Source organism: Balaenoptera acutorostrata, chromosome 12 (genome assembly GCF_949987535.1).
Source record: "Balaenoptera acutorostrata chromosome 12, mBalAcu1.1, whole genome shotgun sequence".
Classification (NCBI taxonomy): Eukaryota; Metazoa; Chordata; class Mammalia; order Artiodactyla; family Balaenopteridae; genus Balaenoptera; species Balaenoptera acutorostrata.
In genome coordinates this window covers 6,275,471-6,347,559 of record NC_080075.1, presented here as the reverse complement: position 1 = coordinate 6,347,559, position 72,089 = coordinate 6,275,471, and the positions used below count along the sequence as shown (strand labels likewise).

Below are 72,089 nucleotides of genomic sequence, written 5' to 3'. Positions count from 1 at the left end.
AGGCCTGTGCCTTCAGATTCCCAAGAATATTTTGGAGGTTTTCAAAAGTCCCTATGGACATTTCATTATTCAGCTTTTCAAGTTTTTTGGTCAGCTTCTCATTTGCCCCACTATTAGTACTACTTTAGGCAGCTGACAAATTTTAAAATTGCTGGTTATTTTCAATCAACGCCCCTGGGGAGAGGCTATTCTCACTGAACAAGCTCTGAATTAGGTCAAATAAAGATAAACTCTTGTGAGTGTTTCCAGGGAACTTCCAGACAGGTCAAATAATGCAGTTCTCTGGGAATGGGGCATTATTGGGAGCTCTGAGCCCATTGTGATAGACTGGGTTGGTTGCCAGACTACTGGTTTTCATGGTTAACACAACTGCAAAGCTGTTGGTTTTAAAGGCTGCTGTGGAACTGGAAAGAGGTGGGTGGAGGAAGGGCAGTTAAAACACCACAAAGCTTGGTGTCCTCACCGAGATTCAGCCGTTTTTCTTGAATTAACGCTTCTTGGATTGTTGCAAGCCTTTGGTTACATTCCAGAGGTCTGAAAAGTTGATTTTGACCATTTTCTGGCAGTGTTTTTATTGCTTTTGTGGAGATGTAGGTTTGCAGAGGTCCTTAATCTGCTAATCCAGAAGTTTTCTTTCTCTGTGGGTTATATTTGATATACTTACCTTCATGTTAACTTGCCAAGGTGAAAGACTCTATATCAAGAAGCAGTGAAAAGGGGCTTCCCTGGTGGCGCAGTGGTTGGGAATATGCCTGCCAATGCAGGGGACACGGGTTCGAGCCCTGGTCTGGGAAGATCCCACATGCCGCGGAGCAACTGGGCCCGTGAGCCACGACTACTGAGCCTGCGCGTCTGAAGCCTGTGCTCCGCAACAAGAGAGGCCGCGATAGTGAGAAGCCCGCGCACCGCGATGAAGAGTGGCCCCCGCTCGCCGCAACTAGAGAAAGCCCTCGCACAGAAACGAAGACCCAACACAGCCATAAATAAATTAATAACTTAAAATAACCTGGGCCCTTTATTTAAAAAAAAAAAAAAGAAGAAGCAATGAAAAACATTAAAGGAAACTAATACAGATAGATAGGAACTAGCAGGTGACCCTAAGTGAGAAGTATTTAGTTAGTCAATAAGATTACTGGTAATGACTTTTAATAGAGAAGAGTAAGACTGCCCAATGACCAGAGTACTTATTCATTTAAAATATGTATTGGAAGGTACTGTGACCCAGGGCAGTCCTACCAAAGTGTGGTCTGTGGCCTCGTGCCAGTCAGGGAGCTGTTTGTTGATGGTCTGCCACAGGACAAGGGACTTCTGCCAGAGGGTAAATCAATCTACTGTTCCCTTTATCAAAAAAAAAGCCTTGGGACTTCCCTGGTGGCGCAGTGGTTAAGAATCTGCCTGCCAATGCAGGGGACACGGGTTCGAGCCCTGGTCCGGGAAGATCCCACATGTTGCGGAGCAACTAAGCCCGTGCACCACAGCTACTGAGCCTGTGCTCTAAAGCCCATGAGCCACAACTACTGAACCTTCAAACCACAACTACTGAAGCCCGAGCACCCTAGAGCCCATGCTCAGCAACAAGAGAAGCCTCCACAATGAGAAGCCCATGCACCACAACGAAGAGTAGCCCTCACTCGCCATGACTAGAGAAAGCCTGCGTGCAGCAATGAAGGCCAACGCAGTCTAAAAAAAAAAAAGTCTTGATATAAAAAGAAAACATTCAGCTGAACTGAGCAGTGTGCTTAGTGATGGGAACCATACTTTGTATGAGGCACTGTATGGGGAGATGCAAAGATAGGTCAAACATAAGCTTACTTACAATTGAGGAGCAGAGGTTAAGATGCACATTTTTCTATGTCTTGTTACTAGGTAAATTGTAATAGGTTCCAGAGAAGCTCCAAACAAGAAGAAGAGAGCTTCCTAATGGAAAAATCTGGCAATGCTTCAAGGAAGCAGTGAATATGAACTAAAATTTGAATGATGGTGAAAAAAATTTTTAGGGAGAAAAATATTTTTTCCAGCTTTATTGAGGTATAACTGACAAGTCAAAATTGATATACATAAGGTGTACAGCATGATGATTTGATATACATTGTGAAATAATTACCATGGTCAAGTTAGAACATCAGTCATTTCACATAAGTACCATTTTATTATTATTTTATTATTTTTTAATATAAATTTATTTATTTTTATCTTTGGCTGCATTGGGTCCTCACTGCTGCGCATGGGCTTTTCTCTAGTTGTGGCGTCTTAAAAGGAAGAGACTAGAGTGAGGTAGACTAATTAGGATGCTATTTAAATAATGAGACCACTATGATGGGCTGAACAAGGGTGTTGGCATTGGGATCTGAGAGGAATGACAGTGTATAAAGAGTTATGATTGAGGCAGCATTTATAGGCCTTAAAAACTGCTCAAATATGAACAACAAGGGAAAGAAAGGGTGCTTGGAAGGACGACGGTGTCAAACCAAGGTAAAGAAAGGAGCAGGAAGAACTGGTTTGGTGGGACAATGATGAATTGGCTTGGATTGAGTTGAAGGTGCTTGGCAAGCCATTCAAGTAGAAATGTGCACTGGCAATGTAGGTCAGCAGCTAGAGAGAGAGGTGAGGTCTGGTGATCCTAATTTGAGAGGTGACGGCGCAAAGGTGATTAGGGAGCCATGAGGTTTGAGATGCCCAGCAAAGGAAACTATTTCAAGAGAGAAGGTAGAGAACCTTGGAGTAGTGGTTGGGAAGGGCAAGAGAATGAAGAAACATTGAAAGGAAGAAGACCCCAAGGATACTACTGACTGCAATATTGGGGGCTTGTAAGCATATACCACTTTAAATCATTTGAGGAGAAGCAAGACTGGTAATGCTAAGGAGTAGCAGGATTGAGGGAAGCATTTTCTTTCTTGGGGTGGGGTAGATGGGACTGTTTGTAGACCGAGGAGAAGGAACCAGGGATAAGTGTAGATTGAGGATGGAGGTTAGAAGGAGTGGTTGATGGATCAAGTCTGCAAAAAGTTGCAAAAAGGATGGGATTGAAGTAGAGGAGGAACCTTAGAAGAAAGGAGGTATATGTCTTTCCTCAACACAGGGGAGAAGGATGAAATGGCAAGTGTGGATACAGAGACATTTTGATGCCTACAGGCAGGAAGCTGAAGGCATTCTCAGTGGGCAACTCACGCTTCTCAAGAGAATAGAAAGTGAGGTCACCAGACACCAGGATGGGGCAGGTGTTGGGTTTTGAGAATAAGGGAAAGGATTGAAGTAGCTGCTGGGGAATGAGATACAGAGTCCACTAGACACGGGTAAATAGATTTCTGAAGACCACTGGGAGCCCAATGGCATCTAAATCCAAGAATGTGTGGTAGAACCAGTTGGTACGATCATCCATGAGGGGTCCCTGGAGGGCGAAATAAAGAAAGCAGATAGTGGGGTCTTCTAGAGATATAACCTAGCCAATTTTCTGTATATTTTATGTTATCACTGCAAGTGAAGAGCAGGTTCATGCCTTACTCAGCATTGTAGTCCCAATACCCAGTACACTTACCATGCTCATACTTCATAAATGTTTACTGAACAAATAAGTGCAACCAGATAAAAATTCTTATTAAATGGCTACCATACAGCAGAAGGAGAGAAGCAGTGTTATTACTAAGGCTGAGTCAGTGCCCTGTCAGCAGCTGTCCTATCTCCACTTGCCAGAGAGAAGATGACAGAACCTCGGCTCCCTTTCCTCTACAGAAACTTCCCACGCCTGCTTAGGGCATCACAGAGATCCAGAAAATTCCCTCACCCTCCTTTCTTTTGTCATCAGGGTTACCTTGCAGTATTGCTCTCTCATTTGGCTTCTCCAGATCTAATAGTTCTAATATCAAGGCCACGATCATGGTTTACTACAAATATTTTATCTTCTTTTAACATTAACAAATCAGCATTATGGCTTATAAACCAGTCTTGTGTGAATGCAATGCATGGGAAACATATGAATTCATGGATGAGTTAATAAAACAAGTTCTAAAGCTGCAAAGCTGGGCATCAACATCGGTATCAGAGGCAATTTACTGTAATGATACTTCTTCCAGAAAAAAATTTTTATGCTGCTGAGACTGAAGTCAAGAAATATAGAGTTTAGGAGGAGATTGGCTAAGAAGGCAGAGTAGAAAGACCCTGAGCTCACCTCCTCTCACGAGCACAACAAAATCACAACTATCTGCAGAATAACCATCGATGAAACAGACCAGAACCTACCAGAAGAGATCTTCTACAACAAAAGACATAAAGAAGGAACCACAACCAGATGGGTAAGAGGAGCAGACTTGCGATATAATCAAGTCCCGTACCCCCAGGTTGGTGGCCCACAAATGGAGAATAGTTATATTGCAGAGGTTCCCCCCACAAGAGTGGGAGTTCTGAGCCCCAGGTCTGGCTCCCCAGCCCAGGGGTCCTGCAATGGGGAACACGAGCCCCCAGAGCATTCAGTTTTAAAGGCCAGTGGGGCTTAATTTCAGGAGTCCAAAAGCACTGGGGGAAGACTTCACTCTTAAAGGGCGCACACAAAATCCTACACACACTGGGACCCAGGGGAAAAGCAGTAATTTGATAGAAGCCTGGGCCAGACCTACCTGCTGGCCTTGGAGAGTCTCCTGGAGAGGCAGGGAGTGGCTGTGACTCTTTCTGGGGACATGGACACTGGTGGCAGCCATATTTGGGAGCTGGTGGCTACCATCTTGGGATCTTCACTCTAGCTCATTAGCCCAAGACCTCGTTCCCCCAACAGCCTATAGTCGCCAGTGCTGGGATACCTCAGGCCAAACAACTAACTGGGTGGGGACACAGCCCCACCCATCAGCAGACACACTGCCCTAAATCTTCCTTAGCCCACAGCCACCTCTAGACATGGCCCTGCCAACTAGAAGGCCAAAGCCCAGCTCCACCCACCAGTGGGCAGGCACCCGCCCTGCCCTCCAGGAAGCCTGCACAAGCCTCTAGACTAGCCTCACCCACCAGGGGGCAGACACCAGATACAAGAAAACCACAGTCCCAGCCTGCGGACCCAGCCAGCCCACAGCAGGCCAGACCCTACCCTAGGACCAGCTGGGCCCCGGCCCCGTTCACTAGGAGGCCAACACAAGCTTCAGGACACCCCAGACCCCATGCCCAGCTGGGTCAGGAACCAGCCCCCTCACCAAAACTGATAAGACACCAGCTCTGGGATCCCTGAGTCCTGCAGCCAGACTCAGGGCTTGGCTCTGCCTGCCAATAGTCTGGCAGTAACCTCAGGTGCTGCCTCACCCACCAGTGGGAGGGCAACAGGCCTGGAGTCTTCTGGTCCCTGACTCCACCCTCCAGTGAGCCAGCACTAGCCCTGGGCCCCACCTGGGGCTCTGCAGTCAACTGCTTCGTGACCAAGCCCTGCTAAACAGCAGCCAGCAGTGTCTGCACAAGGCAGGGCCAGACAACCAACTGGGCTAGGGGCAAACCAAGACTACAAGCCTGCCCACATAGTCAGCCCACCACAACAGAAGGACCCACGCAACCCTCTTAGGGGGAACCCCTAGAGCAAATAGCTTGGGTGATGAGAGGGGAGTGCTATGTTGGGACGCATAGGATGTCTCCTATAGGAGGCCACTTCTCCAAGGATGAGAAACATTACTAACCCTACTACATATAGAAAAGTACAAATAGCAACTTAGACAAAATGAGGTGGCTGAGGAACACGTTCCAGATAAAGGAACAAAATAAAACCCCAGAAGAAGAACTTAGCGAAGTGGAGATAGGCAATCTACCCAAGAAAGAGTTCAGAGTAATGATTGTAAAGATGATCAAACAACTTGAGAGAAGAATGGATGCCCAGAGTGAGAAGTTAGACGTTTTATTTATTTATTTTTTTAATAAATTTATTTATTTTTATTTATTTATTTTTGGCTGTGTTGGGTCTTCTGGCTCCCCAGCCCAGGGGTCCTGCAATGGGGAAGATGAGCCCAAGTCTTCGAGGTGGGAGGTCACATTTAAAGAAAGGGTAAGCACACAGACTTGGTTTCTTTTAAAATAGTCTTTGTTTTCTCACGTGCTTATGTGTATCAAAGACTTGAATAGGCATTCTCCTTAAATTTGAGGATTTTTAGATTTAATGCTGTCTTTTTGCCTAATATTGAATATTTCCTTGCCTAAATGGTTCCCAAATTGTGGAGGAGTCGACATGTTTCCTTTTTTAAAGTTTCATTATTAAAAGTGGTTAAGGGACTTCCCTGGTGGCGCAGTGGTTAAGAATCCGCCTGCCAATGCAGGGGACATGGGTTCGACCCCTGGTCTGGGAAGATCCCACATGCCGCGGAGCAACTAAGCCCGTGCACCACAACTACTGAGCCTGCGCTCTAGAGCCCGTGAGCCACAACTACTGAGCCCAGGCGCCCAGAGCCTGTGCTCCACAACAAGAGAAGCCACCGCAATGAGAAGCCCACGGACCGCAACAAAGAATAGCCCCCGCTCACCGCAACTAGAGAAAGCCCACGCGCAGCAGCAAAGACAGAATGCAGCCAATAAATAAATGAATTAAAAAATTTTAAACAAAAAAGGGGTTAAGCACACAAAGTTGTTTTTGTTTGATATTTTGAGTTTGTGACTATATGAGTTTAAATGAAATCTGTTAAATGTTTCAGAGTTAACCTGCTTCTTTTGGTATTTCTGTTTGGAACAAAGTTTTTTTTTAAGTCCCCCTCCCCAAAAAAGTGTGTAATATCAATATTTTAACAAAGGACATGGGTTTTTCTCAATTAAAAAAAATCAGGTGGACTTCCCTGGTGGCACAGTGGTTAAGAATCCGCCTGCCAAGGCAGGGGACACGGGTTCGAGCTCTGGTCCGGGAAGATCCCACATGCCGTGGGGCAACTAAGCCCGTGCGCCACAACTACTGAGCCTGCGCTCTAGAGCCCGTGAGCCACAACTACTGTACCCCGTGTGCCTAGAGCCCATGCTCTGCTACAAGAGAAGCCACCACAATGAGAAGCCCGCGCACTGCAACAAAGAGTAGCCCCCGCTCGCCGCAACTAGAGAAAGCCCACACGCAGCAACAAAGACCCAACGCAGCTAAAAATAAAGAAAGAAATACATTAAAAAAAACCAAAACAAAACACGTGGCTTCCTTAAAAAAATAAATAAATAAAATAAAAGCACTGTCACGTTTGGTGTCTCAGTGGAACTTCTCAAGATCTTCCTCTTCTTCCTCATGGGTAAACAGAGCCTGCTCAGGGCTGTGTAATTAGGGAGTGATGGAGTTGGCACCTATATTTGGTGGTCTGACTCAGTAATGCTGTGCTGGGATCTCTCAGATCACTCCTAGGGGTGTTCATCCTGGCCTCAGGTTGTGATGTGGGTACCACCACTTATATCCTGTGGGATCCGGGAGGGCCTCCTCTGGGCCTCTATTTCCAAGTCTCCAACATGGAGATTGTTAGGCTGTATATATGTTTGCCTAATTATCCACAATGGGGGAAAACTAATCAGACAAGCTCAGAGGTATGTCAATGGAGAAACATTTTAGAGGCTATACATCGTATCAATTATACCAAATTGTTACACAAATATTGTCCATGTGCTTTTAGCAGTGGACTTAAAGCAAGCATCATTATACAGTAGTTATTCTCGGCGTTCACTAGAGAATTCTCTCTGTATCCTGAACACTGGGGGCAACAGTACAGTTAGAAGTAAAACTATAATTTTCAATATTGATAGCAAGAAAGTTCAATTAAATTAGTAGGATGGGTCTTACAGGTCTGGTCTGGGTTTTTGGGTCAGTTGCTTGCCACTGTTGTCATCTTTTTCTCATCCTGGATGTCATTTGGGGATATATTAAGTCAATATATATACTTAATATATATTAAGTCCTTTCTTAATATAAAAGGCAACAGCCAGCCCACAGCTGCAGCTATTACCTTATTGTCTCGCTTCTTTTCTCACTATAATGGCAGCCAACAGCTCCATAACACACTTAGGGGTGTCTACGAGTTCTCTGTACTCCCTTGGTGGCCTCCATGCATCAAGAACAGCCGCCACAGGGGCCCACATATTAATGGATGGCCACCCATGATTCCCCCTGCAACTTTCCATTCCCCTCCCTTATTTCCCGATGTCTTGGTGCTCATGGGAGTTTCCTCAGTCTCCTAGCTGGCTTGCCAATTCTTGGGCTGCCCCCTACAGGCCTGCAAGCCCTGTAATTGCCCAGCCTCAAGATGAAGAAAGAGGGCTTCCCTGGTGGCGCAGTGGTTAAGAATCTGCCTGCCAATGCAGGGGACATGGGTTCGAGCCCTGGTCCAGGAAGATCCCACATGCCACAGAGCAACTAAGCTCGTGTGCCACAACTAATGAGCCTGTGCTATAGAGCCCGTGAGCCACAACTACTGAAGCCCGTGTGCCTAGAGCCCATGCTCTGCAACAAGCCACCGCAATGAGAAGTCCTTGCACCGCAATGAAGAGTAGCCCTTGCTCGCCGCAACTAGAGAAAGCCTGCGCGCAGCAACGAAGACCCAACGCAGCCAAAAATAAATAAGTAAAATAAATAAATTTATTAAAAAAAAAAAAAGACTGAAGAAAGAGCCTGGAGAGCAACAGAGAAAGCAACAGAGACATCAATGATTCATTAGATACGGGATCTTACAAGTCTGAAGCAAGGTCCTGGAGACACCCCACCGTGTACTGTAGACCACAGGTAGGAAACGCAGCAGTCTTCAGTCCCGGAGGGCGGTGCGGCGGGGATTGGAGGCTACCAGTTATAGGGGGAATTGACATCAGTTACCAGGGGAACCAGCGGCTGGGGCAGTGGGCAAGCTTGTAGGCAGTTACTGATTAAGTCCTGTAATTATGAGGATTGGATAGTCATGTGAGTCGGGTGTAGGCAAAGCAGGGACTGGCCGAGCAGGGGATGGACAGATAGCAAGAGGACAGCCATCTTGATTGCCTGACCGTACAAAGATGTTGAATTGCCTGACCCTAAGGCTCCATCCCCACTCTCAAATTTTCTCTCTTTCTGTGTGAAATTGTGGGTCGAAAATAGAATGTAAGAATAACAAACATTTCCTCTGTGTTTACTATGTGCCAGGTCCTATTCTACACACTTTATTTGTATTAACTCATTTAATCCTCACAACAACCAGCTTCTGTGATAGAGGCCCCGTTGGGGCACGGGCTTTATTTTATTCACTGTTGTATCCACTCTGGGCTTGGCATAAAGTATATGATCAATAAGTGTTAGAGCAGATGAATAAACAAGTGAAATAAAAAATCAATCCATGAATGAATAGAAAGGGGAGAGAGACCAATTTTCTCCAAATCTAATTCTATGGTCTTCTGGCCTTCTTGAAGTTCATTTGGGTTCTCATTACTTCTCAGGTAAGCTCTAGTGTTTTAAGGAAATTCTTGAATTAGTTCCTCTTTTTTTTTCAGCTGCTGTGAAGATATGACTTCTGAATCTTTCTTCTTTCACTTTTTCTTCTTTCAAGTAGAACCAATAACTGAGCCCAATGGTGCAAGTACTTAGATGACAATTGGACATCATTTTTTAAAAATTAATTAATTAATTAATTAATTATTTTTTGGCTGCGTTGGGTCTTCGTTGCTGCGCGCGGGCTTTCTCTAGTTGTGGCGAGCAGGGGGCTACTTTTCTTTGCTGCGCACGGGCTTCTCATTGCCGTGGCTTCTTTTGTTGTGGAGCACAGGCTCTAGAGCACAGGCTCAGTAGTTGTGGCACGCGGGCTTTAGTAGTTGTGGCGCACGGGCTTAGTTGCTCCGCGGCATGTGGGATCTTTCCGGACCAGGGCTCAAACCCGTGTCCCCTGCATTGGCAGGCAGATTTTTAACCACTGCGCCACCAGGGAAGTCCCTATAGCACTTTCTTGGCTTGATCAAAAACCATATTTCCTTAATAGTGATGGCAATTTTTATCAAGAAAAGCTCTTTTTATTGTATGTGGGAGGGAGGGTCTATATCAGACTTTCTCTCATTTCTCCCCATTTTTACTGCTTAGGTCTCTGACATAAAGAATAAAAATCAATTAACATTATTATTTTTAAAAAACTTCCAAGGTCACCTCCTTTAATGGAAGTGAGCAAGGTCCAATTCATTCATGTAACTGAGTTTTGTTTTTAACTGTATCCTATTCTTCACATTTTACTAATTTTTCATGGGAGCTAATTTGTCATGAATATGTACTGTATTAGTTTCCTATTGCTGCTGTAACAAATTACTACAAATTTACTGGCTTGAAACATCATGTATTATTGTTTTAAAGTTCTGGAGGTTAGAAGACTGACATGGTTCTCAAAAATCAAGGTGTCAGCACAGGTACGCTCCTCTGTGGAGGCTCTGAGGAGAATAGCAGAGTGGAAACCCTCCTAACTCACGGCACATTGAACAGAGTACTAAGGACGTTATTGCCTCAGTAACGGAGTCATTAACTTGAGACTAAAGGCTGTTCCATGTTATCAACTTAAAAAAGAAAAATTTGAAAGAATCAAACTGTTTCTAAATAACTTCATCCCAGAACAAAGCTCAATAATATTTATAGGAATACAAAAATATCTAGCACCCAAGAAGATACAATATTGACTTAAAAATTCCAGTATTCTGGTATTCAATCAAAAATTGCAAAGCATGCAAAGGAGCAGGAAAACATGACCCAGAGTGAGGAGAAAAATAAATCAATAGAAACAGACCCAGAAATGACCAGATGATAGAATTAATAGACAAAGCAAACAGCTAATATAACTGTTTAATATGTTCAAGAAGGAAAAGACTGAATCTGTTCCGTAGAGACAAGGAAGATATAAAAAAGACACAAATGGAAATTGTATAGATAAACAATACACTGGATGGAATTAATAGCAGATTAGACACTGCAGGAAAAAAAAAAAGGCATAAGTACAAAGGTGACCACCAGAACAAAAACATGAAGCTTCCTAAATACCAAACATATTTAAATAAACAAGAGTAAAGAATGCACATCTTGTAGAAAAAGAAGCACAGCAGATACAATACACATCATTATAAAATATTACAACAGATTTGAGACCAAACATATCAGTTACATCAATAAATGTGAGTGGGCTTAACTCACTAAAAGAATAAGACTTTGGGTAACAAAACTAGACCCCAAATAATAATTCAGTTTCCCTGGTGCAAACAAGAAACATACTGAAACATATTTTTAGTTTTTCTAAAAAGATAGACAAAGGTATATCAGACTAGTGGAAAAATGAAAGAAAGAAAAATATAGAAGAGATCAAGACCGAGCTTTTTTCTTATACTTACTTATTTTGTGTTAACTGAATTTTTAACTTTTCAAGTTGACCAATGGACATATAAAGTTGCTCTGTATTTGTACATGGCTACACTCCCTTTGTGATGTCCTGATAGACTGTAATAATTAGAGCTATTACTTAAAAAACAGTTATGGGGGCTTCCCTGGTGGCGCAGTGGTTGAGAATCTGCCTGCTAATGCAGGGGACACGGGTTCGAGCCCTGGTCTGGGAAGATCCCACATGCCACGGAGCAGCTGGGCCCGTGAGCCACAATTGCTGAGCCTGCGCGTCTGGAGCCTGTGCCCCGCGACGGGAGGGGCCGCGATAGAGAAAGGCCCGCGCACCGCGATGAAGGGCGGTCCCCGCACCGCGATGAAGAGTGGCCCCCGCTTGCCGCAACTGGAGAAAGCCCTCGCACGAACCGAAGACCCAACACAGCCAAAAATAAATAAATAAATAAATAAATAAATAAGAAAATCCTTTAAAAAAAAAAAAAAACAGTTATGATTTGCCAGGCACAGTGCTAAGAGGGTTTTACTTACACATCTCATTTAATCTTCAAAACAATCTTATGGCATTTATGAGTTATTATTCTCAGTTTACTACTGAGAAAATGAAGGGTCAGAGAACTTAGGTTATCCAAGGTCATACACTTGTAAGTGGCGAGGCCTGTCCTCAAGCTCGTCTGTTTGAGTCCATTGCCCTGGCCTCAGTCAGTACGCACTGCCTTATCTTTTATTAAGTCCTAATGAGGTGTTTGAAAAATATTGACAGGTTCCTAGAATGCATGATAAATTTTATGTCACATATAAAAATACCATTTGTCTTAGAAAAGACTTTAAAAGGTCTTTCCTCTTTACCTTTTCTATTTTTAATAAAGAAAACCTATCAGAAGAAAGGGGCTGATTTACATTAACCAACCATTGCAACAGAAGTTACTGTATAAAGTAGAAGGTTACTCCAGGATCCTAAATTAATGACACCACTTTATATATGTATATGTATATCTATATCTATATTTCTCTCTCTGTATTTCCCACTTAGTGTTTCTTTGGTCACATAATGAGCACTTAAGTGATATATTTCCTAAAATAATTTAATGTTATTATAAACTTGCTCTACTTTTGAACTGAACAATTTCCATGAGTTATGGATCCCAACATGAATTGTATTTGTATTCTAGACCTGAGGGGCATGAATACACTGATGCACTAAAACATACACAGTAATGAGGACAGCAGCACTGAAAGCTTTCACAAGGCTGCATTCATATTAACTTAATTTAAATAGATAATATCTCCATTCACATAGGAATAGTGGCAACTTTATTTTTAACTGGATTTAAATTCCCTAAAAATTTTAGCAACATGCATGAGATTTTCTGGCCTCAGAAACTGTGTGAGATAATAAATATTGTGTTAAGCTGCTAAGTTTTGGGAAAATTTGTTACACAGTAATAGATAACTAAAACACTGAGATACAATCTACATCAGCTAAGTAGACTATAAAGAAATTGCTGGTCGCCATGGCAGGACATCCTAAAACTTACGGAGTAGTTCTAATTAAATCAGTAGATAATAAATTGTTGGAGACAGAATGTCTCATGGCTTATAGAACAGTACCTTGAAATACAGCTTCGGCAGTGATATTAAGCATTTACCCATCACTGTCTCATAGGGAGAGAACCACTAAATCTGGTTGTGGAACCAAGCAGAATCCTTCCCCCCACACCCCCCCCCCCCCCACCAAGTACGAAGGCCCCTCCATGTTCCCTGCTTCTTGTTTGTAGAAAAGCTGAAGTCTTCCAGGCCTCTCTGGGTCACAAAAGAGTGGGCTCAAGCAGCTAAAGATTAGGACAATAGAGTCACAGATTCAGTGTCTGCTGCACATTCCTGAGTTGTTTTTACAGATATTCTAACTGCCACCAGAGGGAAAAGCCAACTGCATGACGATCAGACTGCGGCCATGACACAAGCTGCTCCATCTTGAGCAATACTGAGTCTAGGGCTAGCACAATTCCAGGAACTGGCCGTAAAATGGAATTAACACTATTGCTCATAATAAACTATATCTTGGTGGGCATCAAAATAATTGTAGCTTGTTTTGCACATATATGTAAGTGGGCAACTACAACTGTCAGAAAAGAGATGCTTCAAACTCATTTGATATCTTTCACACTAAGACCTCGACACTCTTTCTCAGCATGAAGAAGTTACAGAAGCCAGACTTTCATCCCTAATTCCATGGCAATGGAATAATATCTGATGGGGGAGGGGATTTGTAAGCAGCTCTTGGCCGGAAACTGCCCTCAGCAGGGAAACCCTTTTCTTGTCAATTTAGCAAAGCTACATTGTAACTAACTTTTAACCAGCATGCTCTACTCATCTCCGGCCCTAGCAGATCTTTTGATCAGGCAATACTTTGCCTATTCTGTCGGTTCTTTCCGTAGATCAAAGAAGTAGAAGTGAAGAATAAGTAATTCACAGATGACCGATCTCTTCCTTAGCTTCCCCTTCAGTGATGTCATGAACAAATTGTGTGAACACGATAGCATCTAAAGAAAGAGCACAAGAAGAGTCTGACCCCCTATCCCAACGATTAACTGAGATGCCTTCCCCTTTTCCCTTTAACATTTTCACGGCTGAGCAGACTCCTGGGAGATGATTTTGGGGGGACTCTGTGTCCACCACCTCGTCAGATCGCCAGCATTCTGATTACAAGCAACTTTCCTTTCTACCAAATTTTGCCTCTCTCAGGTATGAATTTTTGAGCGGCAAGCAGCCGGATCTGAGCTGGGTAACAGTTATAAGGGAAAGTTGACTGCATTCTCTGTTGGGGAATAAAGACGATCTTGTTTGCCCGTCTCTGAATTTGGGTGAATAACTCCTTCCAATCCATTCTACTCTTTTGCTCTGTTTGTATGCTCATGAAACAACTCTGAATAATAATTCAGCTCTCCTGGTGGCTGGGAAGGAGGGTGGGGCACCCTGATTGTGCAGTGGAAACATTTGGGCCTATGGAGGTCGCCCTAGTGACACGGAGCAGGACCCTGTGGGGCTCCTGGGCGCAAAAGCCTTTCTGTGTCCCCCGTTTCTGGATTACAGGAAATACGCTTCATTCAGCCTCCAGGACCTGCCCTGAGTTCCAAGGGCAGGTTCAAACAGATGCTAATTAGGGAAGGGAGGGGACGCAGAGACAAAGGAGGAGCAGTCAGGAAACAACAGTGCAGCCTTGGGGCGGGGTCCTGGTTCCGCCTCAAGGGATACACATAACGGGAAAGGGGGGTTGGGAGAAATTGGGAGATTGGGTTGACATATATGCACTATTGATACTATATATAAAATAGATAACTAATGAGAACCCACTGTATATAGCACAGGGAACTCTACTCAATGCTCTGTGGTGACCTACATGGGAAGGAAATCCAAAAAAGAGGGGATATATGTATACGTATGGCTGATTCACTTTGTTGTACAGTAGAAACTAACACATTGTAAAGCAACTATACTCCAATAAAAATTAATTATAAAAAAAAGAAAGGGATGCACAGAACAATATCTTTGAGCCGTTTTGCAGATACTGAAACCCCCTCCAGGTGGGAGAAGTTAACTGTCTGCTGCCCACAAGCACGGAGACCACAGACCGGTTGGAACCAGAAGGTTGATGATGCCGACTCCCGATGACCTCACCACTAGCCAATCAGAAGAGTGTCCAGGAGCTGACCACGCCCTGCTCCTTAAACACCTTTAAGACTCCTCACGACCTGCTCCAAGTTGGGAGACACAGTCTTGAGGGCATGAGCCCGCTATGGCCCCCTTTGCCTGGCAAAGCAATACAGCTATTCTTTTCTACTTCACCCAAACTCTGTCTCTGAGATTTAATTCAGTGTTGGGGTGCAGAAGCCAGATTCAGCTTCACTAGCTCACTCAGCCAAAGGCATGAGGACAAACCCCAAGTCCAGGAAGGTCAGGTTTATCAGCGCCTGGAAAGGGAGACTGCATTCCAGCAGAGCCTGGGCATTTCACCAAAGAAAGAAAGAAAGAGATAAGGTTATTATGTGATATGGGGGAAGGGAGTTTAGGTAAAATTTTTATGAAGCCATGTTTGGATAGCCTCAAGGCAAACAGGGGTCAGCTTTGGGTCTAAACTGCAAAATGAACTCAGGGCCCTGTTTCTTGGAAATGACAAGTTAAGATATCAATACAGAGTCTCTTCTAGAACGCCCTATGTCTGGAGCCTGCATCTGCTTTGGAAATGGAGGCTGCTTCTCTATGTTAAAGACATAGATCTTCATGGGAATTCCCTGGCGGTCCAGTGGTTAGAACTCCGTGCTTCCACTGCAGGGGGCATGGGTTTGATCCCTGGTCGGGGAACTAAGATCTGACAAGCCTAGCGGCCAAAAAAAAAGACATAGATCTTTCAGGCAAAGTGGAATATTTCCTTCTTACTGTAAGCAGATAGGGTGGGGGGCCCGTGGAGGAAAAGAGCCAGTTGTAGCCTTTTTACACAAGAGAAGCCATTTTGTGATCTAAGCCTGGACGCAGTGCTTGCCCTTGAACAGGTCTCAGTGATAATGATCTTAAGGGAATAAAAGAACAAACGACTGTTATCAGGCAAGAGAAATAACAATAGCAAAGATAATAACTCAGTTGTAAAGACTCCAAGTTCTGTTTCAATGGTAAAGATTAGCCTGAAGCTCTTTCTTGAGCTGTTTTGCAGAATTTAAACTGCTGGAGCGCCCAACCCACCAGATCAACTGGAATGTAAGAGATGATGATAATGACCTTTTCTGACCCTCTTGACTTCAGTCAACTAAGCCTGGACTCTGTCGACCTTTGCCCCAGTTCTATGCTGAGTTCTCCTCTGCTCAAGCCCCTTCATGAATATGCATGTGTCTTAGCTTAAAACTTGCCCAATTTTGCTGTTAGGGGAGACACTGCTTTGGGAAAGATCCCCGGTGTTCTTCTTACTTCTCGCAAGTAATAAATCCTTCCTTCTTCTCATCTTTGGCTTGGTTGTAGCTTTTGGCTCAACACCTACGAAGACGTGAACCCAATTTTGGGGTAACATTACTGATTAGATTTCAAACGTCAAAGTTTCTGACAGCTGCTGATTCTAGAACACGGTTTCTCACTAAGAAATCAGTAAATAAATATTAACCTTTTTGTGTATTAAAAAAAATACAACATGAGCACATTTTACATTTTGTAGTTGCCACATTAAAAAAAGAAAGGTAAAGAGATAAATATTCATAGCTACTTTATCTGTAATAGCCCCCAAATAAAAACAATCCCAGTGTCCATCAACAGGTAAATGGATAAAAATCTATGATAGATTCATATAATGAAATGAAACTACTCAGCAATTAAAAAAAATCAACTCCTGTTATATGCAACAGCGTGAGTGAATCTCACAATAATTATGCTGAGTGAAAGCAGTAAAAAATTATGCATACTATGTGATTCCACTTACATAAAATTCTAGAAAATGCAAACTATTCTATAGAGACAGAATGAACATCAGTCATTATCTTAGAATGGGGGATGGGAAGGAGGGACTACAAAGGGGCATGAGAAAACCTCTTTGCGGGTGATGGACATGTTCATTATATTGATGTAATGATGGTTTCACTGTGTATACATTGTCAAAACTTGTCAAATTGGATACTTTAAATACCTGTAGTTGATTGTATGTCAATTATATTTCAATAAAGTGATAGAAATGAAAAAAAAATCAGAAGTTACTCATAAAGGGGTTTGTTATAATGTTTTACAGCCGTAGCACGACGTTGGGAGAAATATTGTTTCCAGTTAACCTTGCAGCTGGCTTTGTCTGTGTCTAGTGTGCCAGCCAGATTCAGGGCAGAGTTTTCCTTTTTCAATATAGTGTCTGCAGAGAGAATTATTTGAGTCCTTATTAAAAAAAAATCATCAGCTACTTTGCAGAAGTACACCATGAGTACAATTTTTATTTTTATTTTTGTTGTACTCATGTACACCATGAGTACAATAAAAACAACCGCTACGTTAAAAAACAAATAAACAAAAATCCCTGTTTTATTATTTCCAGACACTTCGAGACACTTTTTTTTTTAGGTCAACTACACAATCCTTTCAAAACTGTCTATAAAAAGTGGCATTCATATAAGACAGGTCCAGAGCGTGGTTTTATTAAAATATTATATGATGATTTGGGAAATGTGAGATACAGTCATGATAGAACAAAGGCTTTTTTCTTCCATGAGAAACTAAGAGATCAATGCCACGCACATTTGTTTTATGTTGAAAGGCATGTCAGTCAGCATTCAATCACAGGATACTTCAAGTAAAGAGGGGTTTAAGGCAGGGACTTAGCTATGAAGAGGCTGGAAGGGCAGCAAGAGTCAAAGACCCAAGAGGAAGCGTGTGTGGTGTGGGGCTGGATGGTAGAAGCTCCTATTACCTGGCTGGAGGCTGAGAGCCCACACCTGAGTTATTGTTCTTGGAAGTATTATATTATTGAATCAAAATAAAAATGTGAGTCACAATTTGATACTGAAAAAGACACAAACAAGCCTGGGTAAGCCTGTTGGGTGGTGGTTCAGAGCATGGACTTGGAAGTCTGGGCTCACATGGGTGCCACGGCTGACCTAAAACAAAGGTCAGTTATTTCTCCAGCCAAAAAATGGGTTTATTAGGGATCAGCAGAGAATTGCAGTTTGGGGTCTGCAACCCTGGGGGGAGCCAAGTGCAAGTGCCTGCGTGGCAAGGGAAGGAGAATTCTTTAATAGAGGGAAGAGGAAGTTGGGAGGGTTAGGGTAAACAAAGAGCCCATGGCTTTCCTTCAGCTGAACTGTTGCCAGGAGAGAAGAACCTGCTACCCGTTGAGCTGTTTCCTGGCACAGCGTGGGAGCGCCCCCTTCTGGTCACCTGACTCTATTCAGCTGAGGGTTCTGTTTATTAATTTTTTTACACCACCAATTACGCGCTGGGGGACGCTGGTCAGGTGTTCTCAGTCGGCGGTTAGCGAGAATTCCCCACCTCCCAGGGTTGGCACGAGGACTAAACAAGGTACAACTTGTGAAGAGCAACACAGGGCACTTAGTAAATTCTCCGCTAATTTACAGTCCTTGCACCTGCTGGCAGCTGCTCCTGCCTGAGCCTGAGGCCACGCCAGGGACGGCCACCCACCCGGGACCAAGGACGGAAGGCAGGGAAGAAAAACTACGCAGATCGGACCGCGCTCTCCTCCAGACCCCCAAGCATTGAGAAGAGGGAGAGGAGGTTGGAATCAGACAGACCTAGGTTTAGTACCCACTGGGCCTCCTACCTGGTCCTGGGTCCCAGGAAGGCTGGTCCGAGAGCTGCTTGCTGAGCAGATTTCCCATGTGGAAAATTGAAGCCTTTTCTTCCTTGCAGGGCGGATGTAAAAACGAAATGAGATTTTTTAAAAAGTATGTAAAATACCTAGCTTATAGGACGAGTTCAACTACAGTAACTGCTGTAATTAAATAATTTAGAAATAACTAAAAATAAATAAATAACAAAATAGTTAAAATATCACTATCAAAAGGTCATGAAGTATTTGCGTTTGTCCTGCCATCATGGGCAGGAAAACATTGTATTTGCAAAGCAGAGTGCTCGCTGTGCATATCTGTGCGTCCACCACGGATACTCTGCTGACCGTAGCTGGTGGTTCCGGGGACGCAGTTTCATCCTGGCCTGGATTCTACATTCTGGGTTCTTTCTCGCCAGGATTCTGGTCTGAACAACGTGAAGGTCCCAGCTACAGCCACCAGGGGGCGCCGTGGTTCTTTACCGAAGCTGTTGGGACAAATCGCCAGGATTGGGAGTTCGTCAGAAGCTCTGGGAGGGTCAGTGGCTTATCTGGAAGTGGTCAGGAGGATGGAAGACCTCAGTGAGGGGCAAGCAGGCCAGGGAGGAGAGTCACAGCCGGAGGAGGAGAAAAGGAAATGTGTCAGTGAAAGGTAGGGGCTCTAGCCTAAAGCCCACAGATCATTTATCCATTTGTCCAGCACTTGCCATGAGCCACAAACGGGCGCTGTGTGAAATCAGCCCCTCACGTAGCTCACAGCCTTGCTGAGGAGGCTGACACATGGGCAGATGACCAACATACACGTGAAAATAATGAGACACAGAACGCCACCATCTCTAACCCTTACGCTTTGCCAGGCACTGTACTGCAATGACCCCATTTAACACACGAGGAAACTGAGATTCGAAGGATTCACTAGTTTCCAAAATTCACAAAGCTGAGAAACAATGGACTCCTGCTATGCCAGTCTGTTTTAAAGGCCACGTTTTACAAATCATTACTCCTGCAGTAAAACAAGGAAAACCAAAACAGCTCTGCTCCTTGAAAACTCAACAACTCTGGACTTTCGGTGAACTTCAGCGAGAGCTGACCACCAGGATGGCAGGACACCCCCTGGTGCCCCTCCACCCCGGCTGGCATCCCCACCTCCTGCTCACCCTTCGCTCTCCACAGCACCGCCCAGCCACCGTCTTCTGGTCACCTCGCCCTCCACTCCCACCACCACAGCCGGGCCTTTGCCATCACCGATGTCGTTGCTTGGGAGAGCACTCGTCCACACATCTCACTCTGTTCCCAGTGACCCGCCTTCCAGCTTGTGGGCTCAAGTACCCCCACTGGGTCCCCTGATGGTCCAGCTTCTCCTGCATTACCCTCTCCTGCCATCTCTTCCCTCCCTCCCTCCCTTCCTTCCTTCACTCCCTTCCCCAGCTTAGTTCCCACCATGCGGCATATCAGCTACTCTTTTTCTTTTTTTGGCCACCTGGCGTGGCTTGCAGGGTTTTAGTTCCCCCACCAGGGATTGAACCCAGGCCCTCAGCAGTGGAAGCACCAAGTCCTAACCACTGGACAACCAGGGAATTCCCTCAGGTACTCTTAAAAACACCTTAAACTCTCCCTTATCTGACCCTCTTCCGTGGCACTGGCTTCTACCTCCCATAAATGGGATGCTCACGCCCGCATCCGGGCAGCCAGAAAAATCATCCAGCAGCAGAGAGTGTCAGGAGAGAAGGAGGAACAGAGGAACAGAAAATTCTGTGATTGAGGGGGTGTTCATTTGAAGGCTTCATGGATCTCCAGGAAGTGTTTTGTTTTTGTTTTTTTTTAGCTGAGAGTGAGGGGATCGAGGGGTGGGCTCCAGGGGCTGAAGACTGTAGACAGTCCTGGAAACAGCTGCTTACGAGAGTGGGAGAGAGCTGGACGGAGAACCACGCTGGGGTTCCCGGGCAGCTGGAGGGCCCAGTTAAGGATGAGGATGCCTGATGTAAGGTGAGACCAATTCTTGTGGTCGTGGCTTTTCTCTGTTACAATTCAGCTGCAGAGATGATCGCGGAATTTATCCAGGGCAGGGTTTGCCCTGTGGTTCCAACAGAAAACAGTGGGGATTCTGAGGATACAGGCTGACGTGATGGAGCAGAATCCACAGACATGACCAGGTCACCTGGCTTCAAGATCTGCTTGTTTACTTATTATTTACAAAACATAAGCTTCCTGAGGGCTGGCCTTTGCTCTCCACGGTAATCCCACCATGTTGTCGCTCACCTGCTTGAACAAGGGAGTCAGATGATGACAGAGAAGCAGCTCAGGGCTCCGGAGCAGGAGAGAGGGCTGGAAGGAGGGAGGTGAGGTTGGAGGTGCCTGAATATCCAAATGCACAGTTTCCAAGGTGGGCCGGTTCTGGAGGTGACCCGCTCAGGACCTGGGGCGTGAGGTGGAGTGAAGGTAGGGTGACCAATGCATCTCGATTGGCCCTGGATTTTCTGACTTTACCACTGAAAGTCCTGTGCCCCGGGGACCCTCAGTCCTGGGTCATTTGGGCCGCTTGGTCTCTCTCTGCCCTGTCTCTAAGATAAGACCATCTCTGAGAAGCCGGAGTGTTGGTGGTGGTGGGGGTCTGTGGAAGCTGCAGTATTGATCACTCTTGTGGGCATGCGTCGTCTTCTGCCACAGTCTTAAGTGTGACCCAGTGGCATGTTTTCTTATTAGCAAAAGGGAGCTTTTTTGTAGACCTGAATTCGAAGAATAACAACTATGCTAAAAATGGCAAATACTTCCAAGAGTGGGAACACCAAAGTGTGGTTACATCAGCATTTTCCAGTCTGCAAATTAAGTGCACTGTACTCAGAGCCTTAAAAAATCATATCAACAACAGTCACCCAGCTAGTTCTTTTCTTTCTATTGGAACTGTAACTGCTGATTTATTGTAATAGCATTTATTTTCTTAGAAATCTAATAATGTCAATTTGTAATATTACATGAAAGGACTGTGTAGAAATATTATAAATTTATTTAATCAAGCATGGAAATCATATCAGGAGTGAAATAGTCTTTGGTTAGATAGACATATCTAGTTTCGAAAATAGATTTTACACTCCACGTGCATTACACAGCACAAACCATAGCTTCATTACAATTCAAATTTTATAACAATTGACTTGTTAAAAGCAATCAAATAAGCATCAATGAATTATCCTCGAGAAGGTTTATTATCAGAACAGCATTTGATGGTTAAATTATTAAATATGAAATACAGACTTTCTGGAAAAACTGTAGAAATACATTTCAACCAAAAACCACTCTTTTATAATGAGTCAATATATACAAGGCATATTGAAACAAGTCACATCAGAATTACACTCTCTGTGTCAACACTATGGATGTGTACAATCATGGTAAATAAAAATGTGGAGGTCAGGATATAGCTTATTCATAGATACAAAAGAAGAATTCTTTTCCAGAATATTTAGAGGAGGATTGTTGGAAATACTGTTCTTTGCTATGAACATCAGTGGCGAATCACGGTGCACAGACTTGGATACCTATATACACCTGTAGCTCAACATATTTATTCCAGAAACTGAAAGATAGCCTCCTCTTCTAAGTGTCCCACATAAAATCTATACAGGTTTGTTGAATTCTTGTGAATTTGTATTCAATATTAAATTGAATACATTTTGAAAACTTTCAAAGAAATTTTCTCTCTCTTCCAAAAACGCATCTATTAATGGTTAAAGAAAACAAATGTGGTCCGTTCTGCTAGGTTTTGGCACGTAGCTCAGTTCTTCATTTCATTAGGGACCAACGAGAGGGCATAAATGCCTTATTTAAGCTAAGCCTTAAATTTTGTTTGTATTAAACTTTTTACTCTGAGATAATTGTATAATAGATTCTGAGAGAATTGCTGATAATTGTAGATTCACATGCGGTTGTAAGAAATAATACGGAGATTCTGTGTGCCTTTTACCCATTTTCCCCCAATGGTAACATCTTGCAAAATGATACAATATCATAACCAGGATTTTGACATTGATACAGACAAGCTAGGGAACATTTCCATCACAATAAAGGATCCCTTTTACAGACACACCCATCTCTCTCCTTCTCCACCCTCCTCCCTGGTGACCCCTAATCTGTTCTCCATTTCTAGAATTTTGCATTTCAAAATGTTATATAAATGGAATTAGACAGGACATAACCTTTGGGGATGGGTTTTTTCACTCAGCATAATTCTCTGAAGACTCATCCAAGTTGTTGCTTGTATTGGAATTATTTTTATTGCTGAGTAGTATTCCATGGCATGGATGTATCACAATTTGTTTCACCAGTCACCCGTTAAAGGACATCTACAACACTGTAAAGCAACTATACTCCAATAAAAATTAATTAAAAAAATAAAGGACATCTGGTTGTTTACAGATTTGGAATATTATGAATAAAGCTGCTATGAACATTTATGTGCAAGTTTTTGTGTGAACCTAAGTTTTCATCTCCCTGGGATAGATGCCCAGGAGTGCAATTGCTGAGTCGTATGCCAGTTGCTTGTTTAGTTTTATAAGAAACTGTCAGTTGGTTCTCCAGAGTAGCTGTTCCATTTTACTTTCCCACCAGCTATAGGCTGATCCCGTTGCTCTGCATTCTTGCCAACATTTGGTGTTGTTACTACGTTTTAGCAATTTTGGTAGGTGCCTCGTGGCATCTATTGGGGTTTTACTTTGCAGTTCCCTAATGACTGATGATGTTGAGTATACTTACACGTGCTAATATGCCATGTCCTCTTCAGAGAAACATTTGTTTATGTTCTCCATTGTCTAATTGGATTTTTAAAAAACCTGTTGAGTTGTAAGGGTTCTCCATCTATTCTAGATGGTAGTCCTTTGTTGGATATGCTGTTGGCAGGTATTTCCTCCCAGTATGTAGCCTGTCTTTTCATTCTCTTAACATGGTCTTTTGCAGAATAAAAGTTTAAAATTTTGATGAAGTCCAATTTATCAAACTTTCCTTTTATGGACTTTAGGTTTTTGGTGTCAAGTCTAAGAAGTCTTTGCTTAGTTTAGCCCTAGGTCCCAAAGATTTTCTATTTTTTAAAAAAAGTTTTATGGTTTTACATTTTATGTTTAGTGTTATGATCTATTTTGAGTTAATTTTTATATAAGGTATGGGATTTAGCTTGAGGTTCTTTTTATGTGCCCATGGATATCTGATTGCTCAGCACATTTATTGAAAAGACTATCCTCCTTCCATTGAATTACTTTTGTACTTTAAAAAAAATCAATTGAGCTTATTTGTATGGGTCTATTTCTAGATTCTCTGTTCTGTTCCATTGATCTTTTGTGTCTATGCCTCCACCAATACCACACTGTCTTGATTAGTGTAGCTACATAATAATTCTTTATACTGAGTAGAGTGGTTTCTCCTACTTATTCTTCTTTTTTTTTTTTTTATTTTTTTTTATTTTATTTTTTTTAAAGTTTTTTTTTTTTTTTTTTTTAAGGATTTTCTTTTTAATTAATTAATTTATTTATTTTTGTCTGTATTGGGTCTTCGGTTCGTGCGAGGGCTTTCTCCAGTTGTGGCAAGCGGGGGCCACTCTTCATCGCGGTGCGGGGACCGCTCTTCATCGCGGTGCGCGGGCCTTTCTCCATCGCGGCCCCTCCCGTTGCGGGGCACAGGCTCCAGACGCGCAGGCTCAGCAATTGTGGCTCACGGGCCCAGCTGCTCCGTGGCATGTGGGATCTTCCCAGACCAGGGCTCGAACCCGTGTCCCCTGCATTAGCAGGCAGATTCTCAACCACTGCGCCACCAGGGAAGCCCCTTATTCTTCTTTTACAAGATAGTTTTAGCTATTCCAAGGCCTGTGCCTTAGAACTTTTAGAATAAGCTTGAATATGTCTACAAAAACCTTGCTGGAATTTTGATAGAAACTGCATTAAACATATAGAATCTGGGGAGAATTGACATTTTTACTATTTTGTGTCCTCTAATCCATGAACATGGTATGTCTCTTCATTTATTTAGGTCTTTGATTTCTTTCATTGGCATCTTTTAATTTTCAGCATATAGATCCTATACACATTTTTGTTAAACTTACACCTAAGTATTTTTTTTTTCCTTTTGGAGTGATTGTAAATGGTATTGTGTTTAAAATTTTGGTTTCCACTTTGTTTATTGTTAATATATAGAAATGTGATTAAATTTTGCATGCTGATCTTGTATCCTAAGACCTTGCTGAAATCAGTTGTTTTTTTTTTTAATAGATTTTTTTGAATTTTCTGTGTAGACAGTTACATCATCTGTAAATAGGGATACTTTTATTACTTTTCAATCATATGCATTTTATTTCTTTTTATTGCCTTATTGCCATGTCCAGAACTTCCAATACAGCCTTTAAAATTTTAATCAATGTAAATTTCTAGAGATTTGCTAAAACTTACTGGCCTGAATGGGGCCCATCATTCTCAAACAGATGCCTTTTCTTTTTTTTTTTTTTGCTTTTTTTGTTTTGTTTTGTTTGAATTTTTGAATTTTATTTTTTATACAGCAGGTTCTTATTATCTATTTTATAGATATCTATTTTAAATTAGATTCTTTTAAATTTAGTTATCTATTTTATACATATTAGTGTATATATGTCAATCCCAATCTCCCAATTCATCCTACCACCACCCCGCTCCCGCCACTTTCCTCCCTTTGTGTCCATATGTTTGTTCTCTACATCTGTGTCTCTATTCCTGCCCTGCAAACAGGTTCATCTGTATCATTTTTCTAGGTTCCACATATATGCGTTAATATACGATATTTGTTTTCCTCTTTCTGACTTACTTCACTCTGTATGAGAGACTCTAGATCCATCTACATCTCTACAAATGACCCAATTTCGTTTCTTTTTATGGCTGAGTAATATTCCATTGTATATATGTACCACATCTTCTTTATCCATTCATCTGTCGATGGGCATTTAGGTTTCTTCCATGACCCGGCTATTGTAAATAGTGCTGCAATGAACATTGGGGTGCACGTGTCTTTTTGAATTATGGTTTTCTCCGGGTATATGCCAGTAGTGGGATTGCTGGGTCATATGGTAATTCTATTTTTAGTTTTTTAAGGAACCTCCATACTGTTCTCCACAGTGGCTGTATCAATTTACATTCCCACCAACAGTGCAAGAGGGTTCCCTTTCAAGCAGATGCCTTTTCAACACTCTGCTTATCATCCAACTTGTTCAGATTCCATTCCCCGTAATTTGGATAAATAACTGATAACTGTCATCAGTGGTTAAGCTGCAAAGCTCCTTGAGGCAGCTGAGTGAGCTTTAACAAGCTAAGTGAAACCTGATTGTAAAAGCAAAACTAGTGTTAGGAAAATTATCTCTCAGATGGGACTTGGACACAGAGACATTCAGAGAATTACAATTTGAGGTTGACTTATGGAGTATGTGGTTTCTTCTTCCAGTTTTCCCCTCTTACCTCTAAATGGGGGTAGCAACAATTTTAAACTCTGAAAATATGAAATACCCTCAAAGTTACCTTATTCTTATATATTAGAAATTGCTATTGTTAAGGAACACTTTCGTGATTTGACTTTTGATAAATAAAGAATTCTGTGCATCTTACTATGCTTTTAGTAACAGGCACTTAAAAATATTTTGACAACTCAAACTCTCTTCGTGTCTTAATTTTTTAAACAAAAGTGTAACCATTAATAACCCTATTATTTATATTTTAAATGTATATTTCCTATATTTTGTGTGTTGTATTTTTATATTTATACAATATACCTAACTGACCAAAGAGGGTTTAGAGCCACATAAAAAGGTAGAAAACTGGGTAGTGCTAGATCCTTTACAAATTTCAATATAAGAGGTCTTGGACGTGTACACATAGGTCCTTGTAGGCCTTAGGTATATACACAGGTACAATGCAGGTGCTCCTGCATATAATTTGTAGAAAATTTAAAATCTGTAATAAGAATCAAATATCAGAGACTTTTTTTCTTTTTTGTAGAAAACAGTGGCCAATCTACAGGCAGGTTAGTCACCGCTTTACTGATTTTACTGATTCAATGACTACCAGTAACTCTTTTGTCTTGTTCTTAGAATTGGAAATTGTCTAGGTACCACTCTCTCCATTGTGTGCAGTGAGTGGTGGAATCAGACCCTGGGATGTTGCCTTAGCCTCTCTGAGCCTCAGCGTTCTTGTCTGTCAGTGGCAATGATGATTCATCTCATTGGCTGTAAGGCTTCAGTGAGATGACCCCGGCAAGGGCCTGGCCCACGGCTGGGTAGGGCGCGTGCCTCCAGTTACTGACTTCTTTCCTTCCTTTTCTTTTTTTTGTTTTTTATTTATATATTTTTGGCTGTGCTGGGTCTTCGGTTCGTGCGAGGGCTTTCTCCAGTTGTGGCAAGCGGGGGCCACTCTTCATCGCGGTGCGCGGGCCTCTCACTACGCGGCCTCTCCCGCTGCGGAGCACAGGCTCCAGACGCACAGGCTCAGCAATTGTGGCTCACGGGCCCAGCCGCTCCGCGGCATGTGGGATCTTCCCAGACCAGGGCTCGAACCCGTGTCCCCTGCATTAGGCAGGCAGATTCTCAACCACTGCGCCACCAGGGAAGCCCTCCTTCCTTTTCTTATACGTTGCCTTTGCTTCCTTTCCAGCCTCTCCCTGTCCCCCTCCTCTCTCTCTACCACAGACTGAGTAGCACTCCCCATGCCTAAGAGAAGGGGACCCCCTATCCCAGCACTAGCAGAGGGGATCTGGGGAGCCCGTTGCCGAAGCTGCCCCTCCCTTAATGTACCACCATGGCCCGATTACCTAGAATAGGGCTGTGCACCAAACTCGGGGGGTTCTCACATGGTTTGTCATGTTGCAGTGGGAAAAAAGCTTCATGAGTGACCAGTACATTCTAGCAAATGGGGCTCGATAATGCATTTGCCATTCTGTAGCAGGATGGTAACCCATAGACAAAGAGTCCTGCACCCTCACCCTAAACACAAGACGGCGGCTGTGTGATGCGTATTTAGTTCTTCTGTGGTCGCAATGAGCTTAGAACCAGGACACTGCTTTGGGTACAACAAGCAACAAACATACTCTCATGATACAAAGCAATCACATTGTACATACAGGCATAGGTTTGTGTTTTTTGTTTGTTTGTTTTTTATCTTAAAGAATGGAACAGCAACTGTCTCAACATGTCACTTTGACAGCCAACAGTGATCCCACGTAGGTGAGTCTGGACTGAACACATGTAAACAGACTCTCTATGTGAAGTCCCTGTGTGACCTGGGCATTTGCAAATGGCCACTTCAATCTCCAGCTAGCACAGGGGTCCCGGGTGACCCACTCTCATTCTGCTGTAAGATTGACAGGGCTGCAATAGACCCTCTCACAAAGAGACAGCAGTCAATTGCTGTCTGGCAGCATCGCTCAAAAGGTTTTCATGTTACGCAAACATCAAGGACTTTCTTCTCACTCCATCAGGCCTTTCTTGGAACTGCTTTGAAATATTCCTCCCTGGAAATGTCAGCTACTCCTCCATACCATTTCTGAAGCCAGATATGATCTATCTTCATCTTCATAAAGAACCATTCATACTGACGAGGCCACTTCCTCATAACTGGGTGTCTGCAGAAATAAAGACGTCACATTAAAGCTGTTCTCATCAGAGGGTGGGCTCTCCAGAGCACAGCGCCAGATGTATCCTTGGTCAGGTCATAGGGCCCTCCAGACTCCAGGCTTTGTTTAGGCTGAGACCTGCTCAAACCAGCTAGAGGCAGAAGCCAGGGGGAGCCAGGGTCAAGGTCTGGGGCAGCCTTAGGAGGGCAGGAAACTGTTGTCACCACAGAATGGCAGACAGCTCAAGTCTTGAGCCAGGCAACTTTGTTCGAACTCCAGTTCAGCTGCTGGGATGCCTCATGGGCCGTTTGCTCTCTTAAGCCTGCCCGGTCTCCTTCCCAGTCATATGGGGCGAGAGGGATGGTGCTCAGATCACAGGGCTGTGTGGGCAGCAAATGACGAGACACATAAAGCACCTGCATAGAGGAAGTGCCCAGGGGACGCGGGCCATTGTTACCAGGAAGCGTCACGAAAGGCTCTAAGCATCTCTATGTGAAAGGCTGAATTTTAAGTCCGGGAAACAAATCTGTTCACGGGAAGATTTCCATTCCTGTAGAGGCCTAGAACTGTTGCATCAAGCTGAGAACCAGCCAGCGTAGACAGGGAACAGCCCTCACATTCCGCCCTCTGTTTCTGACTTGCCTTCTCCCTCAGGCGTAGGCCTAAAAACATGCATCACCCTTGAGGGCAGGGTCTGGCGCTCACTTTTTAAAAACTTCATAAAAATAGAAGTTTTATTTATATCTAAAAATGTTATAAACAAAATTCAAAGACCAAGGGTAAACTGGAAAAAACATTTGCAACAATGCCAATGCAGTGATAGGTTGACGCCCTTTTTAAAAAAATTTTTTTTTTTTTTTTGGGAATCATTGCAAATTGACAGAGAGATTGAAAGTATGGTATAAAGAACTTTTTTTTTTTTTTTCCTAAACCATTTGAAAGTAAGTTGCTGATCTGAGGCCCCAAAGCTCCAAACACTCATGCAGCTGAGATGATAACATGATTGTTGTTATTTTAAGCCAACTAGTTTTGTATTTATAACTGGAACAAATTTTGGCCCCTGCAAGGGGAACGTAGGTACAGCAAATCCTAGTCCGTGAGGCCCTGGCTTGGGGTCCAGGCAGTAGGATGCTGGAAGGACCTTAGGAGACTGACCATGAGCGTTTAAAGAAGGTAATGATAAGGTGGTTGGATGTGCGTGGTAAAGGGACCCACATTATCCAGTAGTGGAAATTTTGGCAACACTGTTACCTGCGGTAACATGGAAAATAAGAAATGAATTTAATGAATGCAAATGTCTCCTGAGGCTTTGGCTTCATCTCACTGCCCATCATAACATGGAAGAAGAGAAATCAGAACTAAAGAGTGACAGCTGAGATGGAAAATAAAGCACACAAGCACACAGACACACGCATCTACATTTATCTCTCTGTCTGTATATTGAAAACCACAAGTCCGTGTGGATGAGTCCATCCCGATCCAATTCCAGATTGATCTAGTGTCCTCCTGTGCGTGTTGGTAACTCTCTTCCATGGCGGTGAGAAACCAGGCTTCCCTTCTCTGTGTTTACTTATTACTACACTAAGTCCCCTACATAACGAACCTTCAAGTTGTGAACTTTCAAAGATGTGAACAATCGAATCCAGCAGGGAACCAGGACCTGTGCCATCAATGTCAGGTGTGAGTGAAGTTGCAGCTTGTCCTCCGTCTCCTATTGCTGACGATCCTTCAGCTCTACCATCTCCCACCTCCTCTCCCTCCTCCCGTCAGTAACTCTTCTTGCCTGTTCACTCGATGCCAGACCCTGGATGCCAGCTGTTGTACTGGACTACTGTACTTTTCAAGGTACTGTACTGTGAGTTTAAAAATGTTTTCTTTATTTTTTGTGTGTTTGTTTTTTATGTATTATTTGTGGGAAAAGTATTATAAACCTATTACAGTACAGTACTATATAGCCGATTGTTTTAGTTGGGTACCTAGGCTAACCATGTTGGACTTAACAAACAAACTGGACTTAGGATCGCACTCTCGGAAGGGAACTCATTCGTATGTAGGGAACTTGCTGTATGTTTACTTATTTCATGATTCCCCTGTATGTACAATCATCCCATCTCCACAGGGATGCGGATGGCTTGTCCAGTTTACCCCCTGCTTTCACGTTACTCTCCCACTAACTTAGACAAGTACTAATCTGCCAGCTTTTGTTGCCCACACCCCACGTGGATACCCGCCCCTCCTCACCCCAGCTCTGACCTTCCACCTCAGGCCTCCCCCTGCACAGACCCTCTCCTCACCCATGGAGGCATACTCCAGCACCCCTGCAGGACCACCCTTCTCACTTTTTGCAAATGCTGATCTCCTCCCCCCCTTCCCGGGGCTACCCTGTCACTCATTTTGACCCTAGCAGCATGCATGCCAATTTCCTGGGATGTCCTTTTAAAATTTTGATTGAGTGTAACCTGCAGAGCATCCAATTCGAGAAGCAGGTGGTGGGGGGCGGTTAGAAAGCTGCATCCTAAGTGGTCCGGCTATAAAGGGGTGAGGGGCCCACACGAAGGAACACTGCTGTCACTTCTGGCGCCGAGCTCTGCTTAGAGTGGACGTTTGGAAATGTCTGCTGCATTGACTGGACTACAAAGCCCCCTTTATCTCCATTCCAAGGCAGGGCCGTTGTGAAAGGCTGGCAGTGTGCAGGGACCAGTGCCTGCAACCCTCAGCACGGGCTCTCTCCAAAGGCACGGACCGCCCACTGCAAGGTCACATGCGTGGCCTCTGTGCCACCTCAGGCGACCAAGACTTTCAGCGTCAGGTGGCAGTGTTGCCACCAAAGGACAGCTCAGACCATTACTGTCATCACCTCAGAGGCGTCAAATGGCATAGCCCCGACCTCTGCTTCTTACACTGTATGTGTCTGGGCAAACCAATCTTAAAGCAGATACCAACCTTGAAAACATGGCTTGCTTGGCAAATTCCACTTCTTCTGGAGACACTGCGACCATCTGGCCAGTGAGTGTTAACCGGGCACAGCGGGGATCTTCTGGGTCGACGATATTTTTTCTGCATTTGAAGAACATTTTTCAGATATTAAAATGATGATAGAATGACAGCTGGACATACTAAGGATTTTATTAAAAATAGAGGGAGTTCCCTGGAGAGCCAGTGGGGCCCAGGTTTGATCCCTGGTCGGGGAACTGACATCCCACAAGTTGCGCACTGTGACCAACAAAAAAAAAAAAAAAAAAAGAAAAGAGTGATCACATTGCTGGTTATATTGTTCAGGTTTTTACATTTTCTGGAATTACTTGAAAATACTTCAGCATATATGATCCTGCAATCCCACTCCTGGGCATATATCCAGACAAAACTCTAATTCATAAAGAGACATGAACCCCTATGTTCATAGCAGTACTATTCACGATAGCCAGGACATGGAAACAACCTAAATGTCTATCGACAGATGAATGGATAAAGAAGATGTGGTGCATATATACAATGGAATATTACTCAGACACAAAAAAAGAATGAAATAATGCCATTTGCAGCAACACAGATGGATCTAGAGATTATCATACTAGGTGAAGTAAGTCAGAAAGAGAAAGACAAATACCATGTGATATCCCTTATATGTGGAATCTAAAACATGACACAAATGAACTCATCTACGAAACAGAAACAGACTCACAGGCATAGAGAACAGACCTGTGGTTGCCAAGGGGGAGGGCGGGTGGGGGAGGGATGGATTGGGAGTCTGGGATTAGCAGAGGCAAACTATTATATATGGGATGGATAAACAACAGGTCCTACTGTAGAGCACAGGGAACTGTATTCAGTATCCTGTGGTAAACCATAATGAAAAAGAATATGAACAAGAATGTATACATATGTGTACTTGAATCACTTTACTGTACAGCAGAACTTAACACAATATTGTAAATCAACTATACTTCAATAAACTAAAAACAAATTAAGATACTTTGGTACAGGCAGTGTGGCAGGTGTGTCTGTGTAGGCTGGATGTCAGTGTGCATCCCCGCGGGGGCAGACAGCCCCGGAAGTACCCTAGTCGAGAGTGCACAGGCCAGGGCGAGGCTCTGCAACACCCCCATCGGGAGCCCAGAGTCGGGTTGCTGCTCTGCAGGACTCCAGGGAGTGCCACTCCCTCGAGACACTATGAGTGGCGCCCCTGGAGTAACGCAGTGCGTCTGCCCGGATCCAGCCGTGGCCAAGGTAAAGGCTTTCAGGCATCACCGTCGTCAAACACAGAGGTCCCTTACTGAACGTAAGGGATGTTTAGAAATAACATTGTGTGGCAAGCGTTTCCATGGTGGCAGGATTCTTCTATAAACACTTGCTTTCCTTGTAAGAGTCACCTGGCAGTGGAAGTGTGGGAGGGCAACGGAGAGCTCCCACCCACCTCTCATCACGCGAGGCTGCCTATTTCTGGAAGAAGCATAAATGGGAGAATCTGAATCTTCGTGTTTCAGATCGTGGCTTCATCTTAAGCCAGGAGAGAAACCTCCCCCAGGTGACAGCTGGTGCCTTACGCATTTCACAATCTCTCCACATGTGCTTGGGGAGGTGGTTCCGGGATGGGGCAACAAGATGTGTCTGCGCATCGCCTCATTTTGTTTCATCTTCATGACGACCCCTGGAGGTAGGTGTGATTATTGACCTTGTTGTAGAGATGAGGAGAATGCGATTCAGGTAGGCTAAGTGACTCGTCCTGGGCCACGGAGCTTGCGGGGCCTGTCGGAGCCCAGGTCCTCTGGCCTCAAGCAGGAAGGCAGCTGCCTGGCAGCCTAGCCCTTGTATCTGGGTGTATCCCAGACTGACCACCTCCTTCACCTCCTGGATCCTATGAGTCCTCAATGTTTACGGATTCTCTCTCTTATTATCTGATTGTGGACTCTTAGATATCATGTTTAATAACATTTTAATTTTTGGTGAATGCTTTCTCAAAAGCTCAGCTTAGGGGGAAGAAAAAAGTTCACCTTAGGGGTAAAAAAAAAAAGTATCACAGGACAAAAAAAGAGCGTGTGCAGAGATATCTGTTACAGCATCATTTATGAAGGCAAAAATGGGAAGTAACCAGGCTTCCCTGGTGGCGCAGTGGTTAAGAATCCGCCTGCCAATGCAGGGGACACGGGTTCGAGCCCTGGTCCGGGAAGATCCCACATGCCACGGAGCAACTAAGCCCGTGCACCACAACTACTGAGCCTGTGCTCTAGAGCCCGCGAGCTACAACTACTGAGCCCACGTGCCACAACTACTGAAGCCCGTGCGCCTAGAGCCCGTGCTCCACAACAAGAGAAGCCACGGCAATGAGAAGCCCGCGCACCACAACGAAGAGTAGCCCCCGCTCACCGCAACTAGAGAAAGCCCGCACACAGCAATGAAGACCCAATGCAGCCAAAAATAAATAAATAAAAATTTTAAAAAAAGAAAACAACAAAAAATGGGAAATAACTAAAATGCTCAGCAGTGGGAGAACATAAATAAATTGTTTTATCAACAGTATGAAATACACCTTTAAAAAGAAGGTGGCCATGAGAAAGATATAAGTAAAAATAATTAGCTGAAGAACAATATATGTAGTAGGACCCCATTAAAAAATGAAATCCTAAAACTATATGTGTGTGTGTATGTATATGTGTCTGTGTATATATATATATAATGTTTATATATGCTTAGAAAAGGTTCTTGGAAGGATATATTCCAAAGATATAACTTTGGTTATTTCAAGAAGGGGATTTGAGGGGCTTGAGGTGTAGGGGGAGAAGTCCCTTTTTATTTTATATACTTCTATATTCTTTGAATATTACTGTAATGCAGAAAAGTGGTTTCCAGCAGGGGCTGGGGGGCAGACAGGGAGAGTTTGGTAAAAAGGTACAAACTTGCAGCTATAAGGTGAAAAAGTCTGAGAATCTAATGCGTAACATGGTGACTCTTGTTAATAACACTGTATTGTATAGTTGGAATTTTCTAAAAGGAGAGAACTTAAATGTTCTCACACAAAAGGCAAATGGCGAGGAGATGGACGTGTCAATTAACTAGATGGTGGGAATCTTTTCACAATGTATACGTATATCAAATTATCATGGTGTTTGCTTTAAATATCTTATAATTTTATTTGCCAATTATACCCCAATAAAGCTGAAAAAAGACAAAAAAATACTGGTCACATAACACTATCTCCTGGTGGGCAGTCAAGGGGTAACTCAGCAGACCGGGGCTGTCCAAACCCTGCACATTCCAAAGCAAGGCCTGTCTTCAGGAGGACTGGCCCTTGACTGGCTCCTAGAAGATACCTCTGAGCCCTTGAAATTTCCTGCTTCATCAGAGTGTTTTTGTGCCTGAGACCCTGGGCCATGCTGGGCCCTGAGTCTGAGTAGCTAAGATCAATCATGCAGATGCTGTAATTGCCATGTGATTGGATTCCAGTAAAAACCCTGGATACCAAGGCTCAGGTGAGCTTCTCTGGTTGGCAATACCTTGCACCTGTTGTCACACATCATTTCTGGGAGAATTAAGTGTGTCCTTGTATGATTCCAGTGGGAAGGGTCTCCTAGAAGCTTGGGCCTGGATTTTCCTGGGCTGCGCCCCATGTGCATTTTGCCCTTGATGACCTTGATCTGTATCCTCTCACTGGAATAGACCACGAGCTCTTGAGTCCTGTGAGTCCTTCCAGCGAATCACTGAGCCTGAGGGTGGTCTTGGGACTCTCACGCAGTTGACCAAGCAGACTGCACACGCTCTCTTCACAGACGGTGTATATCACAAAACGGCTGCTTCGAGGAGGCATGACTCATCAGAACCCACTCCCGTCCATTATAACATTAAAGAAAGGTACATTTGTTAAGCAAAACGTATGTTTTGCTTATACTTAAGGGACTTGTTTTCACCTGCCTACAAGGTTTTCTTTGTTATACACACTGTTGAGTCATAACAAGAGAAAGAGTGGACACGCCCACATATTCAGGTGAAATGCTCCATGTCAGAACACCGTGTACCATTTGAAAGTGTTACAGTCTGCTGAGCTTTTTTTTTTTTTTTTTTTATATGTTTTTTTTTTTTTTTTTTTAAAGGATTTTCTTATTTATTTATTTATTTATTTATTTTTGGCTGTGTTGGGTCTTCGGTTCGTGCGAGGGCTTTCTCCAGTTGCGGCAAGCGGGGGCCACTCTTCATCGCGGTGCGGGGACCGCTCTTCATCGCGGTGCGCGGGCCTTTCTCTATCGCGGCCCCTCCCGTCGCGGGGCACAGGCTCCAGACGCGCAGGCTCAGCAATTGTGGCTCACGGGCCCAGCTGCTCCGTGGCATGTGGGATCTTCCCAGACCAGGGCTCGAACCCGTGTCCCCTGCATTAGCAGGCAGATTCTCAACCACTGCGCCACCAGGGAAGCCCTGCTGAGCTTTTGACACCGCAAAAATGTAGTTGCTGAATTGTGAATTTTTCTAAGATGAAAGAATGATGGGAGGCACTCTACATAACTGTAAACACTGAATCAACGTTGAATTTTGTAAAAAAAACCTGAGGTGGATAGGAGAAAATAAGTAAAAATAGTAAATGGGAACTAAACATACAGATACCAGACGAGACTGTCATCAGTTGTACCTAGTTTATTTGTTTGCTATTAAAGCCAATTTTTTCACAAAATTGCTCCATCATGAAAGCAATGAAATTAGGATTCATAAGTAAGTCATGATAGAAGAACACATTACATTTAAGAAGGGAGCATTTTGCTTCTCCAGTGGTGGAGATTACACAGACTAGAAAGAAGATTATGTATTTAAATAGGTAAATAGAAAGCTTTATCCTTTTTGAGGATAACAGCCCCTCAAAGATGTCCACATACTAACCTCTGGAACTTGTGACTGTGTTACCTTTCACGGCCAAGGGGAATTAAGGTTGCCAATCAGCTGGGCTGGATTATCCACCTGGGCTCAATGTGATCACAAAGGTCCTTAAAAGTGGAAGAGGGAGGCAAAAGAGAGTGTTGGGGTGATATGATGGGAAAAAGACTCTCCTGGCCACAACTGGCTTTGAATATGGGAGGGGGCCAGAGCCCAGGCGTGCAGGCAGCCTCTAGAAGCTGGAAAAGGCAAGAGAATGGATTTTCCCCTAGAGCCTCCACAAAGGACACCTTGGTTTTAGCCCAGGAAGACCTGTTTGGACTTCTGCCCTCTGAAACTATGACATAATACATTTGTGTTGTTTTGGGCCACTAAGTTGTGGTGGTTTGGTACAGCAGCATTAGAAAACTAATACACCGCGGCTTCCCTGGTGGCGCAGTGGTTAAGAATCCGCCTGCCAATGCAGGGGACGCGGGTTCGAGCCCTGGTCCGGGAAGATCCCACATGCCGCAGAGCAACTAAGCCCGTGCGCCACAACTTCTGAGCTTGCACTCTAGAACCCGCGAGCTACACCTGCTGAGCCTGCACTCTAGAGCTCGCAAGCCACAACTACTGAGCCCGTGCGCCATAACTACTGAGCCTGCATGCCAAGAGCCCATGCTCCACAACAAGAGAAGCCACCGCAATGAGAAGACTGTGCACCGCAACGAAGAGTAGCCCCTGCTCGCCGCAACTAGAGAAAGCCCGCGCGCAGCAACAAAGACCCAACGCAGCCGAAAATAAATAAATACATAAATAAATTTATTAAAAAATAAAGATGGTGAAATAAATTATTTTAAAATGTTATCTGTTCTTTAGACAAAAGTGTTTCATATTACATGGATTATAGAGCAAGGTAACGCAAGAGCTCTTGCTGGTGCAAAGTCTGGAACCCTTGTGTGGCCTTGCTCTTCCTGGACTAGCCCAGGGCCTTTAGGGGCCCATCCCCAGCCTGGGGATGTGAGCAGCCCCGGGACAAAGGAAGTCCCGCTCGTCTCCTTGAACCTCCCGAGTCTGTCTGTCTTCTTCTTGTTTCCTGTTTAGCACGTGTACAGTCCCCCTAGTCTGAGACACCATGTGCTATTTCCTGGTCTCTGATTCTAGCTGAACTCCATTCCTTGACTGCTAATGGGGCAAGACAAAAGTCACTATTCAGGAAACAATGACAGCAGCTGATTTTGAATTTGTGCATCTCTGTGTGATTGGGGTCGAGGTGGTGATGGTAACGGAGGGAGGCAAATTCATCTCAGGACGGGCTGCTCTTTTGTTTAGGAAAGCATATTAGTGGGTCTTGATTATCAGGGCAAGGCCAGGCCCCCCCCTCCTCAGGGCACCCAGGCCAGTGTTTGCAGGGAGAGAGAGGGAGCTGAGTGTGTGAGATGCCTCCCCGAGGTTACTGCGTTTTGAATTCCTGTACGGGCAGAAGACACAGATGGTTTTGTCTTGCTGTGTTTGTTTGGGGAGGTCGCTGAGACTCAGAGAAGAAAAGAAAGGCGCCGGGAGGAGGCCTGGAATTTGGAGGGGATACCCAGCCATGCGGCACGGGTGTCCTCCATCCGTGTGATGAGGGGTGGCCGGTGATGGCGCAGGGATGCTCCGCGATGGGGCCGCCGTCCAGGGCTGTACCTGGAGTTGCTGGACGTAGCAGGTATCAGTACAGATGCCCAGTTACCTTTGCATTTTAGATAAACAACAATTTTTTTTTTTTTCAGTATAAGATGTCCCAGACGATATTTGGGACATGCTTATACTAAAAGTGTATTTGTTTATCTGAAATTCACATTTGACTGGGAATCCTGTATTTCACCCGACAACCCTAGTCACCCCTCCCACTATTCCCCCAGACCCTAGTAAAAGTCTGTTATACCCAGTGTCCCTGCATGGCCAAGGAGAGAAGCCACCAGGTGTGGTGATAAGACATCCAGATGTGGCTGAGGAGGGGGAAGGGAGAACGGGGGGGGCGGGGGGCGGTGACGGTCCCCACCTGCGTCACCAGCACCTCTCTGGGTTCCTTGGAAATGTCCGGGCGGGCTTTCTGCCTTCCGCAGTTGGTGAGAATTTGGTTATTTTATCTGCGTGCTGCTGGAAGGGCTGCCCCTCGGGGCTGAGGGCCTTGGGCTGCACTGTTTCCATTTCTCTTTCAGGTTAGGGGACGTTCTTCTGGGCATTGCTCTCCTTTCCACTTGTCCTCGGAGCCTGTCGCCTGCACCCTGCCAGGCGGGCAGCTAGTGACCCAAAAGGACTTCTGTCTCAAGGGCAGGACCAGAAAAGCCTGGTCTGCTCAGGTGGTCACGTGGAGAACCCAGAGGATGACTTCCCTGCCTGAGGACCCTCTAGAAAGTGGCAGAAGCTGTCTAGGAACTGCCCTCTGCCTGCCCTGGTCCCCGGCTGCGTTCATTACCTTGCGCTACTGCTCTGTGTGGCCTCTGCTAGGGAAATGCTTGCACACCCCACCCTGGAACTTATTTTTAACCTTTTTATTTTAATTTTTCCTCCAACAGAATCATCTTTTTTTTGGATTATTATTAATTTATTATTATTATAAATTTATAATTTATTATTATAACCATGATGGCATGGTTTCCTTCACATTATTGCTAATCTTTCTAAAATAAAAAATTAAGTCACCTTCTAATTTCATGTACTTTTAATACCCCTCTACTTACACAAGCACAACCAAAATCTGAAAATATGGTACAAAATGTTCCTAATGGTCAGGCATTTGTCTTTTTTCCTGGCCTTATCCTTTGCAGCTCTCTGGACATAAATAATTACTTTTATGCCAAGATTCAAACCTCCCAGCCTTTCTCACACTGAGAATGATGAACTTCCTAGAATGATGAACCGTCCACATGCATGAACACACATACGCATGTTCACGTGTGTGTGCACGCACACACTCACCTATCACTGATTGCCTAATAAACATATTAAAACTTAGCTCCTGGGGCTTCCCTGGTGGTGCAGTGGTTGAGAATCCGCCTGCCAGTTCAGGGGACACGGGTTCGAGCCCTGGTCCGGGAAGATCCCACATGCCGCGGAGCAACTAAGCCCGTGCGCCACAACTACTGAGCCTGCGCTCTAGAGCCCGTGAGCCACAACTACTGAGCCCACATGCTGCAACTACTGAAGCCCACATGCCTAGAGCCCGTGCTCTGCAGCAAGAGAAGCCACCACAATGAGAAGCCCGCGCACTGCAATGAAGAGTAGCCCCCGCTTGCCGCAATTAGAGAAAGCCCGCGCGCAGCAACGAAGACCCAACACAGCCAAAATAAATACATAAATTAAAACAAAACAAAACAAAAACTTAGCTACTTTCAAGTAACTTTTGCTCCACCACTCATATAAACTTGTGCCCTATATATATTTCTATCATAACACATGTAATACTTGTAAAACATTCCACATTTTACAACAATGCCAATGACACCCCAGGAACAGTGCAATATAATGACCCTTAGGACTTAATTTCACACACTTATTTATTTGTCTACCTCTGCCTGACGGGTGGAATGGTAGAACACGTGCTTCATTCACCTTTGTGGTCCCGAAAATTTAGCCCCATGGATAGCACATTTTTCATCCTGAATAAATATTCATTGAATGAATGGACAGACGATGATTTCCTTCTTCCTGAAATTTTAGATCTCTGGTTATAACATTCATATACCTCCTATGACGGGCCCTTGAACAACAAGGAAAAAACAACTATGACTCAGAAAAGCTTATGAGAACACCACCAATTCATTCTGACCATTCATCCACAACAGTCTTCATGTATGCCATATCTGATCTTGGGTAATGTACTATAGCAGTACTTTCTTTGCATGAAAGTAAAAATAGTGTAAAAATATCTTTAAACTCTTAAGTCTGTCTTACAAAAATACATTTTAAATTCGCTTGAAATATTCATCCTCATTCTTTTGGCAAGTATTGCTATACCCCTCCTAAGTTCTGAAAGTGACTGTTTTGTGAAGGACCTGTTAAACTACTGAGTAAATAACACGGCTTTTGAAATTATAATTACACATATTTACATAACAGACCACGATATCTTCAAGAAATTGTTACCTTAATTACATAAAGTCTCACATATAGGGTTTCTATTTTCTTTATTCATGAGCTATTTTCAATCTTCATAGTCTATATTCAGTATAAAATAAATAATGATCTATTATCTCTCCATGGAATTCTGAAAGGAAGTGAATTATTATCATGAATAAAATAACACTTTGAATCTTCCTAGAACAAAATGTGCTTTCAACTAGCTAATCTATGGGATATTGATTTTATAACTTTTGTTGGCCTTCAATTCTATGTCATGGCCTTATTTTTCTCTGGGTAACAAAACTGATCTGGTTGTAACCGTACGAGATTAGGATTTTATTTGCAAGTGTATGAAGAGATGGGGCCACTTTCATTTTTTTTTTTTTTTTTTAATATTTATTTATTTAGGCTGTGCTGGGTCTTAGTTGCAGCACGAGGGATCTAGTTCCCTGACCAGGATCGAACCTGGGCCCCCTGCATTGGGAGCATGGAGTCCTAGCCACTGGACCACCAGGGGGAAGTTTCTCCTCCAACAGAATCTAATACAGAATTTGATAGTTTAAGCCAGGGGACTCAGGGACCAAAAGATAAAAAGAATCTGTTCTTTTACAGGGAGAGGGCTTCACGCCCACAGGCAGAGACCCAAAAGGCAATACTGTGTCAAAGCATGGGCCCATCCACACCCGGGTTGCAGAATGCTGTTAAATTGAAAGAATAGTCAGCTTTAGCACCTTGTGGGTAAAAAAGTGGATTAGATGACCCAGGGGCTATAAAAGAAACAATGAGACAGCGGTTGTGCGCTTAAATGACTTCCAATTACATGAGAAGATTGCTTTCTTTGAGCAATCCTTTAAGATAAGTAATCCTCCTTTTGCTACAGTTTTTTTAATACTCATGTTTTTATGAGCTACAATTTTCTAAGAGCTTCACAAGGGATGCATTTTTCTAATAAATATACATGCAACCTTCCCAAACACTTTATGTCTTGTTGGTTAGTACGATACATTTAAAGGCCTGTCTTATTTTGATGTATTTGTGTTCAGTGGTAAAGAAAAATGTTAGAGGAAAGCAGACAGTATGTTCTTTCTGCATTTAGGAAATTAAGCCAATACACATAGACATACTGGGCGAATGACATTAAAATATTCAACTTTGTTTCGATTCTTTAAAATAGAGAAAAAAAAAATTTGTTTCATGCAATCCAAAAAAATTTGTCTCATGCAGTCCCTGAGTGACAGGGATACAATGTCAATCACCATCCGATCCAGGTACGGTGGTTCTCAGCCAGGAAGTGTTTCTTCCCCGTAAGGGAAACTGGGAAATCTGTGGAGCACCTTTGTCCCAGCGACTGGGCTGGGGGCTCTACTTGCATTTAGTGGGCAGGGACCGGGAATCCGAAATGTCCTGTGGTGCATGGGACTTTCTTGCACAATGAACTGTGCCGCCCAAAACACAGCAGAACCCCCATGTAAGCAGCTTTGCAGGAAAGAGCTCTTTGCAGGAGGCCCCTTTTATCTCGTCACTAACCTCCAACCAGGCGCCCCCACGCTCTACTCATCTCCAGCCCTAGCACACCTTTCAAACCTTTTGATCACACAACGCCGCGCCTAATCTGTTGGCTCCTTCCGTAGGTCAAAGAAGTGGAAAGGAAGAAGTAATTCACAGAGGACCAGATCTCTTCCGCAGCTTCCCCTTCAGCGATCTCACAAACAAACTGTGTGAACAGGAGAGCATCTGAAGAGCGAGCACAGGAAGTCGACAAGCCTGCGCACCGTGGGGCATAGCACCACTCTGACCCCCCATCTCAGTGATTAACTGAGATGACTTCCCTTTTCCGCTTTAAACACTTTCTTGGCCGAGCAGAATCTTCGGAGATGGTTTCTGGGGGACATTGAGTCCACCGTCTCCCCAGATTGCTGGCATTCTGCCGAAAAGCAACTTTCCTTTCTACCAACATTTGCCTCTCTCGAGCACTGATTTCTGAGCGGCGAGCAGCCGGACCTGACTTGGGAACACACAGTGATGTGCTGCTTTGTCTCAGTAAGTGAAGGACAGCTGGTGTAGAGCAGTTTCTCACTGTGGTGCTATTGACACTTGAGGCTGGGCAGTTCATCGTGCTGGGGGTGTCCTGTGCATCGTAGAATATTTAGCGGCGTCTCTGGGCTCTACCCATGGGATTGCAGTAGCACCCTCCTTCCCCAAGTTGTAACAACCAAAAACATCTCCAGACATTGCCAAATGTCCCTGGGGAGGGGTCCCCCCGCTTCTGTTTGAGACCCACTGGTACAGACACAGGTACATTTACAGACTAGTGGCGGGAGAGGAGAGAGGTTCAGAGGCTTCTGTATTTTGTCGAAGAAATGTGGGCGTCACCTGCAACCCAGAGAGACTGGAGGGGATGAGGAGATTTGGTCTGAAAAACAGGGAGTAGGCGTGAACCTGAGGGTGGGAAAGGAGCCTTGGCGGGAGATAGAGACTTACCAGTGGTGTTGGAATGCATGGGAGGATTTTGTTCATGAATTTAAAGTGGGAGACTCAGCCTGGCCACGTGGTGTGTTCCTGTAACTCGGAGCTTCCTGCGTGCAGGAGCAGAGGAGGAGCGATCAGGGTTGAACGGGGGTGGATGCAGCCAGGGGAGCTTCAGAGGGAGAGGGGCAGAGACGTTGCAGGTGGTCTTGGGGGGTGGGTGGGTTATAAAGACAGACCATGGAGTCTTGAGTTGGGCGAAGGGGAAGGGGAGCCAGGAGGCGCTGACCGTGGTCAGATGAGCTGGTGATGGGGCAGAGGACTGTTGGGCTTCCATGTGGTCCAGGCATGCTGCAGAGGGGTGACTCAGGCAAGAAGGGCCTGGGGTAGGATGCTCAGAATGGAGATTCGGATGTGGGGCGTGTGCTACCAGATCTGGGTGTGGCCGAGGAAGTGAAAAGCTGGCTGGAGAAGTGAGGGTGTAGGATGGACCATCCGCACGATGCTGAAGGTAGGAAGAGGGTAGCAGTGGAGAGGAAACCGTGAGGTCTCTGTGGCTTCCACCCACCTGCTCTGCTTCCACCTCCAGGGCGACATCAGAACAAACAGGGCTGCCATTTTCTGGGCTGGCCTTTCAGACATCCGCAGAAAGCACTTATCTATTTCTCAAGACTTGTTTCAGTCTGGCTGCTTTTAGACTTGCTAGTTTGTCAATATTCTTGTTAAACTTTAGTATCCAGGACGGACCTCATTGCTCAAGCAGAAGGTTCACAAAGTAGAGAAGTAGGTCACGTCCACCACTCCCTGCTCCATCCTTCCAGGGAAGCGTGTATATGTTGTGTTGTTATGTTATGTTATGTTACTTCATCTAAATTTTTATATTACATTTGATTTAATTCTAATTTTATTTTATGGCATACCAGTATAATGCCTCATACTGTCCCAGTTAATCCCCCCCCGCAGTTTTCTCCTTCCTTCTTGGCACCATTTTCTTAGCTGTGGCTTTGGCTTCTCTTGGCAATTTTTCTGTGTCTCTCAAACAGGATTCAGTGTCTCAAGCTCCGAGTTGGTTCAACCCAGGACGCTTCCACTGGCTCCCAGGTTCCCACCACTTTCCAGGGGTTGTAAATGGCCAAGGAACCAGAAATATCCTCCTCAGCACTCAGATTAAACCCTCTGCTATTAAGCAACACCTTCGGGGTTCCAGCCAATCATCCATCCATCCACAGTTTCACATCTTTGTGAAAATAGGTGTAAGAGCAACAAGTGAATTACACGTGAGAGAAAGAAGCCTACCCAGCACAACGATCCCTTGCTCATATTATTCTACCTTGTCGATAAGAACATCACTCAGGCTTTCTGTCAAGGGCCTCAGGGAAATCCACATACAGTGAGTAGACAATCGTCTTCCTGACTTATCACCTAGTAATAAACCTATCGAAGAACGGGATGGCCTTTTCCTCGTGCCAGCCTCCCCAACTACTATTGCCTGTGGGTGGTTGCTTCTTCTCATTTTATGGGCACACAACCATTTTAAAAAATGGTCTGTTCTGGAATAACTACGAAAGTTATTTGGGGTTCATCTGCAGACCCTCCCAGTCTCTGTTTTTTGAGACTCTGAACAAATTGGTCCATTTTCATGCTGTGTTGATGCCTTTTCCACTCTTCAGTTCAATGCTCTTATCCATGGCTTCTCTGAGTTTCTTGGAATGAAATTTGTGTCATTTGGAAGCCTTGGCCATATGTCTTTAAAGGACAGAGTGCTACATTTCTGTACGCATCTTGGGCTAGAATTTTCTCTTATCCAGCATCAAATCTCATGATTCGGTAAACGCCAGGCAGTCATACACAAAGGGACAAGACATGCAAAAGGGGGAACTAGGTCCACTTCCAGGCAGGAGAGGAGCAGGGACACTAAAAACAGTTCAGTCTGACAGGTCACGTTTAAGCAGACTGCTCAACTTATAACCCTTTTCTCTGCAGTTTTCACCTTTCTCTATCATTTTGCCATGCTAAGAATATATTAAAATTAACATTTGTTAATTGAATATCACATGTGTTTGAGTCATTTTAACATCTATATTTGAAAAACATGTATATCATAAATAAGAACAATCACGACTCCCCCAAAATACCAATGAGTGCCTTAGCATACATTAGAATAAATTACCAGGTCTCTATCTACACTTGCAAATGCGCTGAGACTGGTACATCCATCTGCGGTGGGTTGAATAAGGTCTCCCCAGAAAGATGTCCACGTCCTAGTGCCCAGAACGTGTGACTGTTACCTTGTATGGCAACATGGACTTTACAGATATGATTAAGTTAAGGATCTTGATATGGGAAGATTATCCTAGATTATCTGGTGGGCCCAATGAAATCACAAGGGTCCTTAGACAGGGAGGCGGAAGATCAGAGCAGTAAGATCCAGGAAACGGGATCGACAGGTTAGATGATGCAAGGAAGGGGCCAGATGCCAAGGGATGCGGGTGGCCTCTAGGAGCTGAAAACGGCAAGGAAACAAATTCTCCTCTCAGCGCCTCCAGGGGGAACCAGCCCTGCCAACACCCTGATTGTAGCTCCATAAGACTCATTTCAAATTTCTGACCTCCAGGACTGTAAGAGAATAAATCTGTGTGGTTTTGAACCACAAATTTGAGGCAATTTATCACAGCAGCAATAGAAAACTATATACCATCCCTCAAGGCCTAACTCAAAGATTCCATATATTCACTCAGTAAATATTAGTTGAACATAGCCTCATTATGTTCAAGGCTCTGGGGCTGGTGGAGAGTCAGAAGGACACAGTCCTGGCCCTCACGGGACTTACATTCTAGCAGGAGGGTCAGACGTCAGACAGCCTGCTGTACAATTAATGATTTATTCACCTGATACTATAACATGGAAACTTGCCTATGTTTCCTGACCCTCAAAACATAGGCAGGTTTCCATGTTATAACATCAACCCAGAAACCTAGGAAATGAGTGGGAATTAGTTAGGGAAAGGCAGGGAAATCACTGTAGATAGAAGGAAGAGCAAGGGCAAAGGTCCCCAGGCAGAAAAGAGCCAAAAGACCACTGGGGCCAGCACAAAGACAAAGGGGGAAGGTGATGCCACAGACACTGGCACTGCCAGGGGTGGACCACAGAGGCCTCAGAGGCCATGTTAAGATGTTAAAATTTCATCCTAAGAGCAATGGGAAAGCATTGAAGAAGTTTAAGCAGGGTAATGGAATGATGAGATGTGCTTTTTGAAAAGATCCCTCCAGTTTTAGGAGGGAAAGTGGGTTGGAAAGGGGCAAACAGGCATCCAGGGACACTGGTCAGGAGGATTTAAAGAGTCCAGGTGAGCAACAGTAGAGTCTTGGGCCAGGTGGTGGGGAGAAGCAAGCTGGAGAGAAGTAGTCACCTGGGGGAGAGGTCTGGGAGGTAGACCAGTTGGACCTAGCTGGGAGGTAGACCAGTTGGCCCTAGCTGACTGGTTGTGTAAGAAGGAGAAGAAGCGAATGGTGGTACCCAAGGGTCTTCTCTGAACAGCCAAGTGGATGGGGAGCCCAGGAAGAGGAGCCCTCTGGGGAAGGAGAAAGAGGCTGAGCTCGAGGGGTCCTTGAGATGTCCAAGTGGAGATGTCCAGGAAGCAGCTGGATTTGGGGTCTGGAACTCAGATGAGAGGTCTCAGATGGGAATATGAGTTTGGGAGTCACTGGCATGTAAGTGCAGTGTTTGGGAGCGGATGGGGGAGAGCAGGGAGAGTGAAGATGCCACGTCTCCTTCATAAGAGACTCTCTCCATCAACCATCTCCAGGCCAATGTCTCCTGGAGGATTTACCACGCTCAGCTTGTTCTAGAAGGATTTCCACGTGTGTCTTACATCCTTTTCCCCTCTCAAAGGTGGGGGGGGGAGTACCACTGCCTTTCATCTCTGTGCCTAACACCGCGTAGCACAGCTCACTACACAGTAGATGCCGAAATGGATGTTCTATCGCAACAGACTGCCAGCCTGCACCTGTATGAATTTCAAACAGATTTCATGTCTTGCTTCTATCTCAGTGCAACTCACACGATGGAAGTTATATTTGGACAACTTAAAACAGACAACATTTTTGTATTTTTGTAGGTTTTGCAGCTTCTGACTCAGTTCTCTCTGAGAGGTAGGTGGGGAGGTTCCCTGCTTTCAGGCGCAGCTGCTGTGGGGGTGCAGGGGGTACAGAGGAGCAGCGGGGCTGAGGAGCCCAGGTGTCTGGGATTGAATCTCAGCCCCCATTAGAACTTGGACTGTGGGTCCTCGTACAAGTTCCTCATTCTCTCGGTGCCTCAGTTTCCTCATCTGTAAAAAGGGGCTAACAATACTACCTCTCTCATGAGCATCTTGGAAGGATCACATGGGTTATATGTCTCTGTTGCTTAGAACACTGCCTGGCACAGAAAAAGTGCCAGCTACACGATTGCTATTATGCTTCTGAGGGATGCAGTGTAGATAGGGCACGGTCAATTTTCTCCTCCTCTGCCCACCTCGGTCACCCCGACTAGCACAGAGGAGACAGCTGTTTGTGACAATAGCTACCACTTATTAGTACTGACCATGCGCTGGAAACTTTACACTCACTGAAACATTTCATTCCCACAGCACACGGGAGTACTGTCATTCCCATTTTAGGGTTAAGGAAATTGAGGCCTAGATAAGTTAAGTGAGTTGTTCAGGCCAGGCAGGTATTTTTATTTATTTATTTATTTATTCATTCATTCATTTATTTATTCATTTATTTGGCTATGCTAGGTCTTAGTTGCGGCACACAGGATCTTTGCTGCCACCTGCAGGATCTTTAGTTGCAGCGCATGGGATCTATAACAGTTCCCTGACCAGGGATCGAACCTGGGCCCACAGCATTAGCAGCACGGACTCTTAACGACTGCACCACCAGGGAAGTCCCCAGGTAGGTATTAACTGGTGAGTGTACGAGTCAAATCGATGAACCTCAAATCAGAAGCTTACTTCTAATATTGTAGTTATCAAATTTAAGTATACATTAAGAATTCCTGAGTGGTTCCTTGAAGATGCAGATTCTAAGCCCCCTTCATCAGAGACAGCTGGAGCCCATGAGTCTGCATTTTACAAGCAAAGCTGGTGTCTCTCCTGGTCTCAGGCTGCTCCCCAAGCATGGCTTAGTTACTCTGCAGCCTGCCAGACAGTTCCAAATCCAAATCTGGCCCTGTTCCCAGGCCAGAGGCTTCCACAATCAAACCTCAGTCAGGTTCCCAGGCCACAGGGTCCCAGAATCAAACCTCAGTAATGTTCCCAGGCCACAGGGTTCCACAATGTAACCTCAGTAATATACCCAGGCCACAGGGTTCCACAATCAAGCCTCAATCATGTTCCCAGGTCACAGGGTTCCACAATCAAACCTCAGTCATGTTCCAAGGCCACGGGTTCCAGAATCAAACCTCAGTCATGTTCGCTGGCCACAGGGTCCCACCATCAAACCTCAGTCATTTCCCCAGGCAAGAGGGTTCCACCATCAAACCTCAGTCATGTTCCCAGGCCACAGAGTTCCAGAACCAAACATCAATCATGTTCCCAGGCCACAGGGTTCCACAATCAAACCTCAGTCATGTTCCCAGGCCACAAGCTTCCAGAATCAAACCTCAGACATGTTCCCAGGTAACAGGGTTCCAGAATCAAACCTCAGACATGTTCCCATGACACAAGGTTCCAGAATTAAACCTCAGTCATATTCCCAGGCCACAGGATTCCAGAATCAAACCTCCGTCATGTTCCCAGGATACAGCGTTCCACAATCAAACCTCAGTCATGATCCCAGGCCACAGGGTTCCACAATCAAACCTCAGTCATGATCCCAGGCCACAGTGTTCCACAAGCAAATTGATGTCATGTTCCCAGGCCACAGGGTTCGAGAATCAAATCGATGTCATGTTCCCAGGCCACAGGGTTCCAGAATCAAACCTCAGTTAAGTTCGCAGGCCAAAGGGTTCCAGAATCAAGCCTCAGTCATTTTCCCAGCGCAGAGGGTTCCACAATCAAATCTCAGCCATGTTCCCAGGCCACAGGGTTTTTGAATCAAACCTCAGTCATGTTCCCAGGCCACAGGGTTCCACAATCAAATTGATGTCATATTCCCAGGCCACAGGGTTCCAGAATCAAACCTCAGTAATATTCCCAGGACAGAGGGTTACAGAATCAAACCTCAGACATGTTCTCAGGCCACAGGGTTCCAGAATCAAACTTCAGTAATGTTCCCAGGCCACAGGGTTCCAGAATCAAACCTCAGTCATGTTCCCAGGCCACAGGGTTCCACAATTAAATTGATGTCATATTCCCAGGCCATAGGATTCCGGAATCAAACCGATGTCATGTTCCCGGGCCACAAGTTTCCAGAATCAAACTAAAGACATGTTCCCAGGTAACAGGGTTCCAGAATCAAACCTCAGTCATGTTCCCAGGCCACAGGGTTCCAGAATCAAACCTCAGTCATGTTCCCAGGTCACAGGGTTCCAGAATCAAACCTCAGTCATGTTCCCAAGCCACAAGGGTCCAGAATCAAACCTCAGTCACGTTCCCAGGACACAGATTTGCAGAATCAAACTTCAGTCATTTTCCCAGGCCAGAGGGTTCCACAGTAAAACCTCAGTCATGTTCACAGGCAACAGGGTTCAAAATCAAAACTCAGTCATGTTCCCAGGCCACAGGGTTCCAGAATCAAACCTCAGTCATGTTCCCACACCACAGGGTTCCAGAATCAAACCTCAGTCATGTTCCCAGGACACAGGTTTCCACAATCAAACCTCAGTCATGTTCCCAGGCCAGAGGGTTCCAGAATCAAACCTCAGTCATGTTCCCAGGACACAGGTTTCCACAATCAAACCACAGTCATGTTCCCAGGCCAGAGGGTTCCACAATCAAACCTCAGTCATGTTCCTTGGCCACAGGGTTCCAGTATCCAACCTCATTCATATTCCCATGCAACAGGGTTTCACAATCAAACCTTAGTCATGTTCCCAGGCCAGAGGGTTCCACAAACAAACTTCAGTCATGTACCCAGGCCACAGGGTTCAGGAAAAAAACCTCAGCCATGTTCCCAGGCCACAGGGTTCCAGAATCAAACCTCAGTCATGTTCCCAGGCCACAGGCTCCAGAATCAAACCTCAGTCATGTTCCAAGGCCACAGGGTTCCACAATAAAACTGATGTAATAATCCCAGGCCATAGTGTTCCGGAATCAAACCAATGTCATGTTCCGAGGCCACAAGTTTCCAGAATCAAATCTCAGACATGTTCCCAGGTAACAGGGTTCCAGAATCAAACCTCAGTTAAGTTCGCAGGCCACAGGGTTCCAGAATCAAGCCTCAGTCATTTTCCCAGCGCAGAGGGTTCCACAATCAAATCTCAGCCATGTTCCCAGGCCACAGGGTTTTTGAATCAAACCTCAGTCATATTCCCAGGCCACAGGGTTCCAGAATCAAACCTCAGTCATGTTCCGACGCCACAAGGTTCCAGAATTAAAACTCAGTCATGTTCCCAGGCCACAGGGTTCCAGAATCAAACCTCAATAATGTTCCCAAGCCAGAAGGTTCCAGAATCAAACCTCAGACATGTTCCCAGGCCACAGGGTTCCACAATCAAACCTCAGTCATGTTCCCAAGCCACAAGGTTCCAGAATCAAACCTCAGTCATGTTCCCAGGAAACAGGTTCCAGAATCAAGTCTCAGTCATTTCCCCAGCGCAGAGGGTACCACAATCAAATCTCAGCCATGTTTCCAGGACACAGGGTTTGAGAATCAAACCTCAGTCATGTTCCCAGGCCACAAGGTTCCAGAATTAAACCTCAGTCATGTTCCCAGGCCACAGGGCTCCAGAATCAAACCTCAGTAATATTCCCAGGCCACAGGGTTCCAGAATCAAACCTCAGTCATGTTCCCAGGCCACAGGGTTCCAGAATCAAACCTCAGTCATGTTCCCAGGCCACAGGGTTCCAGAATCAAATCTCAGTCATGTTCCCAGGCCACAGGTTTCCACAATTTAATTGATGTCATATTCCCAGGCCATAGGGTTCTGGAATCAAACCGATGTCATGTCCCGGGCCACAAGTTTCCAGAATCAAACTTCAGACATGTTCCCAGGTAACAGGGTTCCAGAATCAAAACTCAGTCATGTTCCCAGGCCACAGGGTTCCAGAATCAAGCCTCAGTCATTTTCCCAGCGCACAGGGTTACACAATCAAATCTCAGCCGTGTTCCCAGGCCACAGGTTTTGAGAATCAAACCTCAGTCATGTTGCCAAGCCACAGGGTTCCACAATCAAATTGATGTCATATTCCCAGGCCACAGGCTCCAGAACCAGACCGATGTCATGTTCCCAGGCCATAAGCTTCCAGAATCAAACCTCAGACATGTTCCCAGGTAACAGGGTTCTAGAATCAAACCTGAGACATGTTTCCACGATAGAAAGTTCCAGAATTAAACCTCAGTCATGTTCCCAGGCCACAGGATTCCAGAATCTAACCTCCGTCATGTTCCCAGGATACAGCCTTCCACAATCAAATTGATGTCATATTCCCAGGCCACAGGGTTCCAGAACTAAACCGATGTCATGTTCCCCGGGCACAAGCTTCCAGAATCAAACCTCAGACATGTTCCCACGTAACAGGGTTCCAGAATTAAAACTCAGTCATGTTCACAGGGCACAGGGTTCCAGAACCAAACAGATGTCATGTTCCCAGGCCACAGGGTTCCACAATCAAATTGATGTCATATTCCCAGGCCACAGGGCTCCAAAACCAAAACGATGTCATTTTCCCAGGCCACAATCTTCCAGAATCAAACCTCAGACATGTTCCCAGGATACAGCGTTCCACAATCAAACCTCAGTCATGACCCCAGACCACAGTGTTCCACAATCAAATTGATGTCATGTTCCCAGGCCACAGGGTTCCAGAATCAAACCTCAGTCATGTTCCCAGGCCACAGGGTTCCAGAATCAAACCTCAGTCATGTTCCCAGGCCACAGGGTTCCACAATCAAATTGATGTCATATTCCCAGGCCACCGGGTTCCAGAACCAAACCGATGTCATGTTCCCAGGCCACAAGGTTCCAGAATCAAATCTCAGACATGTTCCCAGGTAACAGGGTTCCAGAATCAAACCTCAGTCATGTTCCCAAGCCACAGGATTCCTCAATCAAACCATTGTTATGTTCCCAGGCCACAGGGTTCCAGAATCAAACCTCAGTCATGTTCCCAGCCCAAAAGTTTCCAGAGTCAAACCTCAGACATGTTCCTAGGCCACAAGGTTCCACAATCAAACCTCCGTCATCTTCCCAGGTAACAGGGTTCCAGAATCAAACCTCAGTCATGTTCCCAGGCCACAAGTTTCCAGAATAAACCTCAGACATGTTCTCAGGCCACAGGGTTCCAAAATCAAAACTCAGTCATGTTCCCAGGGCACAGGGTTCCACAATCAAACCTCAGTCACGTTCCCAAGCCACAAGGTTCCAGAATCAAACCTCAGTCATGTTCCCAGGCCACAGGTTTCCAGAATCAAACTTCAGTCATATTCCCAGGCCACAGGGTTCCAGAATCAAGCCTCAGTCATTATCCCAGGCCAGAGGTTTCCACAGTAAAACCTCAGTCATGTTCCCAGGCAACATGGTTCCAAAATAAAACCTCAGTCATTTTCCCAGGCCACAATCTTCCAGAATCAAACCTCAGACATGTTCCCAGGATACAGCATTCCACAATGAAACCTCAGTCATGTTCCCAGGCCAGAGGATTCCAGAATCAAACCGCACTCATGTTCCCAGGCCACAGGATTTGAGAATCAAACCTCAGTCATGTTGCCAAGCCACAGGGTTCCACAATCAAATTGATGTCATATTCCCAGGACACAGGGTTCCAGAATCAAACCGATGTCATATTCCCAGGCCACAAGATTCCAGAATCAAACCTCAGACATGTTCCCAGGCCACAGGGTTCCACAATCAAACCTCAGTCATGTTCCCATGCCAGAGGGTTCCACAATCAAACCTCAGCCATGTTCCCAGGCCACAGGGTTTCAGAATTAAACCTCAGTCATGTTCCCATGCCAGAGGGTTCCACAATCAAACCGATGTCATGTTCCCAGGCCACAGGGTGCGAGAATCAAATCGATGTCATGTTCCCAGGGCACAGGGTTCCACAACAAAACCGATGTCATATTCCCAGGCCACAGGGTTCCAGAATCAAGCCTCAGTCATATTCCGAAGCCACAAGGTTCCAGAATCAAACCTCAGTCATGTTCCCAGGCCACAGGATTCCAGAATCAAACCTCCGTCATATTCCCAGGATACAGCGTTCCACAATCAAACCTCAGACATGATCCCAGGCCACAGGATTCCACAATCAAACCGATGTTATGTTCCCAGGCCACAGGGTTCCAGAATCAAACCTCAGTAACGTTCCCAGGCCACAAGGTTCCAGAATCAAACCTCAGACATGTTCCCAGGTAACGGGGTTCCAGAATCAAACCTCCGTCATGTTCCCAGGATACAGCGTTCCACAATCAAACCTCAGTCATGTTCCCAGACCACAGGGTTCCACAATCAAATTGATGTCATGTTCCCAGGCCACAGGGTTCCAGAACCAAACCGATGTCATGTTCCCAGGCCACAAGCTTCCAGAATCAAACCTCAGACATGTTCCCACGACACAAGGTTCCAGAATCAAACCTCAGACATGTTCCCACGACACAAGCTTCCAGAATTAAACCTCAGTCATGTTCCCAGGCTACAGGATTCCAGAATCAAACCTCCGTCATGTTCCCAGGATACAGCGTTCCACAATCAAACCTCAGTCATGATCCCAGGCCACAGGGTTCCACAATCAAACCTCAGTCATGATCCCAGGCCACAGTGTTCCACAAGCAAATTGATGTCATGTTCCCAGGCCCCAGGGTTCCACAAACAAACCTCAGTCATGTTCCCATGCCAGAGGGTTCTACAATCAAACCGATGTCATGTTCCCAGGCCACAGGGTGCGAGAATCAAATCGATGTCATGTTCCCAGGGCACAGGGTTCCACAACCAAACCGATGTCATATTCCCAGGCCACAGGGTTCCAGAATCAAGCCTCAGTCATGTTCTCAAGCCACAAGCTTCCAGAATCAAACCTCAGTCATGTTCCCAGGCCACAGGTTTCCAGATTCAAACCTCAGTCATATTCCCAGGCCACAGGGTTACAGAATCAAACCTCAGACATGTTCCCAGGGAACAGGGTTCCAGAATCAAACCTCACTCATGTTCCCATGCCACAATGTTCCAGAATTAAACCTCAGTCATGTTCCCAGGCCACAGGTTTCCAGAATCAAACCTCTGTCATGTTCCCAGGATACAGCGTTCCACAATCAAACCTCAGTCATGATCCCAGGCCACAGGGTTCCACAATCAAACCTCAGTCATGTTCCCATACCAGAGTGTTCCAGAATCAAATCGATGTCATGTTCCCAGGGCACAGGGTTCCACAACAAACCGATGTCATGTTCCCAGGCCACAGAGTTCCAGAATCAAACCTCAGTCATGATCCCAGGCCAGAGGGTTTCACAATCAAACCTCAGTCATGTTCCCAGGCCAGAGGGTTCCAGAATCAAACCTCAGTCATGTTCCCAGGCCACAGGATTCCGCAATCAAACCGTTGTTATGTTCCCAGGCCACGGGGTTCCAGATCAAACCTCAGTAATGTTCCCAGGCCACAAGTTTCCACAATCAAACCTCAGACATGTTCCTAAACCACAAGGTTCCACAATCAAACCTCAGTCATGTTCCCAGGGCACAGGGTTCCACAATCAAACCTCAGTAATGTTTCCAGGCCACAGGGTTCCAGAATCAAACCTCAGTCATGTTCCCAGGCCACAGGGTTCCAGAATCAAACCTCAGTCATGTTCCCAGGCCACAGGGTTCCACAATCAAATTGATGTCATATTCCCAGGCCATAGGGTTCCAGAACCAAACCGATGTCACGTTCCCAGTCCACAAGCTTCCAGAATCAAACCTCAGACATGTTCCCAGGTAACAGGGTTCCAGAATCAAACCTCAGACATGTTCCCACGACACAAGGTCCCAGAATTAAACCTCAGTCATGTTCCCAGGCCACAGGATTCCAGAATCAAACCTCCATCATGTTCCCAGGATACAGCGTTCCACAATCAAACCTCAGTCATGATCCCAGGCCACAGGGTTCCACAGTCAAACCTCAGTCATGATCCCAGACCACAGTGTTCCACAATCAAATTGATGTCATGTTCCCAGGCCACAGGGTTCCACAATCAAACCTCAGTCATGTTCCCAGGCCAGAGGGTTCCACAATCAAACCGATGTCATGTTCCCAGGCTACAGGGTGCGAGAATCAAATCGATGTCATGTTCCCAGGGCACAGGGTTCCACAACCAAACCGATGTCATATTCCCAGGCCACAGGGTTCAAGAATCAAACCTTAGTCATGATTCCAATCCAGAGGGTTTCACAATCAAACCTCAGTCATGTTCCCAGGCCAGAGGGTTCCAGAATCAAACCTCAGTCATGTTCCCAGGCCACAGGGTTCCAGAATCAAACCTCAGTAATATTCCCAGGCCACAAGGTTCCAGAATCAAACCTCAGACATGTTCCTAGGCCACAAGGTTCCACAATCAAACCTCAGTCATGTTCCCAGGGCACAGGGTTCCACAATCAAACCTCAGTAATGTTCCCAGGCCACAGGGTTCCAGAATCAAACCTCAGTCATGTTCCCAGGCCGCAGGGTTCCAGAATCAAACCTCAGTCATGTTCACAAGCCAAAATGTTTCAGAATTAATCCTCAGTCATGAATCCAGGCCACAGGGTTCCAGAATCAAACCTCAGTCATGTTCACAAGCCAAAATGTTTCAGAATTAAACCTCAGTCATGAATCCAGGCCACAGGGTTCCAGAATCAAACCTCAGTAATGTTCCCAGGACACAGGGTTCCCCAATCAAACCTCAGTCATATTCCCAGGACACAGGGTTCCACAATCAAACCTCAGTCATGATCCCAGGCCACAGGGTTCCACAATCAAATCTCAGTCATGTTCCCAGGCCACAGGGTTCCAGACGGAAACCTGGTCATGTTCCCAGGCCAGAGGCTTCCACAATCAAACCTCGGTCCTGTTCCCAGGACCTGAGCTAGCAGCCAGATTGGAACCATGATGTCGTGGAGGTACCCTGGGATCCTTTGACCCCTCATCCCCACCATCTGATTATCTTCTAGGGTGCAGGCTGGGGTGCCCTGGCAGCTCGTCCCCGGCAGTGCTGGCCTCTTGACTGGATGCTGCCCTGCAACCACTTCCGCGATCTCGCCAAGCTCCCTCTGCCATCTGCCAGCTCAGCTGAGTTCCCCGCTGGGCCGGCAGGGTGCAGTGCTCAGCTCTGGCCACCTGAGAATCTTAACTCCACCGTGGTCCCCCTGGCCTCAGCCTGGACGATGTTGAAATAGGACAGCAGGGAATCCCCTGGTGGTTCACTGGTTAAGACTCTGCACTTCCACTGCAGGGGACATGGGTGTGATCCCTGATCGGGGAACTAAGATCCCGCATGCCGTGAGGCACAGCCAAAAAAAAAAAAAAAAAAGAAAGAAAGAAATAGGACAGCACTTCCCCACAGAGTCCTGCACAGACCACAGGAGCCCTCAGAGTGCGCTCTGCTTTTTTCCTTCTCCCGCATCACGGCGGATCCAGGGGCTGTCTCTCTAGTCTAACATGTAACACACACATTACCTAGTGCCCCCATCCCTGCACTGAAGGTTCAGTTGTTCTTTCCCAAACTCCTATTGTCTACCTTGCTGAGAGGTGTGCAGCAAACGATGAACTAGAAGATGGGAAGCTGCCTGGTGCTGGACCCCTTCATTCACTGGAAAGGAAAGAAGGGGTCGACAGGGAGAGCAGAAGCCGGGTGGCAGGGGGGCGCTGGACCAGGAGGAGAGCCAGCTGCAGACACGGTGCGGTGGAGACAGGGGATGTTACGGAAACTGAATACCGTATTATCCATCTGTCTGTCTTCCAGCTTTCAGGCCCCCAGTTTCCTAACCTGGAAAATGAAAGGCAGGAGTGGACGGCCAGGGCTCTGCCGGGCTGAAAGTGCTTCTAAGTACACTGGAGTCTTGTCCCATTTTACAGGGAAAGCTTTGCTGCTGCCTGAATCACATCTGCCTGCAGCTCAGTCAGTCAGGAGAAAAAGGCGGAAAGGAAGTGAGTGAACCAGGATCAGCAAGGGGCGGGGGGCGCGTGCAAACACCCCCTGTCCTGGCAGACTGAGGGGGCCGAGTGGTCTTCTCGGAGGGAGGGGTCTGGGTCTGGGCCCAGGGGCTGAGACCGAGGCAGTCCTCACGAGTGAAAAGAAAGAAAGTCAGACAGAAAATGAAATGCATCCTGGGGAACAATTGCTGGGACTCGAAAATTTGAACACAGCCTTAAGATGGGAATAGAGCAGTAAAGAATGGAAGGAACTTTCAGGAGGTTAGTATCTTACATTTGAAGGCCAAGTCAGGTTGAGTTGGATGAGATGGAAAGGATGGAGAGGTGGATGGATAGACAGGATGTAAAGAGGCTGAGTTGGTGGAAATCACAGCTACAATGTGGAATTCTATTCCTCCCCTGTTGTGGAAGGGCATGGTTTTAACAAAGGGGGGCCCTTTATATATGTGGTTATGTGTTAGATCTCACCCTCTGGATTCAAATGACTGATGACAAAGAAGCAGGGAGGACCCTGTGTCTCTAAGTCTTACCTATGCATGCCTGGCATTAGTGAAGTGCTCAATGCATATCATTTGAAGGACAAATTCTCATTCTCAATGCAATATTTAGTATGTTCCTTTGTACAAAGGATGCCTAATTCAATTAATGTTTAATTGAATTCATTATCAGTATCTCCTACTTTGTCTTTACATTATTAGAGTATCAGCTTTCCTTCTCAAATCCCTTCGTAAGCCAATTAATTAAAATCTTTTTTTTTTCTTGGTCAGACATTTTCTTAGTATTTCTACACACTAGATAACTTAGGTACACTTCTGTATTATCTCAGGAAAGTTACTTCAATTGTGTGTTTTTCTCATGGGGAAGGTCCAGCTTATAGAAGCAAAAGATACTTCAATTTTAAAAAATCGTTTTAAAAAAAAACAAAGGCCAAATTTAAAAGTTAGGGCAAAAAAAAAAGAAGAAGAAGCAAAAGGACATTGACCAAGAATATGTACAATTGGAATGTCATATTGAATCTTTAGTTTTTCTGTTTCTTCCAATGACTAAAGAAGAGAAAATCAGATTAAAAATGCATTAGGAAAATACTTGCAGATTATATGTCTGATAAGGGTCATATCCAGAATGTATAAAGAACTCTTACAATCTAATGTAAAAAGGCAAATAACCCAATTTAAAAATCGGTAAAGGCTTTGAATAGACAGTTCTCCAAAGAAGATTTACAAATAGCCAATAAACACATAAGACACTCAGCATCATTAGTCATTAGGGAAATGCATATCAAAACCATAATGCGACACCACTTTGCACCCATTAGGATGGCTATAATAAAAAAGGCAGACAATAACAAGTGTTGGTGAGAATGTAGATGAACTGGAGCCCTCATACATTGCTGGTGGGAATATAAAATGGTGCAGCCACTGAGGAAAACAGTTCTGCAAAAGGTTAAACATAAAGTTACTATATGATCCAGCAATTCCACGCCTAGATATATACCAAAGAGAATGGAAAACATATGTCCATACAAAACTTACACACAAATACTCACAGCAGCATTCTAATAGCCAAAATGTGGAAACAAATTTCCATCAACTGATGGCTGGATAAATAAAATGTGGCATATTCATACAATGGAATAGTATTTGCCTATAAAAAGGAATGAAGTACTGATACATGTTACAACATAATGAACCCAGAAAACATTGTGCTAAGTGAAAGAAAGTAGTCACAAAAGCCACATAATATATACCAATGTTCATAGCAGCGCTATTTACAATAGCCAAGACATGGAAGTAACTTGTGTCCATCAACAGATGAATGGATAAAGAAGATGTGGTATATATATACAAGGAACCATCACTCAGCCATAAAAAAAGGAATGAAATATTGCCATTTGCAGCAACATGGACAGATCTAGAGCTTATCATACTAAGTGAAGTCAGACAGAGAAAGACAAATACTATATGACATCACTTACATGTGGAATCCAAAAAAATAATACAACTTATTTACAAAACAGAAACAGACTCACAGACGTAGAAAACAAACTTCTGGTTACCAAAAAGGAAAGGGAAGGGGAGGGATAAATTAGGAGTATGGGATTAACAGATACACACCATTACAAATAAAATAGGTAAACAACAAGGATTTACTGTATAGCACAGGGAACTATATTCAGTATCTTATAATAACCTATAATGGAAAAGAACCTGAAGATGTACACCTGCAACTAACACAATATTGTAAATCAACTATAGTTAAGTTTAAAAAGCCACATATTATATAATTCCATTTATATGAAATGTCCAGAATAGGCAAATCCACGGAGACAGAAGATAAATTGGTGACTGCCAGAGGCTAGGGGCCTTGTAATAAAACCCTTACATCTATCTTAACTCTTAAAAGCTTTCTGGTGGGTGTATATTTATGGGACTTACAACCTCATTGTCAATTCATGTCATGTCAGCTCACAATGGAATCATGTCGAACAGGTAAGTAGAACATTTGGGAACTGGATGGCAAGAAGGAGCTGGAAGATGCAGGAAAATGGTAACATAAGGACAGAGAAACCGGAATCATCAGTGGCTTCATGAAATGGATCCCCTGGGAACCATGGGCACAAAAATTCATGGAGCTGAAACAAAATAAGGGAGAGAGAAGTGGTTGCAGGTTGCTAGGTGAGCTGGCCAGAGAAATGAGTAGAAAAAGGAAGAGAATACTCAAACATCTGCTCACTAAGCTTTCTCTCTGCAGGGTCCTCTGACTCTCTTCCCAGACAGCTCTTTTATTTTATTTTATTTTAAATTTATTTAATTTATTTATTTAATTTTGGCTGTGTTGGGTCTTCGTTGCTGCACGCAGGCTTTCTCTAGTTGCAGCGAGCAGGGGCTACTCTTCGTTGCAGTGCACGGGCTTCTCATCGCAGTGGCTTCTCTTGTTCCAGAGCACGGGCTCTAGGTGCACGGGCTTCAGTAGTTGTGGCATGTGGGTTCAGCAGTTGTGGCTTGCAGGCTCTATAGTGCAGGCTCAGTAGTTGTGGCGCACGGGCTTAGTTGCTCCGGTGCATGTGAGATCTTCCCGGACCAGGGCGCAAACCCATGTCCCCTACATTGGCAGGCTGATTCTTAACCATTGCACCACCAGGGAAGTCCCCAGACAGCTCTTTTAAAAGCTACTTGAGGGCTTCCCTGGTGGCACAGTGGTTAAAAATCCGTCTGCCAATGCAGGGGACATGGGTTCGAGCCCTGGTCCGGGAAGATCCCACATGCCCCGGAGCAACTAAGCCCACGTGCCACAACTACTGAAGCCCGCGTATCTAGAGCCCGTGCTCCATAACAAGAGAAGTCACTGCAATGAGAAGCCTGAGCACCGCAACAAAGAGTAGCCCCTGCTTGCCGCAACTAGAGAAAGCCCGCGTGCAGCAACGAAAACCCAACACAGCCAAAAATAAATAAATTAAAAAAAAAAATAAAAGTTACTTGAGTTAATGTTAACTTTCTGATTACAGGAACGTGTGGGCATAGGAGAACAGGTAACATGAACCTGGACAGACAGCAATTTATTTAGAAGATTTACATGTTGCCTTCAAGGGGAATGAACAAAATTCAGAGAAGAGAAAGTGAACTCAGCAGTCTTTATCTGATTAGGGCTGGGCCCTGTTCTTTGAAATGCTCATCACGTCCCAGGTGGGCGTGAGATACATCTTGGCTATTAGAAGGCAAGCTGCTGCAAGCACAGGCTTATTCTGTATGTTCACGTGATGGGGCTCATCTAAAGAACGATGGAAGGGTGCCCTCCCCGCAGTTCTAGGGAGCAGCTCGCAGAGCCTGCGTTTGGAATTAGGCTGGGCTGAGGTTTTCAGCTATCATTCAACAATATCTTTTCTTCTGACAAAAAACAGTTGAAAAGATAGAGATGGCTAAGGGGCATTTAGATTTCTGGAATCTCTTTTTATTTTCAGCACAGAAAAAAAGGATTAAACTCAGTGCATACAATTTGGCTGTTTGTGCTAAGTGTTCATCCGGGACCCACGGCACATAACGAAGGCAGGCCAACCCTCCCACCAACACCCTCCTCTTATTTATCCTGTTTCACCAAAGCAGTTTCTTCTCCTGTCAACATGCCTATAAAATGCAGGGCCTGCTCATAGGCTAGGGCAGGAATCTATGCTCAAGCACATTCCCCGAAACTGTATGTGAGCAACACCTTTTGATGTGTGATTCTTCAGCGCTGAATTGCCTCTGTAATAGGCACCCCGTATGGGTCATCATTCTGAAAGGCTCCCATTCTTGGTCCTAGATGCCCACAGGGCTTCAATCTAGTCATGGTCTGGCACCTCTCCTTCAGAAGCTAGATACCTTTGAAAACTAGAATCTTAGCATCTCCTCTGATGCCAAATCACAGAGGCCTGGTCAATCAGAGCTCTGACCACTGTTTGGGCAGGGATGCTTTCGGCCTGGGACAGGAAAGGGGCTGTGACCCATGGCAATGGCCACGACCACCTGTTGTTAAAAGGCTTTTGGGGAAAAGGAAAAAAGCGTCTTCAGATCTTCCTTTCTTGATAATCAACTCTGTCTTTCTAGAAACCTAGCATTTGTCCAAACTATCAAATGAAAACATTTTTTCATTTTAGGAAAAGCCTCTGGATTCCATTTATTTCCAGATCTTCAACATGAAAGATGAGGTTATGCCAGCAGAATGTGGTTCATTCTGGTCCTGAGGGCTTGCTTTGCTTTGGCTAAGAAGATGCAAAACCTAAACCCACGGCATTCAGGCCTGCGTGCTCGGTAAGGAAAGACGTTTCAATGGAAGAGAAATTTCTCAAGTGGGCTTTCTTTGTCAAGTCAATTTTCAGTGAATCTCTATACAACTGGGCCCCCGGTCTGAGCATAAATTCACTGAGTCCCAGGAGCGTCTGTACATGCTGATGTGTTGAAGGGAGAGGAAATGGGAAAGAAGAGGTTGCTGGTGAATCTTGCAATCTGGAATCTTATTCTCAACTTGTCATCTTCACCTGAGCTAGGAAACAGATTCACATCCCTAATTCATCTAACGAATTAAATGAAGAAATCACAGCACAAAGGGGTAAACAGAATAACTGAATAAAACAAACTGTAAACAAACTAACAATAATTAGGCGAGACATGTTTGTAGGTTCTGGTTTGGATGGATGTAATGAACGACGAGGTGGAAAAGCCACTTCCCTTCCTACCATTCTCAGACTGTAATCTTGACTTTGTTTTATAAATGATGTGAGTCATCCGGGGGCTGGACCGCGGTTCTCAGCAGGCCTTCACTGGAAACCCAGGAAATGCATATCAGACCCACCCCACGTCCTAACTAACCTAAAGCGGTGTCAGAACTCACCTCGGAGCTCCTTCAAACTGTGAAGCCTTGTTCCCCCAAGTGGTTCTCATCTTTGGGCTGGGGGAGGGGCAAGGCTGTCCAGATCATTATGGTATGTCACCCTCACTCTGTCTCCATGGAATTGAAAGTCACTCCACTACTCTAATTTGTGAGAGTTTGCTCTTTATAGCCTCCCTGTAGCAATCTAGACGCTGTTCTCACTTATTGTGTCTTCTCCACTCTCGGACTACCTTGACTGCAGCTAACCATGAAGCCAGAAGGCCCGCAGATTTCCCCTTCCCTCTCCAGCACAAAGCGAGGTGCTGAATAGGTAAGATACTCCAGAAACTTTCCTTGGTTACTCTGTCCTTTTTCAGTACTGAAAGTCATTGTCTACTTATCATCCTATCTGATTCATTTTCCAAATTTTCTCCTCCAGGAAGAAGGACAGGGTAATAGCACCTAATTCAATATCTCCTGAGATGGGAGTCAAGACGACTGTGCCCCCCAAAAATGGACAAGTAGATCAATGGAACAGAATTGAGAGCCCAGAAATAAACCCACACACCTATGGTCAATTAACCTTCGACAAAGAAGGGAAGAATAACAATGGAGGAAAGACAGTCTCTTCAACAAATGATGTTGGGAAAAGCTGGATAGCTACACATAAATCAATGGAGTTAGAACACCCGCACACACCATACACAAAAATAAACTCAAAATGGTTTAAAGACCTAAATATAAGACATGACACCATAAAACTCCTAGAAGAGAACATAAGTAAAGCATTCTCAGACATAAATCGTAGGAATATTTTCTTAGATCAGTCTCCAAAGGCAAAAGAAATAAAAGCAAACATAAACAAATGGGACGTAATCAAACTTAAAAGCTTTTGTACAGCAAAGGAAACAATCAACAAAACAAAAAGACAACCTATGGACTGGGAGAAAATATTTGCAAATGATGCGACCGACAAGGGGTTAATATCCAAAATATACAAACAGCTCATACAACTCAATATCAAAAGAACAAACAACCCAATCAAAAAATGGGCAGAAGACCTGAATAGACATTTCTCCAAAGAAGACATACACATGGCCAACAGGTACATGAAAAGATGCTCAACATCGCTAATTACTAGAGAAATGCAAATCAAAACTACAATGAGGTATCGCCTCACACTGGTCAGAATGGCCATCATCAAAATGTCTACAAGGAATAAATGCTGGAGAGGGTGTGGAGAAAAGGGAACCTTCCTACACTGTTGGTGGGAATGTAAATTGGTGTAGCCACTATGGAGAACAGTATGGATGTTCCTTAAAAAACTAAAAATAGAACTATCATATGATCCAGCAATCCCACTCCTGGGCATATATCCAGAAAAGATGAAAACTCTAACTCGAAAAGATACATGCACCCCAATGTTCATTGCAGCACTATTTACAATAGCCTAGATGTGGAAACAACCTAAATGTCCATCAACAGATGAATGGATAAAGATGATGTGGTACATATATATACCACTGAATACTACTCAGGCATAAGAAAGGGTGAAATAATGCCATTTGCAACGACATGGATGGACTTTGAGGGCATTATGCTGAGATAAATCAGACAAAGACAAATACTGCATGATATCCCTTATATGTGGAATCTAAAAAAGCCAAACTCATAGAAACAGAGATTTAATGGTGGTTACCAGGGCCTGGGGGTTCGGGAGCTGGGGAGATGTTGGTCAAAATGCACAAACTTGCAGTTAGAAGACGAATAAGTCCTGGAGATCTAATGCACAACATAGTGATTATATTCAACAGTACTGTGTTACAGGGACTTCCCTGGCAGTCCAGTGGTAAAGAATCTGCCTTCCAATGCAGAGGACGTGGGTTGGATCCCTGGTCAAGGAAATAAGATCCCACATGCTGCTGGGCAACTAAGCCCAAGTGTCACAGCTATTGAGCTCATGTGCCTCAACTAGAGAAGAGAAAACCCGCACACCACAACTAAAGAGAAGCCCGAGCACAGCAGCTAAGATCCCGTGTGCCACAACTAAGACCCAACGCAGCCAAAAAAAATAAAATTAAAATTAAATTAAAAAAAAAAAAAACCCCAGCAAAAAAACCCCCAATACTGTATTATAAACTTCAAAGTTGCTAAAAGACTAGATCTTAAAACGTTCTCACCACAAAAAAGAACTGATAATTATGTGACGTGACAGAGATGTTAGCTAAGACTTCAGGGATAACCATATTGCAATACATACATGTATCAAATTAACACCATGTACAACGTTATACATCAATTATATCTCAATTTTTTAAAAAAGCATTTCTTAGCTGTATGCCAGACACATACATCAGTTTAGATTACAAGTTTTCAGGTTAAACCTCTCCACTTAATAAAACTAGGGTATAAATCACAGACTAAGTCAATCAGCAAAGGATTAGTCACTATTATTTATTCTGAGAGGGAGGCAGGTGTCCTCCAGGCAGGGCCTCCTAGGCCATATTCAGGATTTTGCTATTTTTCCTAATGAAGGAGTTTAAGCAGGGGAATCCCAGGGTCTTATATGGGTTTTGAAATATTACTTCAGATACTGGATTGAGGATGAAATCAAGGTGAGAGAGAGTGAACTGGGGAGACCAGCTGGGGGCAACTGTAGTGTATGTTCTCAGAATAGATAATAGTTGAATATGTGAAACCACACACACACATCTATCTATCTATCATCTATCATCATCCATCTCTCTCTCTCTCTCTCTCTATCTTGTCCACCCAGCTGTTTATTAAACACATACACATTATATATACAATTGTCCTGTACACCCAATGGAGCTCTAAAGTACAGAGGGCCAGCTCAGCCTGCCCTTGCAGTGGAATCAGACTTACCTTCGCTCCTGTTTGTTGGACGGCTTCCTTCTCAAGCTATGTCCTGTCGGTGGAGGCCGAGCTCACCAGACTGCCCCAGTCCAGACTCTGCAGGAACCAGGGCTAACCCTGATGGATGCAAGAGGCAGGCCTGCAGCTGAGATGCCCAGTGGACCCTGCAGGAAACGGCTGGGAAGGCACCTCTTGCCTCCTCTCAGAGCATCAGTGGTCACGCTGCTTCCTCTCTGTCCGACCTTGGTTTGTGGTTCAGGCTCTGAGGGCTCCTCAGACGAACATGGCCCCCCAGGCCTCCAGGAGTCTCAGGATGCATCGTGTAGACAGGCCTGGTCCTGGCTTTGTCTTCCCACTTAGGGAAAATCCACCTCCACCCCAATGCACAGACAGGCGGAGGGACATGAGCACACAGCATGCACCAGCTCTGATGGTAAAAATGCTGCTGCAAGTTTGCAGTTCACAAGGACACCTGCTTCACAGAACGGAGGCGATTCTCGTGCTTGCCAAAGGTCAAAGGATCAGGTGTCCTTGATTTACCGTCATCATCGTGAGAAGCGGGTGCTTTTCTGCATCTGCCCGCTCTGTGGGAATCTCTGCAGGCCGGGATCAGGCAGGAGGGCAGCTTCCTGCAGCCTTGCAGGCGGCCCCTTGAACTTCACGCAGGTGCTTGTCAGGGAAGTTCTTAGCCACGGACCTTTCCACCTGATGCTTATTTAGGCTCCCGTGACCCGAGGAGCGTTGTTCAACTCAGGGCTCTGCTCTTTGCCCGCCTTTGACTTGTTAAGTCTCTGTGCTCAACACTACCAAGATTCTGGAGGCAAAACCTACAGTGCCCTGGCGGGACAACAAGCCTCACTGTCTGATAATCCCTGCTTCGAGGCGTGATGCTTACTAAGGCCACAGTTAATTTTGTAGATATTTATTTACATTATATTTTAAGACTTCAGAAGCTGGCACAGTGCGCGGGAGTAGAGTTTCACATGAGGGCTTAGAGGGGTACCAGTGGATGGCAGCTCATCCCTCCTCCTCCAGGCCAGAGTTACAAGGGTCTGGGATTCTGATGCCCTTGGCCCTGGGGGGTGGGGTGGGGCTGGGTGGTCCCCTCCGGCCGTGAGCTGCCTCATCCAGGTACCCGGGTGTGCTGCACGGAGGTCTGCAACTCCAAGCGCGACCTGCTGTGAAGAGGGTCCGCACACATGGCCCCAGGCCGTGGAGGCAAGCGTGCCCAGCTCTCATGGATCTGAATCTCCCACCCCGGCCCCCGGAGAGGGCCTCTCTAAGCTGGATTTCTCATGGCCCCAAGCTCCTGCTGACGGCTGCCTGGGACCTTCCAGCAGACAATTCCCTCCACAACCTGAGTGCTGCGGTACATGCTCTGCTCTGTGTTCTGTGCCCACCTCCAGGGACAGGTGTGCTCTGGGGTCTGCGATCAACGTGCCCTGCACAATGGCTGCTTTTAGGCTGCCTGAATGAGGAACACCTCAGACGTCTAGAAAGGTATCTGGGAATATACTTCTAGTAACAGCAAGCTTGACTGGCCAAGAACAAGGAGACTATTCCATGAAAAAAGGAGGCACTCCTTCTCCTGGCTTCCTGCCATCCCCGATAGGGCACTGGGTCAGCTGAACTGCCTCCACCCGGATGGATGGATCTCCCATCAGCTCCCAGGTGTAAGCGACAGGGTCTTATCCAGGCTGCATTTCATGGTGCATTGTTGCTTTGATTATTACCACTTCCCCTCCTCAAAGAACTGACACGTTTGTTTGCTTAATATGTTTTTCATATTTTGCATAAAGAGTCATAGCATTTTGGAGCTGGGGGTGTCTTATCCCAGTTCTTAAAGCATCACTACATTACAGGTGAAGGGACTTGCCCAAGGCCCCCCGCTGCCTCTGCTACTCCTGCAGGGGTGCCCTCCCACATGCGTCCCGCCCCCTGCCCTCCCCAAGCTCGGCGCAGACACGGCGGTGGCAGGATTGGACCTCAAGCTCCACATTTTGATTTCAGACAAAGGTGTTGGGTACAGTACTCCATTTTTGCCCAACAGTCCTTCCTTTTAGAGAGTTTTTGAGAAAGTGATTTAAGGGACTCTGGGTCTTTATTGCACACACCTCACTGGGGCAGGTAGAAATTAATTTGAAAAACAATAAGTAGATTCTACGTACGCTGCATGTGCCTTGGAGACAAACCACTGGCTCTTCCTTCACTCCCCTCCCCCACCCCTGCCTTTGCCGTAACAAAGAGAGCTGCCATTTACCCACCCGGTGTTGTGCAAGACGCTGCACATCTTTCCAACTCTCCCCATCACCCTAGGAGGTAGAAACTGCTATTCCCATTTTACAGATGAGGAAACTGAGGCTCCCAAAGGTTCAATAACTTGTGCCAAATCACACAGCTTGCTGAGTGGTAGAATTCTATTGATCTGATTCCACGGCTATATATACTCTTTCCACGTGAAAATACATTTCTACAACATACATTGCCAATGTATCTGGAACACATTGGCTCTAGGCTTTTAATTGTTTGAAATGACTTGTATTCTAAACCAAGATCAGCTTCATATTTAAGTTTTGTATCTTATGGAGATGTGTCTTAGGAGCCTAAGATATAACTGTGAAAAACCATTTGGGGCTTCCCTGGTGGCGCAGTGGTTGAGAATCTGCCTGCCAATGCAGGGGACATAGGTTCGAGCCCTGGTCTGGGAGGATCCCACATGCCGCGGAGCAACTGGGCCCGTGAGCCACAATTACTGAGTCTGCGCGTCTGGAGCCTGTGCTCCGCAACAAGAGAGGCCGCGACAGTGAGGGGCCCATGCACCGCGATGAAGAGTGGCCCCCGCTTGCCGCAACTAGAGAAAGCCCTCGCACAGAAACGAGGACCCAACACAGCCAAAATATAAATTAAAAAAAAAAAAAAAGAGTTCTAGGCCTCATACTTTAAAAAACAAACAAACAAACAAAAAAAAACCATTTGGAAGCCACGTAAGAGGTTAAGATCACTGCCATCATCAGAATAAAGTCGTGATTTCAATAATTTTTTTCAAAGCAAAAAAGAACCTTCAAAACTACCTAGTCCACCACTTAATTTCATAGATGAGGAAAGCAATGTGGAGAACCCAGTGACTTGGCCACAGTCTCGGAGCTGGTGAGACCCAGAGCCAGGCCCAGAACCTACCCCCTGGCCAAGTGGCAAAGACACTGCTTTGCATCTCAGGGGCCCGTTAAAGCCACAGCCTCCCTGCCTTGTGCAGAGGACCTGGATGGGGGAGGCCGGGCCCTTGCCTACCTGCAGAAATCTCCTTCGGATTCCGGCAGCAGGAGGGAGGCCGTGGGGTTCTTCATCAGATCAGCCACCAGGAGGTCCTTGGGTGTCACATAGAAGAAAGGAACCCCCGTGCTGTTGTTGAAGGGGCCGTCACTGACCGGCAGGCAGTTCCCAAACGGCAGTCCTGGGATCTAACAAACACCAAAAAAGGCCTTTTCAATGCAGGGTTGTGGATTGACTTGAGCTGGGACCTTAGTCTGTGTCTCTGACCAGGAAATACAGCATTGGGGGCGCGAAGGCAGCATGGCGTCACTGTGGTTTTGACAGGTCATGAATCAAAGCGAAGTGGTTGCCAACCTGGCCACTTCACCCAGCGATGGCTCCAGAATGTCTAGAGAGGAGCTTAGCCAGTGGCATCTGTAGAGGAGGGGTGGTTAGGGGATTATTCTTGAAGCTGCAGGTACATAGCAAACACACTCTATTAAACTGAAAGTTATTTGGGGGAAAGGCAATGAAAATCATGGAAGGGTGGAGGGTCACGAAAACCTTTCTCACAAGCTAGCCCTTGGGAGCCCCACTGCCTTCACCACCTCCCCCATATTTTTGGCAACTTTGGGGATAGAATCTAAGTCTTAACCTAACATCTTACCTGGTCTTTGGACTCCAGGAACTTTCTTTTTTTTTTTTTTTTTTTTTTTTTTTTTAAATAGAATTTACTCTTTTTTTTTTTTTTTTTTTTTTAATTTATTAATTTATTTATTTATTTTTGGCTGTGCTGGGTCTTCGGTTCGTGCGAGGGCTTTCTCTAGTTGCGGCAAGTGGGGGCCACTCTTCATCGCGGTGCGGGGACCGCTCTTCATCGCGGTGCGCGGGCCTTTCACTATTGCGGCCCCTCCCGTTGCGGGGCACAGGCTCCAGACGCGCAGGCTCAGCAGCTGTGGCTCACGGGCCCAGCTGCTCCGTGGCATGTGGGATCTTCCCAGACCAGGGCTCGAACCCGTGTCTCCTGCATTAGCAGGCAGATTCTCAACCACTGCGCCACCAGGGAAGCCCTCCAGGAACTTTCTGTTATTGTTTCCTTTAGGGTCACACCACTTTCTCACCTATAAGTCACATTTTTAAATTGTAATCAATAATATTTTAATAGTATAACTCAGCAACTTATGGGAATTTGCTTTCTTATCCTTCTAGCTTCAAGGAAGACACATAAACACGCTAAACCAATTTTTTGCTCACGATCATCCAGTAGAGCAGATGAAATTCTCAGATATGTACACAAATATTTCTTAAGTTTTTTCCCAAGCCCTGCTGGGTCCAGCATCATGACCTTTACCCTTCACAGAGTGTTCCTCATTGTTACTTAGCTCAGAACTCAGGGGCTGTCTTTGTCTTTGAAGTGTCGCATGACAACGGTGTGTAGAATTGTGATAAGGGGTGGCTTTAATCTTTTAAGAAAACCCAATGTTAAGAAATCCTACAGAATGCTAATATGTCATTCCCAGATCCTGTTTTTCAGCTGGTCATTCACAAACTGAGTAGAGTCATGCTTTGCACACATGCCAGGCACGTAGTACACGTTCTCTGAATTTATTGCATTTGGAGTATACATCAATACTGGAAAAGGGAACTACAAACAAAGCTAAGAAAAGGGATGTTGAAAGTCATAATACCTTGACTACATTGGCAGTAGAGTTTTAATTGCTTGAAGTGATCTGTGTTTTAAACCAAGATCAGCTTCATATTTAAGCTTCATCTCTTCTGAAGGTATGTCTTAGGAGCATAAGATATAGCTGTGAAGAACTATTAGGAAGCTGTGAAAGAGCTTAAGATCATTTCTCATCAAAATAAAGTTGTCATTTAGATTTTTTTTTTTCAGAGCAAAAAAGGACCTTCAAAACTACCTAGTCCACCACTTAATTTCATAGATGAGGAAAGCAAAGTGGAGAACCCATTGACTTGGCCACAGTCTCAGAGCTGGTGAGACCCAGAGCTGGGCCCAGAACCTTCCCCCTGGCCAATGACTTACACACTCCATAAAACAGTATTTTTTTTTTTTTTTGCATGAAGTAAATAGGAGTTCAAATTACTGACCTGTAATAAAACCCTTACAGCTACCTTAACAGCCCTAAAAGCTTTCTGGAGGGTGTACATGTATGGATGTTACATCCTCACCGTGTACCCACGGCATTTCCACTTCACGTGGAATCATGTCTAACAGGTGAGTAAAACGTCTGTGAAACCAACGATGAAAGCTGCAGCTGATGACAGCGCTGTCACTCCAACATTTACACGCTTCGCACAATAAATCTCCTTTCCAGAACAGTTCTCGAATTCCATTTATTAAAATGCAAGTTTCCACCAAAGCCCCGGTCCCCACTTGGGTTCGGGGTCAGTAGGTGATGGGGCAGCTCTGGTCTATGGGCGGGCAGGGGCTGGACGCGCTACTCGGTGATGCCGAAGGTGGCTCTGGCTTCTTTTGTCCAGGTCTCTGGTCGGGCGCTGGTTATTTGCACGCCTCTTTGGCCATTTCAAGACTGCGCTTCTCGCTTCTCGACTGCGCTTCGGTCCCCGTCCACCTGGCAGGAAGCCTGCTTGTCATCCCCTCCCCTAGCACCACCCACCCTCTCTCCTGCCTTTGCCAGGGTGCCAGGGTAACCGAAGCACAATCTGGCTGCATTAATTACACGCTGTCCACGCCGATCCAGCCCCCAGCGCACGTCTGCTAGACCTGGATCCGAGCGCGGGAGTGGCCCCAGGCTCTCCCTGTCCCCTGCACGCCGCTCCCGGCCGCGTGGCTTACCTTCTCGTGGGCGGACACGGTGGCCAGACAGCCCCAGTCGCTGGCGTGGGCCAGGAAGCGGGCGGTGCCCGGGCGCAGCCTCGCGCCGCCCTCGCGCCGGTAGGAGAACATCCCGGGCGGCGCGGGGGACGGCCTGGCGCGGGCGGTGCCCTCCGGGGGCGGCAGGTGAGCGTCCTCCTCGTGCGCCGAGGCCGGGAAGCTCCGCTGCCAGATGCTGCCCGAGTCTTCCAGCAGCGCGGGCAGCGCCTCCTCGGTGGAGGCGCTGTCTAGCTCCTCGTCCACCTCGTTGGTGACGGCCCAGGACATGGAGCTCACGAGCACGTAGCCCGCGGCCCGGGACAGCAGGGCGCTGCAGCACAGTAGCCAGGACAGGCGGGGCCCGGGCTGCCGGCCGCGGCGCCCGGACATCTTGCGGGGCGCGCCCGGCCCCGTGGACCGCGAGCAGCGCCCCCCGACGGCGGACGCGGAGAGGGACCCGCTGCCCCCGCCGCAGGCGCCCGGGGGCGTGGGGCCCGGGGCCGCCCCCGCAGCCGTACGCCACGTGGGGAGGTGGGGCTCCGCACGCGCTGCAGACCCGGTGCGCAGTCCTCCCTGCGCGCCGGGGCCGGGGTTGCGCTTCTTTCCCGCTGGATGGCACGGGTTCTGCAGCCAGACGGGGTGGGGGGGGGGGCGTTCAAATTCCGGCTCAGCGCACTCCTCCACTCACCAGCTGTGTGGCCCTGCCGAGTCACGTAGGCTCTCTGTGCCCGGTTCCTTCATTAGGAAACGCAGAAAACAGTATTTACATCCTGGGAGTGAGGGATGGGAGGATGGAACGGGTTAATATTTGGAGAGGCTTAGAACAGTGTGTGGTGCGGAGTAAGCGTTATGTGCTGTGAAACAGACACAAGGTAGGGATGGTTATCATTTTATGGAAGAGGAAGCCGAGCGAATGATGAAGATTAGCACCAAG

At 45.5% G+C, this 72,089-nt stretch overlaps 1 protein-coding gene across 2 annotated transcripts; it reads right to left on the bottom strand.

Moving 5' to 3' along the window:
• Window positions 1-16,268: 16,268 nt before the first annotated feature.
• CREG2 (cellular repressor of E1A stimulated genes 2) lies at window positions 16,269-71,756 on the bottom strand. 2 transcript variants are annotated; one of them, XM_057558808.1, is made up of 5 exons: window positions 71,138-71,756; window positions 68,359-68,528; window positions 31,143-31,256; window positions 18,588-18,669; window positions 16,269-16,315 (listed from the first exon to the last, which is right to left on the bottom strand). In XM_057558808.1, exons 1-5 carry the CDS (start codon window positions 71,543-71,545, stop codon window positions 16,280-16,282), a joined length of 810 nt encoding a protein of 269 aa, XP_057414791.1. In that variant the 5' UTR covers window positions 71,546-71,756; the 3' UTR covers window positions 16,269-16,279. The 2 variants fall into 2 exon arrangements, with proteins under 2 accessions (XP_057414791.1, XP_057414790.1); XM_057558807.1 differs by lacking the exons at window positions 16,269-16,315; window positions 18,588-18,669 and adding an exon at window positions 27,199-28,208.
• Window positions 71,757-72,089: the final 333 nt, after the last annotated feature.

Excerpts from the sequence above, each read along its gene's own strand:
- CREG2 (XM_057558807.1), bottom strand. The coding sequence starts at position 71,545 with ATGTCCGGGCGCCGCGGCCGGCAGCCCGGGCCCCGCCTGTCCTGGCTA. Across the intron at positions 31,257-68,358 it reads TCCGAAGGAGATTTCTGCAG|AAAAAATATCGTCGACCCAG; the intron begins GTAGGCAAGGGC and ends CTTCAAATGCAG. Across the intron at positions 28,209-31,142 it reads AAGCAAGCCATGTTTTCAAG|ACACCCAGTTATGAGGAAGT; the intron begins GTTGGTATCTGC and ends TTATTTCTGCAG.